This window comes from Syngnathus typhle, linkage group LG20 (assembly GCF_033458585.1).
Source record: "Syngnathus typhle isolate RoL2023-S1 ecotype Sweden linkage group LG20, RoL_Styp_1.0, whole genome shotgun sequence".
Taxonomy (NCBI): domain Eukaryota; kingdom Metazoa; phylum Chordata; class Actinopteri; order Syngnathiformes; family Syngnathidae; genus Syngnathus; species Syngnathus typhle.
Genome location: NC_083757.1, coordinates 8,972,773 through 9,042,500, shown reverse-complemented (window position 1 = coordinate 9,042,500; position 69,728 = coordinate 8,972,773). Strand labels below are relative to the sequence as shown.

At 44.3% G+C, this 69,728-nt stretch overlaps 4 protein-coding genes and 1 long non-coding RNA gene across 10 annotated transcripts; 3 read left to right on the top strand and 2 right to left on the bottom strand.

The window, feature by feature from the left end:
- Nucleotides 1–9,152: 9,152 nt before the first annotated feature.
- On the bottom strand, nt 9,153–11,004 carry LOC133144656 (uncharacterized). The gene is made up of 3 exons (XR_009710748.1): nt 10,892–11,004; nt 10,702–10,821; nt 9,153–10,639 (listed from the first exon to the last, which is right to left on the bottom strand). It is a non-coding gene; the product is annotated as an uncharacterized LOC133144656 (long non-coding RNA).
- A 3,371-nt stretch (nt 11,005–14,375) lies between these two features.
- LOC133144571 (lamin-A-like) lies at nt 14,376–24,825 on the top strand (the record flags this gene model as incomplete). Its single annotated transcript, XM_061267381.1, has 5 exons — nt 14,376–14,629; nt 23,922–24,031; nt 24,343–24,398; nt 24,459–24,584; nt 24,661–24,825. Coding segments are annotated over 5 exons (711 nt in total), but the record flags the coding sequence as incomplete, so codon positions are not given.
- A 6,061-nt stretch (nt 24,826–30,886) lies between these two features.
- Nucleotides 30,887–33,763, bottom strand: LOC133144978 (upstream stimulatory factor 2-like; the record flags this gene model as incomplete). Its single annotated transcript, XM_061268030.1, has 6 exons — nt 30,887–31,103; nt 31,321–31,408; nt 31,818–31,980; nt 32,124–32,210; nt 33,150–33,256; nt 33,667–33,763. Coding segments are annotated over 6 exons (744 nt in total), but the record flags the coding sequence as incomplete, so codon positions are not given.
- Nucleotides 33,764–33,832: 69 nt separating this feature from the next.
- LOC133144570 (H-2 class I histocompatibility antigen, D-D alpha chain-like) lies at nt 33,833–37,925 on the top strand. 6 transcript variants are annotated; one of them, XM_061267378.1, is made up of 10 exons: nt 33,833–34,178; nt 34,322–34,468; nt 34,932–34,994; nt 35,498–35,761; nt 35,887–36,165; nt 36,292–36,591; nt 36,715–36,825; nt 36,942–36,981; nt 37,300–37,345; nt 37,439–37,925. In XM_061267378.1, exons 4-9 carry the CDS (start codon nt 35,524–35,526, stop codon nt 37,316–37,318), a joined length of 987 nt encoding a protein of 328 aa, XP_061123362.1. In that variant the 5' UTR covers nt 33,833–34,178; nt 34,322–34,468; nt 34,932–34,994; nt 35,498–35,523; the 3' UTR covers nt 37,319–37,345; nt 37,439–37,925. The 6 variants fall into 6 exon arrangements, with proteins under 6 accessions (XP_061123362.1, XP_061123360.1, XP_061123359.1 ...); XM_061267376.1 differs by having other exon boundaries at nt 34,322–34,833; XM_061267375.1 differs by having other exon boundaries at nt 34,322–34,833; nt 34,932–35,030.
- Nucleotides 37,926–58,120: 20,195 nt separating this feature from the next.
- On the top strand, nt 58,121–61,226 carry LOC133144977 (prelamin-A/C-like; the record flags this gene model as incomplete). The annotated part of the gene is given in 4 exon segments (XM_061268029.1): nt 58,121–58,369; nt 60,476–60,875; nt 60,944–60,970; nt 61,042–61,226. Coding segments are annotated over 4 exon segments (861 nt in total), but the record flags the coding sequence as incomplete, so codon positions are not given.
- Between the last annotated feature and the right edge of the window lie 8,502 nt (nt 61,227–69,728).

Here is a 69,728-nt window from a genome sequence, read left to right as displayed (position 1 = left end):
GAAGTGACTAGAATGGTGGCTTGATAGGACGAGGATAAAAGACAGCAAATGTTGTGTAGAAGACTGAAAGATGTTGAAGGTGAACATGATGGGGGAGGGCAACAGCAAAGTTGGCCTGCCCTTTGAGAAGGTGAAACTGATAAGCGTGCCTGCGCTCGCGCGTTGTCGTGGGGCGGGGCTGTCCGCGTGGGCCTTTGCTATGCTCGTGTGGGCGGTGGGCCGGCATCATGATTGTTGCAGGAAATGGCCAGCCTGTGACCAATCAACATTGATGCTGCGCCCCCCCCCTCGCATGAGGGGTGCTATGGCCGCGGACGAAGCAGAGAAAGTGTGCGTTTCTCAGAGAATGTTTGAATATTTGGAGCAGGGTGATGCTTAAGGAAGACATGACAATGTTTGCATTAAGGATGAAAGGCACTGATAAAAAAAAGGTATAACCAAAACGTCAGAGGAGGATGACGTTTGCGCAGCGTTGTTTGTTGGTATTGTTTGTGAGTTGTGTCTCTACTGTTTTTGTGTTGTCTGTGTACTGTAGGTGTTATGTGTTAAAAGGGGGAAATTGGCTAATATAGGTGCAAAAAAGAATTTCCTACACTGTAATCTATCTGACTTGCACCGCAAAACAAAAACGATTTTGTAAAAATAGGAAGTAAAAAAAAAAAAAAAGCAAGCAATTAGGTTATGGGCAGAAACTATATTAATGAAACTTAATTAGAAACTAGCATTAAGGCTAGGAATTAATGCCTAGCCTTGATGAAACAAAATTTGAGAGATGGAAAGAACTTGCTTTCTGGAATTGGATGAAGAAAAATTATAAAATAATGACATTTTGAAGCTAAATTTAAAAGGGTATAGTCAATTGGTTGTGTCAAGACTTAAGTTTTTACATTTGAGAATAAGAGAGCGATCGAGTTGAAGTTAAGAAACAACAACAATTAACTATTATACTAATTTACTGACAGTTATTTTGTTGATTTTTATCTTTTCCAATTAGTGGATTGGTTTGACACCTTGAGGAAGGAAAGATTAGGATGTGGAACACGGGTTTAGACAACCAGTTACACACGCAAAACATGTGTGCACTGGGACACTGAGAAGCATTTTGGAAGGTGTGTCAAATTGAATGGAGATGAAATCATATGTAGTAATACAACACTTTACTACATATGGATTCCCTAAATCGTACTATTGAGTTACATAAAACATACATTTTGATTTTTATTCAAATTGCTAAGATTCTTGTGATAAACGATGAGAAAATGATTGAAAAGAAACTACAACTAAGCTAGTAGCAGTCCAATTGCCACGAAAATAGCTATATGCACGTGTGCAGGGCACACACGAGACTGATAAGGTGCCAAGACGTAACAAGCTTGCAGACGGAACTGCATAGCTGTAGTGCAAAAGACGCTTCAAATTTATACACAGAAGAAGCAGATTAAATTACTAAAATATTTTTAAAGATGTGCAGCAACAAAATCCATCGACTGAAATTCAATTATGGACGAAAAGAGGAGCAAGAGTGGAGAATGGTATCTATAAATGACCAGAAGACTGACCTATCCTCCAAAAAACCTATACAAGTGGGCAGCAATTGTTAGAAAAATGTATATATATGTTATCATGCGTTCTCTAATCAATGCCTTACCGCAATATTACTGCATTATATGCTTGCTGTTTGGCCTTGCTGTTTTTATGATGTACCACGGAAGGACAGTTCCTTTCTAACAAAAGACCACTTTGTTAGACAACATGCCTCATTGCTGTCTTGCACCCCAGATGAACCTCCAAGTGACCATTAAAGTCAGGGTTTCCTAACTATCTTGATCGTAGGATTAGGTTGGAATGTATATAACCAGTAATAAATAACTTAGTTTGTTGCATCCTACACAATGTCGTAAAACTTCCCTTGCTATGTTTTTACTTGAGGTCAAAGGTTTTCTCTTCTGTATCCAGTCCACTCAAACTCCTCTTCCCAGATGTCTTTATTAGTATGTAAACACCTAGTGATTTTTCCTTACGAGGCAAAGCCCACATGCTTTCCCCCTCCTTTCTTTAGGGGCTTGTCTCACACTGTGGGTAGGGCAAATCCAAATAAAAAGAGCGGGAGTGCCTACAGATATTTAGTGTGTGTAGAGATTGTATTAAGCTATCTGTACTGCACTCCTCGCGAGAAAAGACTTAATATTCTGTCTCACTTGTGGTTTGTTTGCTGTTGCTCTTCTCTTAATAGCTATTCAGTCATTGAAATAAACCTGACAGAAATTGGGGGCTCGTCCGGGATCTCGACACGCCTTGAACGGTTCCAGCGGGCTCTTCGACGCAGGTGACAATCCTCGGCCGAGGTAAAACAAAAGCCCTTTGACGGGACTGTCTCGATCAGTCCGGCTGGACACCGGGAGGGTTGACGAGATCTTCCGAGGAAGAGAATCAGCAGACCGTGAGTAGGAATATTAATTCTACTAAATAGAAACAGTTAAATTCCGCAGGGGCGGATGTGGAGCCCCCTAGCTTTCAAGCTAGTTAAATTCCGCAGCAGGAGGGGCAGACTCCTCTGTTCTTAAAAAAAAACGCGCGTGGTATGCTTGTGAACGGTTTGACTGAGAGTGATCTCATTTGAGCGCTCCTCTTAAATAGTAAGCGAAAGTCCCTACCCCGACATGAACTAAAATGCAAAGATTGGAAAATAATTGAAAGGCAGGATCCCAACCGATTAAAAAAAAGATTTCGATAAATGGGTTAAAAAATATAAATTTGAGGGACAACCAAATTATTAGGACTTAGAGGTGCCATAAACGAAACAACATAAATAAATCTTAAAGAAATTAAAGAAGGCATCTGATGATGTAGTGTTTTGGGAGAGAGAGAAAGAGAGAGAGAGAAAGAGAGGGAAAGAGAGAGAGCTCAGAAAGCACTGTATTGCAGGTAGGAAGATGATGAGACTGGGCCTAACAGTAGGCAGGCAAGAGAAAACCAAAATTTACAGAGTTAGAGAAGAAGGGAGAAGTCTAGAGAAAGTAGAGAAGCACGTAGAGAAAACACATGCTACAAATTCAAAACTAAAGATCATAGCGGGAGGAATACATAAATCATGCTCTCCATGCGGAAAAAGTAGTAATAGACAAACAAAAACGAAAACAAATGAAAGCTTCAAAACACACTTTTCTGGTAGATCAGGATAGTGACACTTTTTACCAAAATGCAGGCAGAGGACAGAAAGGCCAGAGAGGGCGAGCAATACCCAACAGAGAAGGCTTTAGAGGCCGAGGAAGAGGAGTTGTGCAAACTCCAATAGAATGCTGGAGTTGCGGGGAAAACGGTCACATGGCACGCGACTGCATAAATTAACAGAAACACTATGACTAGGCCAAAATCAAATCAGATCAGGTTTCCATGTAATGAAGTGGGAACCTGGCTGCCAAAATTAAGGAGAAAATTAGCTTAAAGATAAGGAGATATTTATGTTAAAAGGATAAAGTAAGATAAAGAAACATTGAAGTTAAAATTTGCTAAATAAATAGAAAAGAATTACACGTAGTTTCTAAAAGTGAAATAGAGAATAAATCAGACAAGTAATACGAGCAAAAAGATGTTCTTAGTGCTTCTATGTGTTCTTATATGTTGTGCGTCATCCTTTTGTGCTGGTGTGTGTGTGCGTGTGCGCGCGGAGGATCCTCATGAATGGGTGTGTGTATGAGTGCGAGTGAGATGTGTGTTCTGTGGAAGAAATCAGTAATGGAGAATGTTCTGGAGGCTGTTGAGCAATAATAGGGAAATTGAGAAGTGGACGATGATGTGTTTAAGTTTGTTGGAGAAACTAAGATGAGCAGTGTGTGGCAGTAGAGAAAATAAGACGTGTGTGGCAGAAAGTGACTAGAATGGTGGCTTGATAGGACGAGAATGAGACAGCAAATGTTGTGTAGAAGACTGAAAGATGTTGAAGGTGAACATGATAGGGGAGGGCAACAGCAGAGTTGGCCTGCCCTTTGAGAAGGTGAAACTGATAAGCGTGCCTGCGCTCACGCGTTGTCGCGGGGCTGTCCGCGTGGGCCTTTGCTATGCTCGTGTGGGCGGTGGGCCGGCATCATGGTTGTTGCAGGAAATGGCCAGCCTGTGACCAATCAACATTGATGCTGCCCCCCCCCCCCTTCGCACGAGGGGTGCTGTGGCTGCAGGCGAAACAAGGACAGTGTGATTTTCTCAGAGAGTGATGCTTATGGAAGATGTGACAATATTTGCATGAAGGATAAAAGGCACTGATGGGAAAACAAAAGTATAACCAAAACGTCAAAACAGGGGATGACGTTTGCGCAGCGTTGTTTGTTTGTATCGTTTGTGAGCTGTGTCTCTGCTGTAAGTTTTTGTGTTGTCTGTGTACTGTCAGTGTTATGTGTTGAAATTGGCTAATGTAGGTGCACAAAAGAATTGATTTGCACCGCAAAACAAAAGCAATTTTGAAAAGAAAATAAGAAGAAAAGAAAGGCAAGCAATTTTTTGTGGGCAGGAACTGGTCCACACTGCATTAATGCCTATCCCTGATGAAACCAAATTTGAGAGATGGAAGGAACTTGCTTTCTGGGATTGGATGAAGCAAAATGATTAAATAACAACATTTCAAAGCTAAATTTAGAAGAAATAGTCGATTGGTTGTGTAAGGACTACACAAGTTTTTACATTTGAGGTTAAGAGAGTGATTGAGTTAGTTACAGTTAAGAAACAACAACAATTAACTATTATATTAATTTACTGATGGTTAATTTGTTGATTTTTATCTTTTCCAATTAGTGGATTGGTTTGACACCTTGAGGAAGGAAAGATTAGGATGTGGAACACGGGTTGAGACAACCAGTTACACACACAAAGCATGTGTGCACTGGGACACTGAGAAGCATTTTGAAAGGTGTGTCAAAATTAAATAAAGATGAAATCATATGTAGTAATACAACGCTTTACTACATATGGATTCTCTAAATCGTACAATTGAGTAAAATAAAACATACTTTTTGACTTTTGTTCAAATTACTAAGATTCTTGTGATAAACGATGAGAAACTGATTGAAAAGAAACTACAAGAAACTACAACTAAGCTAGTTGTGGAAGCAGTCCAATTGCCACGACAAATAGCTATGTGCACGTGTGCAGGGCACGCACGAGACTGATAAGGTGTCAAGAGGTAACAAGCTTGCGGACGGAACCGCATAGCTGCAGTGCAAAAGACGCTTCAAATTTTATACACACAAGAAGCGGATTGAATTACTGAAACATTTTTAAAGATGTGCAGCGACAAAGTCCATAGATTGAAATTCAATCATGGACAAAGAGAGGGGCAAGAGTAGAGAATGGCATCTATAAATGACCAGAAGACTGACCTATCCTCCAAAAAACCTATACAAGCGGGCAGCAATATTGAGCCATGGTTGTGTGTCGCATGGCTCAAGAGGAGGGATAATGGGGCAGTTCAGTCAGCTTTATACATCATGTGAATTTGATTCATATTCAAAACAGTTAAACAGTTATAAAAAAAATTTTTTTGAAGAGCTTGTTTAACATGCAATCCACAGGGTTATACTGCCTGGTCATTAAAGATGCATTCTCAAAATGGTTTGAATTGGCTTCAACAAAAACACTGAATGCCTTAACAGTGGCAAAAACGTTATGTAAAGAAATAATACCGAGATATGGGATTTCGGAAATTAATTCTCGTGACAGAACTGGTATAAAGTGTGAAAATGTGCATGGGAAAAATGGAAGATCATGGACAAAATGTTTAGACCTGGTCAAACTGTACTAAATATTACAAGTACTGTGGGTTAACCCCGTATGGAAAATTGTTTGGGCGACAATATAGATTACCATGTTTTAAAACCAAGTGGGAAACTAAGGATGATTCAAATTTGGCATTTACATTTTATATTTATAATTAATATTTTAAAGGCAAAAAGAACAAAGCACGTTCTCATTAAGAGCATTGAAAACAAAACGCTGGTGTTCTTCCACGGGGGAAGGGCCACATTGAATATTGATAATTACATCAACTGCCATTAAAATAGCAGAAAGGTCAGTTGAGGTGGTCCTTGCAAATTACAAAAGGGTAGTTTCTTTTGAGGTAACGTTCAATCGGGAAAAAGTGACCCAAAGGGAGCCTTACCTCTTGGAGAAATGCCGGGAACAAGAAAATGGAACAATGACGTTATTGCATGTAAGGTGGCTATCTTTGTTGCCACTTTGTTAACTTCAGCAATATGGTATTTGTGGGAACTAAGTCATAATGAGTAGGGGAGAGATGAGTGAACAACTTATATTGATCACTCCAAAAAAAATTATGCTGCATTGTAGCGATTTAAAAGATCGATTTGACCTTTGCAGGATGATCTGCTGTGTCAGATCTGGACTGCCATGAAAGTATGATGTTTATATGTGTACTTTGTCAACAACCGCTGTAGATGTTAAAGAATGGGATGAATATATCTAAAGTGAATGTGGATAATTTGTTTCAGGTAACTAGTATTAGAGTAAACTGCTAAACGAAGCAATTGATTGCTAATGGCAAAACAAGCTGTAAAGACAAACAAAATTTAATATGTCATATGTATGGGTTTGTGACCATTGCCTTATGTTGTACCGTCACCATTGATCAAAGATTGTGTGAAATCTATCACGTATATTGGATTATGAAATGTGTGACAGAGCATTCTTTATAGTAATATCCATTGAAGAAAGAAAAAAGAAGCCATTGCTTTCAGAGAATGTAGTCAAGCTAAATTGTATATGTATCAACATCCCAAGATCTGAAAAAAAGAAAAAGCTGGTAAAAACCAAAATATCTTTGAATTTGACAGCCGACGATGATCTGACCGAAATTGATGCAATTGGTGTTCCCAGAGGAGTACCGGATAAGTGTAAGCTGGTGAATCAGATAGCAGCTGGTTTTGAATCCACCCTGTGTTGGTGGTGTACTCTTAACAAAAATGTCGACAGGATCAACTACATCCATTACAACGTGCAGAGGCTTGGAAATTGGACCGAGGCGGGTTTCAGGGCGGTCTACTCCCAACTGGCCGCGACTTCCCTCATGGCTTTCCAGAACCGAATGGCCCTTGATATGCTACTCTCAAAAGAGGGTGGTGTCTGCGCCATGTTTGGTGAGCAATGCTGCACATTCATTCCAAATAATACTGCCGCTGATGGAAGCCTGTCCCAGGCCCTTGAGGGCCTGAGGACCTTGAATGGGAAAATGAAGGAACGCAGTGGAGTGAACACGGAGGTTTGGAACGACTGGCTAAACGTGTTCAGACAGTACCGTACCCTGGTTTCCTCGGTCCTAGTCTCCCTTGCCGTTTTTTCTGCTGTTTTGACCTTGTGTGGATGATGTTGTATTCCGTGTCTCCGGTCTCTAATTAACAGGTTAATTACAACTGCTATCTCTCCAGCAGCTGAGACTTTTTCGTTGCTCCAAGGGGACGACTTTGCGACTGACGAGGGTTGTCGCTCTAGCGATGGCTCCATCTTTGAGGCTCCTCTGGTAAACCTGTCCGGTTTGTTTCCCGACTCTGACATTGATTATTAAGGCTCAATCTCCTCCCGGGTGTAAATTTGTTCTTATGAATTGTGTTCTTACGGCTGAAAATCTTTTTTGAAATGGCCGCTTTTAGGTGATAAGATGGTCTCTGAGAACTTATGATAAACAGGAGGGAATTGTTAGAAAAATGTATATATATGTTATCATGCGTTCTCTAATCAATGCCTTACCGCAATATTACTGCATTATATGCTTGCTGTTTGGCCTTGCTGTTTTTATGATGTACCACGGAAGGACAGTTCCTTTCTAACAAAAGACCACTTTGTTAGACAACATGCCTCATTGCTGTCTTGCACCCCAGATGAACCTCCAAGTGACCATTAAAGTCAGGGTTTCCTAACTATCTTGATCGTAGGATTAGGTTGGAATGTATATAACCAGTAATAAATAACTTAGTTTGTTGCATCCTACACAATGTCGTAAAACTTCCCTTGCTATGTTTTTACTTGAGGTCAAAGGTTTTCTCTTCTGTATCCAGTCCACTCAAACTCCTCTTCCCAGATGTCTTTATTAGTATGTAAACACCTAGTGATTTTTCCTTACGAGGCAAAGCCCACATGCTTTCCCCCTCCTTTCTTTAGGGGCTTGTCTCACACTGTGGGTAGGGCAAATCCAAATAAAAAGAGCGGGAGTGCCTACAGATATTTAGTGTGTGTAGAGATTGTATTAAGCTATCTGTACTGCACTCCTCGCGAGAAAAGACTTAATATTCTGTCTCACTTGTGGTTTGTTTGCTGTTGCTCTTCTCTTAATAGCTATTCAGTCATTGAAATAAACCTGACAGCAATATTGAGCCATGGTTGTGTGTCGCATGGCTCAAGAGGAGGGATAATGGGGCAGTTCAGTCAGCTTTATACATCATGTGAATTTGATTCATATTTGATTCATATTCAAAACAGTTAAACAGTTATAAAAAATTTTTTTGAAGAGCTGGTTTAACATGTGCTTAGCGCAATCCACAGGGTTATAGTGCCTGGTCATAATAGATGCATTCTAAAAATGGATTGAATTGGCTTCAAAATATACACTGAATGCCTTAACAGTGGCAAAAACGTTATGTAAAGAAAAAATAGTTTGTCAACAACTGCTGTAGATGAATGAATGAAGAATGGAATCAATATCTTGAAAATGAATGTGGATAGTTTGTTTACTGATTGTGAAATGTGCGACAGAGTGTTCTATATAATATCCGTTGAATGGAAGAAAAAGAAAAGAAACCATTGTTTTTAGAGAAAGTAGTCAACCAAAATTGTATATGTATTGACATGCCAAGATCTGGGAAAAAGCTGGAAAAAAACAAAAATATAATGTCTTTAAATTTGAGAGGCGACGATGATCTGACTGAAATTGATGCAATTAAAATCCCCAGAGGAGTTCCTGATTAATAAGAATTAATTGACCAAATTGAAGCAGGATGGGAGTCCTCCATTTGCTGCTGGTGGACGATGAACAAGAACGTTGACAGGATAAATTACATCCATTGCAACATGCAGAAATTGGGCAAACGGACACAAGCGGGACTTGAGGCAGTGCACGAACAGCTAGCCATGCCTTCCCTAATGTCAATCCAGAACCGCAATGCTCTTGTTATGTTGTTGTCTGGGAAAGGAAGGGTCTGCGCAATGTTCAGGGAACAATGCTGCACCTTCATCCAGAATGACACCGCCCCTGATGGGAGCCTGACGAAGATGATTGCAAACTTGCAATCCCTCAACACGAGGATGAAAGAGCACAACAAGTGGATGACTGCTTTTGGGAAGTATAAAGCCCTTGTGTCCTCAATTACTGCTATACTCACCTTGTGTGGATGTTGTTGTATTCCATGTCTCCGTGCTCTGTTTAATCGTCTTATCAATACAGCAATCTCGCCCATGGACGACGAGATGGCCCGGGTATGCCTAATGTCTGAACGCCAGCATGTTGATGATAACGATGATGATGATGCATTTTTTGCACTTGAGTTCACAGACTTTTCCCCAGATCTGTGTGTTTCCGAATGATAATATCGCAGCATTTATCTTTTTTTGGTGTAAACTTATTTGTGCCATACTTGTGATCCGACAACCGAAAATCGAGAGAAGTGGTTGTTTTTGGTGATGTAAATATTGAGCAAATATGTGATAAACAGGAGGGAAATGTTGGAATAATTTAAGTAAAGCCTTGTCATTTATTAGTTTATGGCTTTACTTTCATCTAGGTTTTTCTCTTTAGTGACAGGGATTCCTTTTGATCCCTGTGGATTTTATCCTTCCTGTCCTTATGTTACCTGTGTGTTTTTGTTTCTGTAAGAGGCCTTCACTAACAATGAGCAGAGCTTATTTGCATAGGCGAAATGTTCTTATTTGGTTGAAAGAAACTTCATTCCTTTTAGTTAACTGTAGGTTTGGTTCATAGATGGTTACAAGTTATCCCATATTTACTCAATGTTTGTTAAAGTGTTTAGGACAAGTCACTCATTCTTATTGCGTGTTAATTTACTAAGTAGATAAAGTCTAGCCAAGGTTTAGTTGCATTGTTCCACAGGAGTTATCTGATCTCGCTCGGGGACGACTCGGCCAACAACTGGAGGAGAACAGATGGGCAAACTCTGCGGGGGTCACGGGCCGACAATGAAGTGCTAATTCACACCACACTACATTCTTTTGCTAATCAGCGTTGCTACAGACACAATCTCCCCTCCCTTTAGTGTAGCAACGCCTCTGTAACCAGGGAAACCAAAACATTAAATAGAGGAGCACGTGGAGGGAGAACTCAGAATTGATGGAGATTGTAACCGAGTTTCCTCTCTCTATCGTTCTCCTCGCGAGTAAACCTGTTCTGGTTCTTTTCTCCTCTTCCTTCCAGCGTGTGGTTAAATGTCTGATGGTATTTAGACCTAACATTATACAATATTTTTATAATGTGACCATGTCAAAAGTCAAAGTCTGCTTTATTGTCAATCCCTTCATATGTCAAGACACACAAGAAACCGAAATTCCATTTCCTCTATCCCACGGTGGAAGTGGAATTTCCATCATCATCTTCCAAACGTGCGCCAGTGGCTTTGCTCATCCTTATTTCCTGGAAGAAAAACGGACGTCAAAAGAGAAATATTGCTTCTTGTCAATTGAAAGATGTGTCACCTCTCCGTTGGCGTTGATCAAGGTAAAGTGGACCTGGCCTACGGGTCCCCAGTTGGACTGTGTCTCCCAGACTAGATCAGAGGGAGGATTGTGGTTTCGGCCAGCGTCAGCCGCCCAGATCTGATGCATGTAAAGGTCATTGAAATATTGAGCACCTTGTATCCGAGATCTTCCAGATAAGATTGATTACCGTGACACTCTCGTGGGCCTTCAGGATGAATTCTGCGGCAAACTTGAATACGATGGGAGCAGAAGATCCAATCTGGAGCTTCACCTGCCAGTTCCCCAAATTCTGATCCTAATAGTTGAAATTGATCTCAACAGGTTAGTCGTTACTGGAAAATGTGCAAATTTCGTAAGATGTTCCCCTGTGACACATCCACTGACCTCATCAACTGTATTGCGGAGTCTGACATATTTGCCGTACGAGTCCACCTCATCCAGAGTGACCTGCTGCTCATCCACAGTGACCTGATGCTCATCCACAGTGACCTGCTGGGCGATTTTAGGACGAGGCACATTGCATCCGCCCGAGCTCAAACCCTCGCTGTCCTTCGGACGTTTCCTCTTTTTGCTGGCCGACATGGTTTGGCGTACCCTGGGGACAAACGTGGAGACATTAATTGCTATGAGAGGAGAGGAAACGTTGTGGTATGTTCTAAAGCTGTAAAAAGACCTCTCCTCCTTGTTCTGGGTCCGCTCCCTCTCTGTAGACAGAGCCTCCTCCAGATCTTTCACTTTTTGGCCGGCTTCCAACTCCACCATGCGAGACTCGTGCTGGCTTTGGACCATGCGCAAGTCCTACGTGAGACGTGAGAATGACTCAGCTTTATTTTCATTAATTAAATAAGCGATAGTGATGGTAATTACCGACCGCGGAATGCAGCTTCTTTTCAAACTCCAGCTCATCTTTAAGGATTTGAATGTGATGCGACTTCCTGAGCAAAAACAGTATTAAACCCTCGACGCAGTCAAATGCGCTATTTATATTGATGTGCGACTATGGGATGGTTAACTGAAAGTCCAATTGAGCTGCAATTAGTCACGAGGAGGATTTTCCTTGGGGTGTGGCCCCAGCAGCAAAGCAATTATGTCAGCACTAATATCCACTATCCATTTTGTTGTTGGCATATTTTTGATAAAATGGCCGGGCGGGCCTCACCTTGCTTCCAGCTCGTCAAAATCAATCTTCAGCTTGGACAACTTCACCTGCAGACGTTCACGCTCTGTGGCCTCTGAGTCCAGAGCCGCACGGGCTTTCGCCAGATTGGATTCTTTCTTCGTGTCCCTGTGATGACAGATATACACATAAACTGAGAATATGGAAAATTTCGGGCAGTCGGAGAAATCAGCGTGAACAAACAAATACATACAGCCGAGTTAAAAAAACACCAGAACAATCAAGTCAAGTCAAGTTTATTTGTATAGCCCTAAATCACAAGCAGTCTCAAAGGGCTTCACATAGACAGAAATTGACAATTATTCTCAAAGCATCCCCTGATCTTAAGCTCCCAAAAGGGCAAGGAAAAACTTAAAAACCCCTACCAGGGGAAAATGAGAAACCTTGAGAAGGGACCACAGATGGAAGGATCCCCCTTTCAGGATCACCAGGTTGAAATGGATGCAGAGAGGGCACAAATGATACAACATGAAAATCAATTAAATAAAAAGTGGATGTCCATGTCATAGCAGAGGGCTGCCGAAGGAGCCCTCAATTGTCCTGGCAGTGTCTTCGAGGAGGTTGAGCTGCAGTTCCCCCATCCTGAATTGGCCCACGAGAATCCAGATAGCCGCTGTCAGCATGGGTGCCACCTAACCACCTCCCCGGCCGGGGAGGGGGGAGGGAGGGGGTGGAGAGGGAGAGAAAACAAACTCCAGCCGAATCGGCCACTACAGGTTAGTTAAAGGCCATGTCATAGAAATGTGTCTTTAAACGTGTCTTAAATGTTTCTACTGAGGTAGCAGTCCTAATATCCATTGGTAGGGCATTCCAAAGCTCTGGAGCCCGAATAGAAAATGCTCTAGAGCCTGCAGACATTTTCTTGGCCCTCGGTGTCGCTAAAAGGGTAGCGTTTTGCGAACGAAGGTTACGAGACGGAACATAAGAAACAACTAGGTCGACGAGATATGAAGGCGCTAAGCCATGCAGCGATTTATAGGTTAGTAGAAGAACCTTGAAGTCACATCTTAAATGGACCGGGAGCCAATGTAAGTTGGCTAGTATTATCACCATGACAATTGCGAACACACAGAAAGAAAATAAATAACTGGAACATCACTCAAACACCGGTGATCCCCTCGTGAGTCCCACATATGGGATGGTTAACTGAAAGTCCAATTGAGCTGCAATTAGTCACGAGGAGGATTTTCCTTGGGGTGTGGCCCCAGCAGCAAAGCAATTGTGTCAGCACTAATATCCACTATCCATTTTGTTGTTGGCATATTTTTGATAAAATGGCCGGGCGGGCCTCACCTTGCTTCCAGCTCGTCAAAATCAATCTTCAGCTTGGACAACTTCACCTGCAGACGTTCACGCTCTGTGGCCTCTGAGTCCAGAGCCGCACGGGCTTTCGCCAGATCGGATTCTTTCTTCGTGCAGGGCTCGAAACTAACGATTGCCCGATTGCCCGGGGCAAGTAGCGATGGCAGACGGGCAAGTAGAATTTTTTCCTCACTTGCCCGAGCTTGCCCTGCCATAATACCATGTTTTCAAGCTGTAAAAAGACGATTTTGTGCATAATTTCTCGCAACTTCTGCCGCTTCTGGTCCGACATTTTGTTTTCTAGGGAGCGGTTAGTTTCTCGTGTAAGTCTGCAATACATTGATAACGGCAAAGCGCTTCGTAATTAAATGCATGCTCTCTCACCCGTCCCTGGCTCTTCTGCGCCTGCGCACCAGCAGAGCTTGTTTCCGGTTGGCGGATACGAAGGCATATGAAGGCAAAACTTATAGTGTTGTCTTTTTTATTGCAAAAATGTGTCGGGCAAGTAAAAATCCACTCCAAAAAAATTCGGGCAAGTAAAATTTTGTTTCGGGCAAGTAAAATTTTCTCCAACTTGCCCGAGGGCAACTTGGGCAAAAAATAAGCTTCGAGCCCTGTGCTCCCTGCTCCCGGAAAGAGGAAGCAAGCAACAATGAACTGGATTTCAAAATAAAGTCGCGTCTAATGTCCGGGGTCAAACACGGCGATATAAATCGATGTTTACCTTTAGCATCGATGCCAATAAATCGTAGAGCATTATATGGATTAATCGATGTGTATCGATGTATCGTTACACCCCTACTCAACGACCGTCTGCAGCTGGAGGTGAGCAAGCTGAGGGAGGAAACTCCACACAGGTAGGGCCAGAGGTGGAATCGAACCAGCACCCACCTAACTGTGAGGCGGACGTGCTACCCAGTGCCCCACCGAGCCGCCCTTAGGATCCATCCGTTGCATAGTTTCTTTGAACCATTGCAAAGAGTGAGTTGTTTTTTTTCATGTGTATTTACAAAGGAACCTTTGTTTGACTTTGAAGAAACCTCTATGCAGTTTCTTTGATAAGTGCAATCAGGCATTGGTGTAATGCATGACACTGAGTCTTTCCTGGATCAGCAGAAGCAAGCTCGAGATGGCGACCCCAGAAAACATTCCTCAAGGTGCAAACAACGCCCTCTCCCAGGAGGTGGAAGATCTCCGCAAGCTCAACGACCTTCTGGGCATTTACGTCGACAACGCCCGTTCCCGGGAAGTGGGGAACGCCGGCTTGCGTTTGCGCATCACTGAATCCGAAACAGAGGTGTCCCGGCAGCTGACGGGCCTGAAGGCCGTTTTCGAGACGGAGCTGGCGGATGCCCGTGCGACTCTGGACTCTGAGGCCAAAGAGCGTGCACGTCTGGAGCTGGAGGTGAGCAAGCTGAGGGAGGAAATCAAGGAGCTGAAAGCAAGGTGAGGCCCGGCCATTTTATCAAAAATATGCCAACAACAAAATGGATGCTGGATATTAGTGCTGACATAATTGCTTTGCTGCTGGGGCCACATCCCAAGGAAAATCCTCCTCGTGACTAATTGCAGCTCAACATTGGACTTCCAGTTAACCATCCCATAGTCCAGGGGCGGGCAAACTTTTTGACTTGCGGGCCGAATTGGGTTCTAAATTTTGACCGGGGGGCCGAACCAGGAGCAGATGGATGTAGTGTTTGTGTGTAAAGGTCATATAAATGACATGTAAAGGTCATTGCATAAAAGCTTTTTACTTTTAGCATGGATTTTTTGAAAACAAATGCATTTATTAACAGCATTAAAAAAATATTTCACCAAAAAACTACAATCAGTGATTCTTATTAAATACGACATTGTTATGATGTATAACATTTTCCATCACTTCAGCGCCTGCAGGTCAGATTTATGAAATATGTTTATCTAATGAGGCAACATCACATCCAACGGCAAACATTCTGACCAAATACATCATCTTGAAGAATCAGCGAAAGAATACATCTAAATAAAGAAATCAATAGTATTGTTGGTTTCCCTTTTTTGCCAGTGCATCATAGTCTGGGGTAAAATTTGTTGTGGTAATTCTTAGGATAGAGCCGAGGTGTCGGTCCGTTAACCTAGATCTGTGACCGGCTTTGTTGACGTTCATGTGGCTGAACGTCACGTCGCGTACGTCGAGCCAAATTGGCCACTCTCTTTTAAACACTTGGCACTGTGTCCACCTTGCTTTTTCTTGGGCGACTCATTTTAATAGAAGGATTCCAGGGGAAGGTTTGTGGGTGGCTTTAGCGTAAAACTGTATCTGAAAACTCAGCACGCGAATTACGAGAATATTGACGTCACAGCCTACACTCAAAATTCGGCACTGATAGATGAAATGACTACGTACTACTGATTACGCACATGTAGTTGTGAGTGTGCACCGAGCTTTCTGACGGCTCCCGGGAGTAAATGCGCGGGCGGGCGGGCGCTTTCCCATCTACTGGGGAAACATAGTAATTGTAGGGAAAATGACCCCCCCAAACATTTATAATACACTTTATTCAGGTTTGGCGGGCCGGATTAAACGGCCCCGTGGGCCGGATGTGGCCCGCGGGCCGTAGTTTGCCCATGTCTGCCATAGTCGCATATCAACATAAATAGCACATTTGACTGCGTCCATCCATTTTCCATATTCCCAGTTTATTACACGATTATCATCACTATCGCTTATTTTTAATTCATGAGAATAAAGCTGAGTCATTCTCACGTCTCACGTAGGAGTTGCGCAAGGTCAAACGCCGGCACGAGTCTCGCATGGTGGATTTTGAAAACGCCCCCCAGGAAGATTATGAAAGTAAACTGCCCGAAGCCTTGATGAAGATGCGAAGCCAGCATGAACTTCAAATTAAACTCTACCTTCAAAAAGAGGTAACCATTTATCATTTGGACCTTAGAATCTGTCTCAGCTGCAAAAGTTTAAAAAGTCTGTGTTGACACTAGCTTGCAGCCCGTGATGCAAAAGTGAAAGATCTGGAGGAGGCTCTGTCTCCAAAGAGAGACCTCCTCGGGGAGAAAGACCGAGAAATGGTCGACATGAGGGAGCGGTTGGAGCAGAAGCTGGATAAGTATCAGGAGCTAATGGATTTCAAGCTAGCGTTGGATCTGGAGATAAGTGCCTACAGGAGCTGGATGAGTATCAGGAGCTAATGGATGTCAAGCTAGCGCTGGATATGGAGATAATTGCCTACAGGTAGGTGCTTGACAGCGAGGAGGAGAGGTGTGTGTGGCTTACAAACATACCACAACTTTTCCTCTCATAGCAATTAATGTCTCCACGTTTGTCCGCACGGTACGCTCGACCACGTCGGCCAGCGGGAAGAGGAAGCGTCCCAACGACACGGACAGCGAGGCTTCGAGCTTCGCCGGAAGCGCTGTGACTCGTACTCCCATCACCCAGCAGGCCTCTGCTAGCGGGCAGGTCACCGTGGATGAGGTGGAGCAGGACGGCAAATATGTCCGACTCAGCAATAAAGGAGATGAGTCAGTGGATGTGTCACAGTGGAACATCGCACATCTTACAAAATTTACACATTTTCCAGTAACGACTAACCTGTTGAGATCAATTTCAGCTGCACGGCACACGAGGAGCTCCAGCAGACCCGGATCCGACTGGAGTCCCTTTCGCACCCTAACCCTAACTCTAACAGGACGCCACTCAGAAGGGGAAGGAGTTCAGGACCCCAACAGCCTGGAGATCACAAACTCCGCCAGTGGCGAGCAGTGCTTGCATCCCACTACAGAGTCCCGGCACCATTCGTCACGGATGTAGACGCGCATTCCACCTTCTCGCGATGTTCCCCCTCGTACAATGGCCCGGTCCGCCCGCTAGCCGCTCCAGATGTACAGCAGAGTCCGGAATGTTGACGGTCAACCAAGTCCCAGTGAACACGAGCACACAGCAGTTACGCACTGTCCGGTTCGTAGATCTCAGCAGGCGAATGTCAACCATGTTGTTGTCCAGCGATCGAATATTCGCCAGAAGAATGGAAGGCACGGCCGGGCGAGCCGAGTTGGCTTCAGCCTCCTCGCACACCGCTTCCGACGCTCCCCAACCGGGGGAGGAATAGCAGAAGATGCTTAGATTCACATTATGATCATTCTGGAAGGACAGTGTGGTTCACTCTTGTGATGGTGGTACCACAACTGAGCCCTGCGAGCTCCATCAGCTGGTCCACACTGAAGCCGTACTCACTGAAGAGCTCCTCATCAATGCGCTGGGCTTCCTCTTGTCTGCAGAAGAAATACAAGTACCGTTTTTTTTCCATGTATAATGCGCAAAATTTAACTAATTTATTGTCCTAAAATCTGGGGTGCGCATTATACATGGGTACAAATAAATATATATATATTTTTTAATCCGGATATGATCCGGAGGCCGCCATTACAGATACGCTTTCTTCTCTGGTGTTCACTTCAAACACGCTCCATACGAACACAATGCTGTTGTATCAGACACTTGCTCGATCACCTGCTCGTTTGCTGTCACAATGTACCCTACACAAATCCGAAACATTTCTTTGCGATCGAGTTTGCTAGCGCATGTGCAGTGATACTGACCGGCAGAATAACATCCGGTTGTTCCCAAAGATTATCTAGCTGTTGGTGAGTCTGGTGGTGCGGGAGCGCAGGCTCCTGTACCTCTTCCCAGAGGGCAGATGATCAAACAAAGAGTCATATCAATATAATTTCTAGTAGTAGTGTGGTCGATTAATAAGTGGAAAGGGATGTGCAGACTACATGAATTTGTTTTCTTCAAAGTATTGTGGAACAGGATGTCCAGACAGGGAGGACATCTCAAGGCCGACGGGGAACGCGAATAACAACTTGTCGTGGTCCAGACACCTGTGCTGAGCAGGGGAAAACCCAAACGAGGAGGAGCTGGCCATCAACCATCGACCAATCACCACACAATATTTTGCATGCTTGAATATTCATATTATGTTTCTTTAAAACTGGGCAACCCAGAAGAATGTGTTGTCTTTTGATGGTCACAGAAGGCACACAAGTTTTTTGTGTTAAGGACCCGAGACCCAGGCGCCTGTATTAGCTTGCTTTGTCAGGATTACACAATTGGTCAATTCGGCCTAATTGATCTACTGGTCTTCTCTTTGACCGAACGAACTCGCAAAATTGTTAGGTGCGACATTGTGTGGATTTGGACATAACAACTCTTGTGTTAAGTGTTGATCGCAATTTGGAGTCAGATCAATAACTAAAATCCGTAGCCTAACACATTGAAAGGATTCAATGGGGAAAAAAAAGGTTCAAATAGTTGCAAGTTGCATCCTTTTTCTTTGGGAGGCGGTTCCAAGCCTTCCAGTTCAGCCCTTTCGTGATTCCACGCCCCGCGCACCACTAGTACCACGGCCCCACGTCAGATTCGGATCCAAAGTATGCAACTCGCAAAGAAGATTTCAACCTTGCCTCCTGAATTACCGTTTTTTTCCGTGGATAGTGCGCCCCCATGTATAATACGGACCCTAAAAATGGCATGCTGATGCTGAAAAAAAGCCTGTACCCATGTATAATACGCACCCAATTTTTATGAATTTTTTTTTATGATTTTTTTTTTTTTTTTAAGTCCCAATGATCGTCACACACGCAGGGAGGCAATGGGTCCCATTTTTATAGTCTTTGGTATGGTCTTAACTAGGCTGGATGTAATCTTTTTTGTTGGCGTTGATTTCTCCGACTGCCCATAAACGCACCACCGCGCTCCGTGCGCGTACGGGAAAGAGGCGTGCGGACGTGAAAAAGGCGGCTCTGTATGGGAGAGACGTTGAAAAGGAATAAAAACAGCCTTGGAAACCAAAACTTGGTGATTTCAAGTTTCATTTCGAGGGACATTTGTCACGTCTCGTCCCCAGTTTTGCTATGTGTCTAGGTTGCCATAGTTTCTGTTCGCGTCGCCCCTCTCTTCCTGTGTCACCTCAATCGATGTAACGTGTTTTGTATTTAAGTCCTGTCTGCCCCTCGCTCACCGTCGGATCATTGCATGTGTTACTGTCATGATGTCTGTTTGCTTTCTGTTCCTGTCTTTGGTAATGTCACCCCCTGTCTTTTTGTTCCACGACTTTGTCGGTCAGTCCTGTTGTCGGTTTTGTTTTCTAAAAAAAAAAAAAAAAAAAAAAATCAAAAAAAAAAAATCAAAAATTTTTTGTACCCATGTATAATGCGCACCCCAGATTTTAGGACAATAAATTCGTTAAATTTTGCGCACTATACACGGAAAAAAACGGTAATATTCAGGAGACAAGGTTCAAATCAGGCAATATATGATCAATAACATTTTTGGAATTGTCCTTTTTTTTTTTTTTTTGCAGATTAAAAAGAATGGCAACATTTTTTATTTTTTCACAAGTGGATTTAAATGGCCGATGAGGGGCATTGAACTCCAACATGTCAAGTGCTGCAATGTTCCAACTGCAGACAGAATAATAGAAAATATGAACTGTTTTTGTCTTTCAGACATTAACCCGCTCAATTATTCTCCAAAGAATAACGTAAAGCTCGAAACTAGCATCAAATAAAGTTGATCAGAGCTTGTCGCGGGTGAGAGGCGCCGCCGTGTGGTCACATAAGCAAACTACATGTTAAGATAAAAATAAAGTACAGTGCCGCACTGCACTATAGTGCAATAAAATTAAGTAAAATAAAACAAATGTAACTTAAAATGTAAAACCTGAACACATGATAAAAGCTAACTAAACCCAAACGTTGAGTTTGAGTCTTAAGTTCGAACTGGTACGTCTTCTTGAAATGACCTTAATACCTTCGTTTTGACGTCTTGCAGTAGCCGCAATGTTACACAGTTGCTAAATTCGAAAAATAGGACAAAAATGAATTCAATGATCGCTTGGGTGTAGAAATGAAACATTGCCGAAGCAGGAGTAAAACAACTCTGATAGAAAGCAAGTAAAAGTGTCAAACAGCTTAAAGATATAAAGAAAAGCATTTGCAAAGAGTCTAAACCATATGTGTGTCAAACTCAAGGCCCGCGAGATCATTTTATATTATTGTTACTAATGGCCCGACGATACGAAGCGATGATAACACAATAAACTACAGATCCCATAATGCAGTGCTTTCGCTGCCTTGCTGAGCGTTTTTCCGCGGCAATCAGGACAAGTGCTTGTTGCTGCAAGTTATTGCGAAGCTAGCCCCTCATGATGCCGAAGAGAAAAGTTGATTCTGAAAACAAAGCCTTTAAAAAGGTTGAGTATATGTTTACTGACATTGCCGGTAAGCCCGTTTGTCTCATGTGTGGCGCTAATGTGGCTGTATTGAAAGATTTTAATCTAAGACGGCACTATGAAACAAAACATCTGGATAACCTGAAAGACCTGAATGCAGAGCAGAATGACAGAAGGTAGAAGAGTTAAAGAAAAGGTAAAGAAGAAGCTGATATTCCAGCAGACGTTTTTCACCCGTTCAAAATCACAAAGTGAAGCTCCTGTGAAAGCGAATTTTATCGTGGCAGAGGAGATCGCCAAAGCAGGTTGTTATTGCTGAAAAGCACAAATTGGTGGAGAAGAAAGATCTCAGCAACCTCGACGATAGGGGTGTAAATCGCGGGTTTTGTCACGATACGATATAATATCGATATAAAGAACTACGATACGATATTTGCCGATATCTTAAAGCCTGCTGCGATTCATTCACGATATATCGCGATTTAGTGCTCTACGATCGATGTATACATTTTTTTTAATAAAAACTATAGAACAATATCCTGATTTATAACAATTCATACGCAAAATCAACAAGGTACTGCAAACTCTTTATTTAGGAAATTACAAGAGTATTGTAGTATACAAATTGCTTACTTTAACACTGAACTTTGATGTCGTGTTTTTTCTTTAAATGTGCGGCGAGATTTGTGCTCCCTGAATATTTGATCACCGCATGGCAGGATTTACAAACTGCACGTGTCTTGTTCGTTGAGCCATCTTTTCTTTGGAATCCAAAGTGCTTCCAAACGAATGACTTGAAGCCTAAAGGGGAGCCAATTTCCTCGTCTTTTTGGACACTAGCCATAGCACCAGCCCAGGAGCCGCGTACTAGTTGTCGACTCCCCTTTCACGTGCAGCAACGCCGCGCACTGCTCAGCCAGGGCTCGAAACTAACGATTGCCCGATTGCCCGGGGCAAGTAGCGATGGCAGACGGGCAAGTAGAATTTTTTCCTCACTTGCCCGAACTTGCCCTGCCATAATACCATGTTTTCAAGCTGTAAAAAGACGATTTTGTGCATAATTTCTCGCAACTTCTGCCGCTTCTGGTCCGACATTTTGTTTTCTAGGGAGCGGTTAGTTTCTCGTGTAAGTCTGCAATACATTGATAACGGCAAAGCGCTTCGTAATTAAATGCATGCTCTCTCACCCGTCCCTGGCTCTTCTGCGCCTGCGCACCAGCAGAGCTTGTTTCCGGTTGGCGGATACGAAGGCATATGAAGGCAAAACTTATAGTGTTGTCTTTTTTATTGCAAAAATGTGTCGGGCAAGTAAAAATCCACTCCAAAAAAATTCGGGCAAGTAAAATTTTGTTTCGGGCAAGTAGAATTTTCTCCAACTTGCCCGAGGGCAACTTGGGCAAAAAATAAGCTTCGAGCCCTGTGCTCCCTGCTCCCGGAAAGAGGAAGCAAGCAACAATGAACTGGATTTCAAAATAAAGTCGCGTCTAATGTCCGAGGTCAAACACGGCGATATAAATCGATGTTTACCTTTAGCATCGATGCCAATAAATCGTAGAGCATTATATGGCTTAATCGATGTGTATCGATGTATCGTTACACCCCTACTCAACGACCGTCTGCAGCTGGAGGTGAGCAAGCTGAGGGAGGAAACTCCACACAGGTAGGGCCAGAGGTGGAATCGAACCAGCACCCACCTAACTGTGAGGCGGACGTGCTACCCAGTGCCCCACCGAGCCGCCCTTAGGATCCATCCGTTGCATAGTTTCTTTGAACCATTGCAAAGAGTGAGTTTTTTTTTTTTATGTGTATTTACAAAGGAACCTTTGTTTGACTTTGAAGAAACCTCTATGCAGTTTCTTTGATAAGTGCAATCAGGCATTGGTGTAATGCATGACACTGAGTCTTTCCTGGATCAGCAGAAGCAAGCTCGAGATGGCGACCCCAGAAAACATTCCTCAAGGTGCAAACAACGCCCTCTCCCAGGAGGTGGAAGATCTCCGCAAGCTCAACGACCTTCTGGGCATTTACGTCGACAACGCCCGTTCCCGGGAAGTGGGGAACGCCGGCTTGCTTTTGCGCATCACTGAATCCGAAACAGAGGTGTCCCGGCAGCTGACGGGCCTGAAGGCCGTTTTCGAGACGGAGCTGGCGGATGCCCGTGCGACTCTGGACTCTGAGGCCAAAGAGCGTGCACGTCTGGAGCTGGAGGTGAGCAAGCTGAGGGAGGAAATCAAGGAGCTGAAAGCAAGGTGAGGCCCGGCCATTTTATCAAAAATATGCCAACAACAAAATGGATGCTGGATATTAGTGCTGACATAATTGCTTTGCTGCTGGGGCCACACCCCAAGGAAAATCCTCCTCGTGACTAATTGCAGCTCAACATTGGACTTCCAGTTAACCATCCCATAGTCCAGGGGCGGGCAAACTTTTTGACTTGCGGGCCGAATTGGGTTCTAAATTTTGACCGGGGGGCCGAACCAGGAGCAGATGGATGTAGTGTTTGTGTGTAAAGGTCATATAAATGACATGTAAAGGTCATTGCATAAAAGCTTTTTACTTTTAGCATGGATTTTTTGAAAACAAATGCATTTATTAACAGCATTAAAAAAATATCTCACCAAAAAACTACTATCAGTGATTCTTATTAAATACGACATTGTTATGATGTATAACATTTTCCATCACTTCAGCGCCTGCAGGTCAGATTTATGAAATATGTTTATCTAATGAGGCAACATCACATCCAACGGCAAACATTCTGACCAAATACATCATCTTGAAGAATCAGTGAAAGAATACATCTAAATAAAGAAATCAATAGTATTGTTGGTTTCCCTTTTTTGCCAGTGCATCATAGTCTGGAGTAAAATTTGTTGTGGTAATTCTTAGGATAGAGCCGAGGTGTCGGTCCGTTAACCTAGATCTGTGACCGGCTTTGTTGACGTTCATGTGGCTGAACGTCACGTCGCGTACGTCGAGCCAAATTGGCCACTCTCTTTTAAACACTCGCCACTGTGTCCACCTTGCTTTTTCTTGGGCGACTCATTTTAATAGAAGGATTCCAGGGGAAGGTTTGTGGGTGGCTTTAGCGTAAAACTGTATCTGAAAACTCAGCACGCGAATTACGAGAATATTGACGTCACAGCCTACACTCAAAATTCGGCACTGATAGATGAAATGACTACGTACTACTGAGTACGCACATGTACTTGTGAGTGTGCACCGAGCTTTCTGACGGCTCCCGGGAGTAAATGCGCGGGCGGGCGGGCGCTTTCCCATCTACTGGGGAAACATAGTAATTGTAGGGAAAATGACCCCCCCAAACATTTATAATACACTTTATTCAGGTTTGGCGGGCCGGATTAAACGGCCCCGTGGGCCGGATGTGGCCCGCGGGCCGTAGTTTGCCCATGTCTGCCATAGTCGCATATCAACATAAATAGCACATTTGACTGCGTCCATCCATTTTCCATATTCCCAGTTTATGTGTATATCTGTCATCTCAGGAACACGAAGAAAGAATCCGATCTGGCAGCAGCGCTGCAGAGGCTCAAAGACTTGGAAGCCTTGCTGAACTCCAAGGACGCGTCTTTGACGACAGCGTTAGGAGAAAAGCGTCGCCTTGAGACAAATAACGGAAGCCTTGAAGCCTTGCTGAACTCCAAGGACGCGTCTTTGACGACAGCGTTAGGGGAAAAGCCTCGCCTTGAGACAGAAAACCGAAGCCTTGCTGAACTCCAAGGACGCGTCTTTGACGACAGCGTTAGGGGAAAAGCGTCACCTTGAGACAGAAAACCGAAGCCTTGCTGAACAATAAGGATGCGTCTTTGACGACAGCGTTAGGGGAAAAGCCTCGCCTTGAGACAGAAAACCGAAGCCTTGAAGCCTTGCTGAACTCCAAGGACGCGTCTTTGACGACAGCGTTAGGAGAAAAGTGTAGCCTTGAGACAGAAAACCGAGATCTGAAGACACAGGTTGCCAAGGTGAATCTAATCACGATTAAATTACCGTGATGATTGTGTTAAAGTTGTTGCCACGTTTAGCTCGACACCAGCTTGGAGGATGCCCAAAATCAGCTGCAGGATGAGATGCTCAGGAGCGTGGATGGAGAGAATCGCATTCAAACCCTTAAAAAGGAGCTGGAGTTTCAAAAGAACCTGCATTCCGAGGTCGGACACGATTATCATCACGATCGCTTATTTAATTCATGAGAATAGAGCTGAGTCATTCTCACGTCTCACATAGGAGTTGCGCAAGGTCAAACGCCGGCACGAGTCTCACATGGTGGAGTTTGAAAACGCCCCCCAGGAAGATTATGAAAGCAAACTGCCCGACGCCTTGATGAAGATGGGAAGCCGGCATGAACTTCAAATTAAACTCTACATTCAAAAAGAGGTAACCATTTATCATTTGGACCTTAGAATCTGTCTCATCTGCAAAAGTCTAAAAAGTCTGTGTTGACACTAGCTTGCAGCCCGTGATGCAAAAGTGAAAGATCTGGAGGAGGCTCTGTCTCCAAAGAGGGGACACCATGCGTAGCCTCCTCGGGGAGAAAGACCGAGAAATGGCCTACATGCAGGAGCGGATGAACCAGCAGCTGGATGAGTATCAGGAGCTAATGGAGTTGGAAAACGCCCTCCAGGGAGATTATGAAAGCAAACTGCCCGACGCCTTGATGACGATGCGAAGCCAGCATGAACTTCAAATTAAACTCTACCTTCAAAAAGAGATAACCATTTATCATTTGGACCTTAGAATCTGTCTCAGCTGCAAAAGTTTAAAAAGTCTGTTGACACTAGCTTGCAGCCCGTGATGCAAAAGTGAAAGATCTGGAGGAGGCTCTGTCCCCAAAGAGGGGACACCATGCGTAGCCTCCTCGGGGAGAAAGACCGAGAAATGGCCGACATGCGGGAGCGGATGCACCAGCAGCTGGATGAGTATCAGGACCTAATGGAGTTGGAAAACGCCCCCCCAGGAAGATTATGAAAGCAAACTGCCCGACGCCTTGATGAAGATGCGAAGCCAGCATGAACTTCAAATTAAACTCTACCTTCAAAAAGAGATAACCATTTATCATTTGGACCATAGAATCTGTCTCAGCTGCAAAAGTCTAAAAAGTCTGTGTTGACACTAGCTTGCAGCCCGTGATGCAAAAGTGAAAGATCTGGAGGAGGCTCTGTCTCCAAAGAGGGGACACCATGTGTAGCCTCCTCGGGGAGAAAGACCGAGAAATGGCCGACATGCGGGAGCGGATGCACCAGCAGCTGGATGAGTATCAGGAGCTCATGGAGTTAGAAAACGCCCCCCCAGGACGATTATGAAAGCAAACTGCCCGGCGCCTTGATGAAGATGCAAAGCCAGCATGAACTTCAAATTAAACTCTACATTCAAAAAGAGGTAACCATTTATCATTTGGACCTTAGAATCTGTCTCATCTGCAAAAGTCTAAAAAGTCTGTGTTGACACTAGCTTGCAGCCCGTGATGCAAAAGTGAAAGATCTGGAGGAGGCTCTGTCTCCAAAGAGGGGACACCATGTGTAGCCTCCTCGGGGAGAAAGACCGAGAAATGGCCGACATGCGGGAGCGGATGCACCAGCAGCTAGATGAGTATCAGGAGCTCATGGAGTTGGAAAACGCCCTCTAGTACAATTATGAAAGCAAACTGCCCGACGCCTTGACGAAGATGCGAAGCCAGCATGAACTTCAAATTAAACTCTACATTCAAAAAGAGGTAACCATTTATCATTTGGACCTTAGAATCTGTCTCAGCTGCAAAAGTCTAAAAATCTGTGTTGACACTAGCTTGCAGCCCGTGATGCAAAAGTGAAAGATCCGGAGGAGGCTCTGTCTCCAAAGAGGGTACACCATGCGTAGCCTCCTCGGGGAGAAAGACCGAGAAATGGCCGACATGCGGGAGCGGATGAACCAGCAGCTGGATGAGTATCAGGAGCTAATGGAGTTGGAAAACGCCCTCCAGGCAGATTATGTAAGCAAACTGCCCGACGCCTTGATGAAGATGCGAAGCCAGCATGAACTTCAAATTAAACTCTACCTTCAAAAAGAGGTAACCATTTATCATTTGGACCTTAGAATCGGTCTCAGCCGCAAAAGTTTAAAAAGTCTGTGTTGACACTAGCTTGCAGCCCGTGATGCAAAAGTGAAAGATCTGGAGGAGGCTCTGTCTCCAAAGAGGGGACACCATGTGTAGCATCCTCGGGGAGAAAGACGGAGAAATGGCCGACATGCGGGAGCGGATGCACCAGCAGCTGGAGGAGTATCAGGAGCTAATGGAGTTGGAAAACGCCCCCCAGGAAGATTATGAACGCAAACTGCCCGACGCCTTGATGAAGATGCGAAGCCAGCATGAACTTCAAATTAAACTCTACATTCAAAAAGAGATAACCATTTATCATTTGGACCTTAGAATCTGTCTCAGCTGCAAAAGTCTAAAAAGTCTGTGTTGACACTAGCTTGCAGCCCGTGATGCAAAAGTGAAAGATCTGGAGGAGGCTCTGTCTCCAAAGAGGGGACACCATGTGTAGCCTCCTCGGGGAGAAAGACCGAGAAATGGCCGACATGCGGGAGCGGATGCACCAGCAGCTGGAGGAGTATCAGGAGCTAATGGAGTTGGAAAACGCCCCCCAGGAAGATTATGAACGCAAACTGCCCGACGCCTTGATGAAGTTGCGAAGCCAGCATGAACTTCAAATTAAACTCTACATTCAAAAAGAGATAACCATTTATCATTTGGACCTTAGGATCTGTCTCAGCTGCAAAAGTCTAAAAAGTCTGTGTTGACACTAGCTTGCAGCCCGTGATGCAAAAGTGAAAGATCTGGAGGAGGCTCTGTCTCCAAAGAGGGAACACCATGCGTAGCCTCCTCGGGGAGAAAGACCGAGAAATGGCCGACATGCGGGAGCGGATGCACCAGCAGCTGGATGAGTATCAGGAGCTAATTGAGTTGGAAAACGCCCCCCAGGAAGATTATGAAAGCAAACTGCCCGACGCCTTGATGAAGATGCGAAGCCAGCATGAACTTCAAATTAAACTCTACATTCAAAAAGAGGTAACCATTTATCATTTGGACCTCAGAATCTGTCTCAGCTGCAAAAGCTTAAAAAGTCTGTGTTGACACTAGCTTGCAGCCCGTGATGCAAAATTGAAGGATCTGGAGGAGGCTCTGTCTCCAAAGAGGGGACACCATGTGTAGCCCCCTCGGGGAGAAAGACCGAGAAATGGCCGACATGCGGGAGCGGATGCACCAGCAGCTGGATGAGTATCAGGAGCTAATGGAGTTGGAAAACGCCCCCCAGGAAGATTATGAAAGCAAACTGCCCGACGCCTTGATGAAGATGGGAAGCCGGCATGAACTTCAAATTAAACTCTACATTCAAAAAGAGGTAACCATTTTTCATTTTGACCTTAGAATCTGTCTCAGCTGCAAAAGTTTAAAAAGTCTGTGTTGACACCAGCTTGCAGCCCGTGATGCAAAAGTGAAAGATCTGGAGGAGGCTCTGTCTCCAAAGAGAGACCTCTTCGGGGAGAAAGACCGAGAAATGGTCGACATGAGGGAGCGGTTAGAGCAGAAGCTGGATAAGTATCAGGCGCTAATGGATTTCAAGCTAGCGTTGGATCTGGAGATAAGTGCCTACAGGAGCTGGATGAGTATCAGGAGCTAATGGATGTCAAGCTAGCGCTGGATATGGAGATAATTGCCTACAGGTAGGTGCTTGACAGCGAGGAGGAGAGGTGTGTGTGGCTTACAAACATACCACAACTTTTCCTCTCATAGCAATTAATGTCTCCACGTTTGTCCGCACGGTACGCTCGACCACGTCGGCCAGCGGGAAGAGGAAGCGTCCCAACGACACGGACAGCGAGGCTTCGAGCTTCGCCGGAAGCGCTGTGACTCGTACTCCCATCACCCAGCAGGCCTCTGCTAGCGGGCAGGTCACCGTGGATGAGGCGGAGCAGGACGGCAAATATGTCCGACTCAGCAATAAAGGAGATGAGGTCAGTGGATGTGTCACAGTGGAACATCGCACATCTTACAAGTTTTACACATTTTCCAGTAAAGACTAACCTGTTGAGATCAATTTCAGCTGCACGGCACACGAGGAGCTCCAGCAGACCCGGATCCGACTGGAGTCCCTTTCACACCCTAACCCTAACTCTAACAGGACGCCACTCAGAAGGGGAAGGAGTTCAGGACCCCAACAGCCTGGAGATCACAAACTCCGCCAGTGGCGAGCAGTGCTTGCATCCCACTACAGAGTCCCGGCACCATTCGTCACGGATGTAGACGCGCATTCCACCTTCTCGCGATGTTCCCCCTCGTACAATGGCCCGGTCCGCCCGCTAGCCGCTCCAGATGTACAGCAGAGTCCGGAATGTCGACGGTCAACCAAGTCCCAGTGAACACGAGCACACAGCAGTTACGCACTGTCCGGTTCGTAGATCTCAGCAGGCGAATGTCAACCATGTTGTTGTCCAGCGATCGAATATTCGCCAGAAGAATGGAAGGCACGGCCGGGCGAGCTGAGTTGGGTTCAGCCTCCTCGCACACCGCTTCCGACGCTCCCCAACCGGGGGAGGAATAGCAGAAGATGCTTAGATTCACATTATGATCATTCTGGAAGGACAGTGTGGTTCACTCTTGTGATGGTGGTACCACAACTGAGCCCTGCGAGCTCCATCAGCTGGTCCACACTGAAGCCGTACTCACTGAAGAGCTCCTCATCAATGCGCTGGGCTTCCTCTTGTCTGCAGAAGAAATACAAGTACCGTTTTTTTCCATGTATAATGCGCAAAATTTAACTAATGTATTGTCCTAAAATCTGGGGTGCGCATTATACATGGGTACAAATAAATATATATTTTCTAATCCGGATATGATCCGGAGGCCGCCATTACAGATACGCTTTCTTCTCTGGTGTTCACTTCAAACACGCTCCATACGAACACAATGCTGTTGTATCAGACACTTGCTCGATCACCTGCTCGTTTGCTGTCACAATGTACCCTACACAAATCCGAAACATTTCTTTGCGATCGAGTTTGCTAGCGCATGCGCAGTGATACTGACCGGCAGAATAACATCCGGTTGTTCCCAAAGATTATCTTTTTTCTGAAATAATTTTACATTTACGGACTTAAGTAGGAGTCAAAATTTGGGTGCGTATTATACATGGGTACGGGCTTTTTTCCAGCATCAACATGCCATTTTTAGGGTGCGTATTATACATGGGGGCGCACTATACACGGAAAAAAACGGTATGACGAAAACTAGACGTCACTTTAAATTGTATTTATAAAACATACCCAAGGTACTTGATGCTCTGGGCCATGATGGAAGATTGTCTGCTACTGTGACAGTTCTTCTGGTGGTTGTTAGCTGAAGGTGAAAGTGGGCATTTCCCTGTTTGAGCAAAAACTGCTGCGGCCCGTGAGGTCACCAGAAAGCCGATGCCAAAAAGAGTCCGCACACTCAGCATTCAGATGGTCCTGCAATGGTAAACAGCAAATCTTCTTCATGCAATTTGTAGTGATGGCTGATTGTTAGCATGTCTTGAATTCTTGCCGACTGTTAGGGTTTGCAGGATATGTTAGGGTTTGCAGAATATCTTCATCGTATGATTATTTTGGAATGTAACCTGTAATAATTTACCTAGCTTGTCCTGTCTGAACAAAAGTAGTAGAACAAAGTGCTAAGATCTTTTCAACCGATTGACTAGCTGCAGAGGAAGCAATCAAAGTTGCTTTGTTTACAAAAAGTCGTAAAAGGCCCCCTGCTATGCTTTGATCAGCAGGGAAGGGGCTTCACCCCATCCTGTCTTCCCACACCCCCACTTTCAACCCCACTCTTGTTTCTCTCAATAAATATGCACCTGATGAGGCCAGAGTCAGACTTCCATTCGACCATCGCTGTAAGCACAGCTATGAATGGACTCTCCACTTGCAGGTGTCTAAAAGGACTTGCTTGTCTCCTGTGTGGTTCTTGCAAAATAAGTTAGAGTGAGCACCACCCTAACAACGACAACCAGAGATTACTAAAGATTAGTAATCTCTCTGACCTCCTCCAGCCACACGTCCCATCCCGTTCCCTCAGGTAGAGTGATGCCGGCCTCCTGGAGGTCCCCAAGACCAGGCGCCGAACCTGGGGCGACAGGGCCTTCTCCGTGGCTGCCCCCTCTCTCTGGAACGCTCTCCCCAGGCACACCAGAGATGCCCCCTCCCTCCCTACTTTCAAAACCACCCTAAAAACCCACCTCTTCACATTAGCCTTTCCTAACTGACCCTGCCCTTGGTGTTTCTTTGTTCTTCTTTTTCCTCCCTCCTCCCCCAGCCCCCCCTCCCCCCACACATGTAAAGCGACTTTGGGTACCTAGAAAAGCGCTATATAAATCCCAGTTATTATTATTATTATTATTATTAGTGACACTCACCAAATGCACGCCAATATCCCGTTAAGAATGCAACATTTTGGTTAAATGCCATGCAATAACACAACTGTATACACCTCAGGGACAAACACATCACACCTCAGTACGATTACAGTATTGTGTTGTTTTGTAAACAACGGGGCTGACACTGAGGGGAGGGAATCGCAGCAGCATTGGTTCGAATGTGAAAGTTCTCCTCGCCAGTTTGTGCTGCCATGCTGCAACATCTCGCTTCCACCAACGTCTCTGGGGATGGCCGGTAAGTAGGACACAGTGTGGTTTTCAGATTTTTGATCATTTAATAAGGAACGCTATTGTTCCGCTCTTGCACTTTTTTTCTTTTTTTTTGGAACAAAATAAAACTTCATGGGGAGTTTGATTGAAATCCTTTTAAAATGTAGGATTCAGAACGGCTTTGTGTAGAAGAGGGAGGTTTTTTTTTTTTCTGACATCGTGTACTCACCCTGGGTAAGTGTGTGTGCGCGGTGCGATGCTCCGTTGAGTTGCGGACCGCAGCACATCAAGAGGGGTCATCATTACGTAGAACTGACCTGGACACAAGCAATAAAAGCTTAATTATTATTATTATTACTCGACATTTTTTATTCGGTTCGAAGACCATATAAAGCAGTGCTTCTCAATTATTTTCTGTTACGCCCCCCCCTTAGCAAGAAGAAAACTATTCGCGCCCCCCCCCCCCTCCCCACCGTGACTATCCTAACTTGTCTTGTAAGTCGTAAAATGTTGCACTGTCGCAAACGTCACAGAAGTAACAATGAGAGCGCCACTGCCCCCTGCTGGGAAGATGCGCAATTACACTTTATTCTAGTACTGCAAAAAAAAAAAGCCTGTTCCCCAGGGTCACACGCGCCCCCCCCAGGTATAGCACGGCGCCCCCCAAGGGGGGCGCGCCCCACTATTTGAGAAGCACTGATATAAAGTGAAAGTATGTAAACAAACCTGCCCCCTGTGTGATTGTGGGTTCAGAGGTCGTTTGCACCGACACTGCTGTGGCTCTCCCGTCGGTGACAGCGGCGGCGGGAAAGTAGGCAAAACGTGTCTCTCCTGCTACCGTCTCCCCGACAGGACTGCCCACGTTACTGAAAGGGTTCTGGATCACAGCCTGGATGGTAAAGAATGAATCCATCAAAAAAAAAAAAAAAAAAAATCAATCACTGTTGAAACCACCATCATCGTATGTTTTGCTTTGTTCTTAAAATCAAATTAAAATGTCGCCGATTCAGTAATATTTACATGTTCACGCACCTGAGGTGCTCCTGCAAATGCTGCGGCGGAGACGACGCTAACAGCAGCAGTGGCGTCGGAGGATGGATCAATGTTGTCGTCTGTCACCTGGACGACACGATAGGTTACCTTGAGAGAGAGCAGGAACAGTGTTGGAATCATACTAGAACGGAAACAACACCTACCGTATTTTCCGCACTATCAGGCGCACTTAAGAACTTACATTTTACTCAAAAAAACACAGTGCGCCTTATAATGCAGAGCGCCTTATATATGGATCAATTGATGAATTTGTTGATCCATACTGGTTGTACACAGTACTCTGCCAAAATGTTTCAGTACGTTTTAGTACGATTAGTAGATTACAAGGTCGCATTGCTTCCCACCATTACGGCAACCGTGGTCAGGGGGCGTCACTAAATAGCTGTTATACCCGTGAGGCTGTTTCATTTCAAAATAGTATGCTCCGTTAATGTTTCCAGTAAATACACGGATTGATATGGAAGGGAAACAGAGGTAAGCAGTACCAATGTGTTAGATCGAACTTTAGTCAGTTCCGATCGTTTTATAGGAGATCGTTTAAGAAACGCGATTGTTTACACTTTGCTGAGGCTCATGGGAGATTGCGAGCTGAGGCTCATGGGAGTTTGCGGGTGGCTAATGCTATCATGATAGTTGCTATACACACCAGACTATTTCATGTCAAAATAGGCTGCTCTGTTAATATTTCGAGTAAATCTACGGATCGATATGGAGGGGAAACATAGGTAAGCAGTACCGACGTTAGCTCAAACTTTAGTCAGTTCTGATCATTTTATAGGAGATTGTTTGAGAAACGTGATTATTCACAGAGGGCTCATTGGTTATTGGCTAGTGGATGCATACGGCAACCCTAGTCAACCTCAGTTTGTTGCAGTATAGCTTCTATTTTATGCGCCTTTTAATCCGGTGCGCCCTATATATGAAATAATTTCCAAAATAAAAAATTCAATGCCTTATAATCCAGTGCGCCTTTTGGTGCGAAAAATAGGGTAATTAAGTCTTTACCTGACCGCCATTATTGTCTGTGCAAAACTGGTACTGGACATTGTGGTCAGAGAACGCAGCCTGTTGGACAGCAGAAATGGTCCCAGCTGACTGATCCTCTACTTCCCCTGTAAATAAAGCAAACCAAAATTGGGCACATATGAGCCAGTTAAGTATTGCACAAGTATGTCACATAATGTTAAATATTAGAACATAACAAATATCCTAGAATATTCTAGAAGCAGCTCCGTTTTGCTCCTCTTATTTATTGTGTTATTTGTTTATTTATTATTTATTTATTTATATATTTATTTATATATTTATTTATTTATTTATTTATTTATTCATCACTCTTATTATTTATTGTTTGTGCCTTCTTGTTTTATTTTGTGTCGTTTACTTGTATGTCTATCGCGTACTATGTCTCGTCACCGTGGGATAGAGGAAACGTAATTTCGATTTCTTTGTGTGTCTTGATATGTGAAGAGATTGACAATAAAGCAGACTTTGACTTTAGACTATGAAATAAATATCATACCTTCTTCCTGTAACTGCTCAATGTCGTCGGGTTCCTGTTTGTCGTGACTGCAAAAAAGTGAAGACGTTATTTTGTCCAAAGAATAACCAAATAAAGTTGATCAGCGCTTGTCGCGGGTGAGCGGCGCCGCCGTGTGGTCACATGAGCAAACTACATGTTAAGACAAAAAATAATAAAGTACAGTGCCGCACTGCACTAGAGTGCAATAAAATTAAGTAAAATAAAACAAACGTAACTTAAAATGTAAAACCTGAATACATGCTAAAGGCTAAGTAGACCTGTAGTATCGCTGATGTTATTTTATCGCGAGAACAGAAAATGACTAGAGAGAGAGCAAGGAACTAGCAGCTAACAAGAAACGGACATGTGGAAATAAAAGAGTTGAAGTTAAACAAAGACTGTTTTATTGAGGAACACAACATTTTGGCGACGAGGAAACGGTTTACCACGAACCCAGAAGCAAGAAAGGACGACTAGGATTCTACGTCCATACTGGAAGAAAAAAAAAAAAGGTGAGACGACAACTGTATCGTGTTGACCATGTCGAACGGCGATGGTGCCGGAGCCGCGCTGGGACACGCTGCACCTGAACCCAGGTACGCCCAACTGAACGCGCCTGCTGCGTTGAACCTTGGGGCATCTGATTTATTCACAGAATATAGCCTGTGGAAGGACTCCTACGGTTTTTTCGAAGTTGCCAGTGGAACTATTAATGCACCAGACTTAGTGAGGAGGGCCACATTACTGCATTGCATTGGAGCACCTACGCAAAGAATTTTTGCCAATCTACCTGGAAGCAAAAGTACGTATGCACAGACTGTTGCTGCTCTAGACTCGTATTTCACACCACGAAGAAATGTAGTCCTGGAGAGACACAAGTTTAGACAGAGAGCTCAGTGTACTGATGAGTCAGTAGATGCTTTTGTGAATGCGTTAAGAGAATTGGCGAAATCATGTGACTTTGGTGCACTGGAGGACGATATGACAGATAAGAGATCAAATAGTGGAAAATGTGCAATGAGAAAGCTGCGTGACAAACTGCTTCAGGAAGATGGACTGAGTTTAGATAGAGCATTGTCAACTGCAAGAGCTTTTGAAGCAGCACAGGCAGAATCTAAACTTTTCAGACACATTTGAGGAACGGGAGGGACTTCCTGACGAGAACCGGTACATTGTCCTTTCTCTCTCCCTCCACACATGCTCTTTCTTACACACTCTCTCCATTTTCCTGCCCTCCTCACGGGTTTTCCTCCATCTGCGTGCAGAACTTCCCAAGGTGTTTCTCCTGCAGAAGACGCCTTCCTCACCGGTCACCTGCCACGCCACAGGTTTCTACCCCAAGACATCGTCCCTCTTTTGGCGATGTAAACCTGCATGAATATGCATTTGATTAATTATGGAAAAGCTAATGTACAGTAATGAAATGTTCGACAGTCGAGTCTTTGCAATTACTGATGAACATTTCACGGTAACGGCAATCAAGTTGTATCTTTCAGAAAAAAAACATTGTATAGCCTCCTGAATAGACAATATATGATCAATTACGCTATTGGAATTGTTTTTGGCAAATTGAAGATGGCAAAAGTTATGCAATTATATTTCTTTCATAAGTGGATTTAAATCGCTGATGAGGGACATCCCGCTGGAACAATTGTCAATTCACTGACAGGTTTGAGCGAAAGAATGCGCTTGGATAAACATCAACTCCGACATGTCAAGTGCTGCAATGTCCCAGCTGCAGACAAAGTCATTGAAAATATGAATTGCACAAGATTGCCCAATGTAAAAGCAGAGCAAGATCATGTGTGTCATTTTTGTTTTTGTCTTTCAGTCATTCACACGTTCAATTATTTTAAGATGGGCTCTCAAGTTGCAACGCTACCAGAGTACTTGGTGATGGCCTATGTTGATGGCGTTCAGATTCTGCAGTTTGACAGCTACCACAGGGAAACGAAAGCAATACATGACTGGGTGAACAAAATCACAGAAGATGATCCGCACTTCTGGAAGAGAGAGACGGAGTTCAATATTGGGAATGAGCAGGTCATGAAAGTCAACATTGAAACCGCTAAAAAGCGCTTCAACCAAACTGGAGGTTTGTTTACGCCAGCTCGTAAAATTCATTTCATGTGCTGGTACGCTTCATGACTAATAAACAGACGTGTCACTGGTGGCTCCTCTCCGATTACCGTCACTGAATCTTGTGTGCGATCCTTTCAGGTGTTCACATGATTCAGGTGATGAGAGGCTGTGAATGGGATGATGAGACGGGTGAGGTTGATGGTTGGCAGCACATCCGTTACAACGGAGAAGACTTCCTATCATTTGAGGCGAAGACGATGACATGGATTGCAGCAAATCCACAAGCTTTCATCACCAAATTGAAATTGGACCAAATAGACGTGTTGAATGAAGCCAGGAAGAATATACTCATTGAGGAGTGTCCTTTTGAGTTGAAGAAACATGTGAGCAACGGGAGGGACTACCTGACGAGAACCGGTACGTTGCCTTCTTACGTCTTCTCTCAACCTCACACACACACTTTCTGTTTTTCCTTTCTTCCCGAGCTCTTCATCTGTCGTGCTCTTCTTACGTGTTTCCGTCCATCTATGAACCTGCGTGCAGAGCTTCCCAAGGTGTTTCTCCTGCAGAAGACGCCTTCCTCTCCGGTCACCTGCCACGCCACGGGTTTCTACCCCAAAACATCATTCCTCTTTTGGAGGAAGAACAGCGAGGAGATCCACAAGGACGTTGAGATGGGGGAGACCCTCCCCAATCACGATGGAACCTTCCAGACCTCGGTCCACCTGAAAGTGGAGGTGACGCCCGCCGCGGAGCAGGAGTACGAATGCGTGTTCCGGCTAGCCGGCGTCTCAGATGACATCGTCATCAAGCTGGACGCCGGAAGCATTCTGAGCAACCAGGGTGAGCGTTTGTCACGGCTCAGACACGTCCCATTGGCTGTCGGGCTCCCGTGACGGCTCGGTGTCACGACAACAGTCGTTCACGTGTCTCTCTTCATTGCACACGCTTTGCCTTGTGCAAAAGAGCAAGACTGGAAGAATGCGGTGGCCATCGCCATCCCGTTGGTGGTCCTCGCTCTGGTGGCGGTGGTGGCGGCGGCGATGGTCCTTGCCAAGCGTCTCAAATCCAAACAAGGTGAGCGACAAATGTTTTCTCCGTCAGGAACATCCAAAGAGAACATTGTTTGCTTCGCGTCGTTTGTGACCATTCCTAATCGCTTCTTGCTTCTCTTTTATTCATATACTCTCAAGCCGAAAAGAAAAGAAGAAGAAGAAGAAGAAGGACAATTAAGTAAGTCAAATGTTTTCTGCTTCCTTTGAGCCACAATAACAAGGCAGCCATGTCAAGGTTTGATTCAAAGCTTAAGAGTCAATGAGGAGTCGCGTCGAAAAATGTCAGCTGGGTTCTGTGACAATGTTCACACGTTTGTTGATGTCAAGGCCATTGTTGTGCAAAAAAAGTACACTATTGCCCTGAGATACGAGCCAAATATGTTCAGCAACCACACTTGCAAATGCTTTTTTTTTCCGTTGAAAGGAATGGACATGACATTCTTCATCAAAATTGTTGTGTGTAATTTAACGTTCCGTCATGTTTGCGCTCTTTTAGCTGTTTCCACCTACTGTGAGTCATGAGAGGCAGTTGCTGTCACCTGGTGAGTTAGCTCATGCTTATTACACGTGGTCTTTGGCTTCTGGAGGTGGGTTAGGAAACATTTGGAAACACTATTTTGCTCCTCTTTCTTCAGGTGTTGGAATTCTTTCAGAGGACTTTCTCATCGCGCCGCACTGCATCGATAGACATTCTCATGAAGGTTCGTGAGTAGGTCCTGCAGGATCTGGTGAGGCGTTTTGACCGAACCGTGCTGCTGATCACCAACAACCTGAAGACTATCGAGGCCGATCAGATTGCGGTGATAGGCGCGGGCGGCGTTCGGGAGCGAGGAACCCACCGCTAGCTGATGGAAAAGAATGGCATGTAGTCTCAACTGAAAGAGAAGTTCGCCATCGCTGGAAGCTAACGCCTTCAGAAGCACTGACATGCATTTACAACCTGGATTTATCCATGAAGTTTTTTTCTTAAAAAAATGAATTCACGTGTACTCAATGTATCACAGACTCAAAAGAAAATGTCATTAATTTCCAGTTTGTAGTAAAGGGAAATGTACTTTCGGCAGTTTGCAAACACATTTGATTAAGGCTGCGTTAGACACATATAAAGTCAAAGTCAAAGTCTGCTTTATTGTCAATCCCTTCATATGTCAAGACACACAAAGAAACCGAGATTCCGTTTCCTCGATCCCACGGTGATGAGACATAGTACACGATAGACATACAAGTAGACGACACAAAATAAAAACAAGAAGGCACAAATAATAAATAATATGAGTGATGAATAAATAATAAACAAATAACCCAATAAATAAGAGGAGCAAAACTGAGCCAGTGTGCATACAGCAGACAGTAAGCATAGCGCCAAGTACAGGACGCTACGCAGAAAGGGGGAGCGAGTTCAGGATCCTAACAGCCTGGAGTATGAAGCTGTTGGTGAGTCTGGTGGTGCGGGAGCGCAGGCTCCTGTACCTCTTCCCAGAGGGCAGATGATCAAACAAAGAGTCATATCAATATAATTTCTAGTAGTAGTGTGGTCGATTAATAAGTGGAAAGGGATGTGCAGACTACATGAATTTGTTTTCTTCAAAGTATTGTGGAACAGGATGTCCAGACAGGGAGGACATCTCAAGGCCGATGGGGAACGCGAATAACTCGTCGTGGTCCAGACACCTGTGCTGAGCAGGGGAAAACCCAAACGAGGAGGAGCTGGCCATCAACCATCGACCAATCACCACACAATATTTTGCATGCTTGAATATTCATATTATGTTTCTTTAAAACTGGGCAACCCAGAAGAATGTGTTGTCTTTTGATGGTCACAGAAGGCACACAAGTTTTTTGTGTTAAGGACCCGAGACCCAGGCGCCTGTATTAGCTTGCTTTGTCAGGATTACACAATTGGTCAATTCGGCCTAATTGATCTACTGGTCTTCTCTTTGACCGAACGAACTCGCAAAATTGTTAGGTGCGACATTGTGTGGATTTGGACATAACAACTCTTGTGTTAAGTGTTGATCGCAATTTGGAGTCAGATCAATAACTAAAATCCGTAGCCTAACGCATTGAAAGGATTCAATGGGGGAAAAAAAAGGTTCAAATAGTTGCAAGTTGCATCCTTTTTCTTTGGGAGGCGGTTCCAAGCCTTCCAGTTCAGCCCTTTCGTGATTCCACGCCCCGCGCACCACTAGTACCACGGCCCCACGTCAGATTCGGATCCAAAGTATGCAACTCGCAAAGAAGATTTCAACCTTGCCTCCTGAATTAATATTCAGGAGACAAGGTTCAAATCAGGCAATATATGATCAATAACATTATTGGAATTGTTCTTTTTTTTTTTTTTTTTTTTGCAGATTAAAAAGAATGGCAACATTCTTTCTTTTTTCATAAGTGGATTTAAATGGCCGATGAGGGGCATTGAACTCCAACATGTCAAGTGCTGCAATGTTCCAACTGCAGACAGAATAATAGAAAATATGAACTGTTTTTGTCTTTCAGACATTAACCCGCTCAATTATTCTCCAAAGAATAACGTAAAGCTCGAAACTAGCATCAAATAAAGTTGATCAGAGCTTGTCGCGGGTGAGAGGCGCCGCCGTGTGGTCACATAAGCAAACTACATGTTAAGATAAAAATAAAGTACAGTGCCGCACTGCACTATAGTGCAATAAAATTAAGTAAAATAAAACAAATGTAACTTAAAATGTAAAACCTGAACACATGATAAAAGCTAACTAAACCCAAACGTTGAGTTTGAGTCTTAAGTTCGAACTGGTACGTCTTCTTGAAATGACCTTAATACCTTCGTTTTGACGTCTTGCAGTAGCCGCAATGTTACACAGTTGCTAAATTCGAAAAATAGGACAAAAATGAATTCAATGATCGCTTGGGTGTAGAAATGAAACATTGCCGAAGCAGGAGTAAAACAACTCTGATAGAAAGCAAGTAAAAGTGTCAAACAGCTTAAAGATATAAAGAAAAGCGTTTGCAAAGAGTCTAAACCATATGTGTGTCAAACTCAAGGCCCGCGAGATCATTTTATATTATTGTTACTAATGGCCCGACGATATGAAGCGATGATAACACAATAAACTACAGATCCCATAATGCAGTGCTTTCGCTGCCTTGCTGAGCGTTTTTCCGCGGCAACCAGGACAAGTGCTTGTTGCTGCAAGTTATTGCGAAGCTAGCCCCTCATGATGCCGAAGAGAAAAGTTGATTCTGAAAACAAAGCCTTTAAAAAGGTTGAGTATATGTTTACTGACATTGCCGGTAAGCCCGTTTGTCTCATGTGTGGCGCTAATGTGGCTGTATTGAAAGATTTTAATCTAAGACGGCACTATGAAACAAAACATCTGGATAACCTGAAAGACCTGAATGCAGAGCAGAATGACAGAAGGTAGAAGAGTTAAAGAAAAGGTAAAGAAGAAGCTGATATTCCAGCAGACGTTTTTCACCCGTTCAAAATCACAAAGTGAAGCTGCTGTGAAAGCGAATTTTATCGTGGCAGAGGAGATCGCCAAAGCAGGTTGTTATTGCTGAAAAGCACAAATTGGTGGAGAAGAAAGATCTCAGCAACCTCAACGATAGGGGTGTAAATCGCGGGTTTTGTCACGATACGATATAATATCGATATAAAGAACTACGATACGATATTTGCCGATATCTTAAAGCCTGCTGCGATTCATTCACGATATATCGCGATCATAGTGCTCTACGATCGATGTATACATTTTTTTTTAATAAAAACTATAGAACAATATCCTGATTTAGAACAATTCATACGCAAAATCAACAAGGTACTGCAAACTCTTTATTTAGGAAATTACAAGAGTATTGTAGTATACAAATTGCTTACTTTAACACTGAACTTTGATGTCGTGTTTAAATGTGCGGCGAGATTTGTGCTCCCTGAATATTTGATCACCGCATGGCAGGATTTACAAACTGCACTTGTCTTGTTCGTTGAGCCATCTTTTCTTTGGAATCCAAAGTGCTTCCAAACGAATGACTTGAAGCCTAAAGGGGAGCCAATTTCCTCGTCTTTTTGGACACTAGCCATAGCACCAGCCCAGGAGCCGCGTACTAGTTGTCGACTCCCCTTTCACGTGCAGCAACGCCACGCACTGCTCCCTGCTCCCGGAAAGAGGAAGCAAGCAACAATGAACTGGATTTCAAAATAAAGTCGCGTCTAATGTCCGAGGTCAAACACGGCGATATAAATCGATGTTTACCTTTAGCATCGATGCTAATAAATCGTAGAGCATTATATGGATTAATCGATGTGTATCGATGTATCGTTACACCCCTACTCAACGACCGTCTGCAGCTGGAGGTGAGCAAGCTGAGGGAGGAAACTCCACACAGGTAGGGCCAGAGGTGGAATCGAACCAGCACCCACCTAACTGTGAGGCGGACGTGCTACCCAGCGCCCCACCGAGCCGCCCTTAGGATCCATCCGTTGCATAGTTTCTTTGAACCATTGCAAAGAGTGAGTTTTTTTTTTTTTTTTTTTTATGTGTATTTACAAAGGAACCTTTGTTTGACTTTGAAGAAACCTCTATGCAGTTTCTTTGATAAGTGCAATCAGGCATTGGTGTAATGCATGACACTGAGTCTTTCCTGGATCAGCAGAAGCAAGCTCGAGATGGCGACCCCAGAAAACATTCCTCAAGGTGCAAACAACGCCCTCTCCCAGGAGGTGGGGAACGCCGGCTTGCGTTTGCGCATCACTGAATCCGAAACAGAGGTGTCCCGGCAGCTGACGGGCCTGAAGGCCGTTTTCGAGACGGAGCTGGCGGATGCCCGTGCGACTCTGGACTCTGAGGCCAAAGAGCGTGCACATCTGGAGCTGGAGGTGAGCAAGCTGAGGGAGGAAATCAAGGAGCTGAAAGCAAGGTGAGGCCCGGCCATTTTATCAAAAATATGCCAACAACAAAATGGATGCTGGATATTAGTGCTGACATAATTGCTTTGCTGCTGGGGCCACACCCCAAGGAAAATCCTCCTCGTGACTAATTGCAGCTCAACATTGGACTTCCAGTTAACCATCCCATAGTCCAGGGGCGGGCAAACTTTTTGACTTGCGGGCCGAATTGGGTTCTAAACTTTGACCGGGGGGCCGAACCAGGAGCAGATGGATGTAGTGTTTGTGTGTAAAGGTCATATAAATGACATGTAAAGGTCATTGCATAAAAGCTTTTTACTTTTAGCATGGATTTTTTGAAAACAAATGCATTTATTAACAGCATTAAAAAAATATCTCACCAAAAAACTACTATCAGTGATTCTTATTAAATACGACATTGTTATGATGTATAACATTTTCCATCACTTCAGCGCCTGCAGGTCAGATTTATGAAATATGTTTATCTAATGAGGCAACATCACATCCAACGGCAAACATTCTGACCAAATACATCATCTTGAAGAATCAGTGAAAGAATACATCTAAATAAAGAAATCAATAGTATTGTTGGTTTCCCTTTTTTGCCAGTGCATCATAGTCTGGAGTAAAATTGGTTGTGGCAATTCTTCGGATAGAGCCGAGGTGTCGGTCCGTTAACCTAGATCTGTGACTGGCTTTGTTGACGTTCATGTGGCTGAACGTCACGTCGCGTACGTCGAGCCAAATTGGCCACTCTCTTTTAAACACTCGGCACTGTGTCCACCTTGCTTTTTCTTGGGCGACTCATTTTAATAGAAGGATTCCAGGGGAAGGTTTGTGGGTGGCTTTAGCGTAAAACTGTATCTGAAAACTCAGCACGCGAATTACGAGAATATTGACGTCACAGCCTACACTCAAAATTCGGCACTGATAGATGAAATGACTACGTACTACTGAGTACGCACATGTACTTGTGAGTGTGCACCGAGCTTTCTGACGGCTCCCGGGAGTAAATGCGCGGGCGGGCGGGCGCTTCCCCATCTACTGGGGAAACATAGTGATTGTAGGGAAAATGACCCCCCCAAACATTTATAATACAATTTATTCAGGTTTGGCGGGCCGGATTAAACGGCCCCGTGGGCCGGATGTGGCCCGCGGGCCGTAGTTTGCCCATGTCTGCCATAGTCGCATATCAACATAAATAGCACATTTGACTGCGTCCATCCATTTTCCATATTCCCAGTTTATTACACGATTATCATCACTATCGCTTATTTTTAATTCATGAGAATAAAGCTGAGTCATTCTCACGTCTCACGTAGGAGTTGCGCAAGGTCAAACGCCGGCACGAGTCTCGCATGGTGGAGTTTGAAAACGCCCCCCAGGAAGATTATGAAAGTAAACTGCCCGACGCCTTGATGAAGATGCGAAGCCAGCATGAACTTCAAATTAAACTCTACATTCAAAAAGAGGTAACCATTTATCATTTGGACCTTAGAATCTGTCTCATCTGCAAAAGTCTAAAAAGTCTGTGTTGACACTAGCTTGCAGCCCGTGATGCAAAAGTGAAAGATCTGGAGGAGGCTCTGTCTCCAAAGAGGGGACACCATGTGTAGCCTCCTCGGGGAGAAAGACCGAGAAATGGCCGACATGCGGGAGCGGATGCACCAGCAGCTAGATGACTATCAGGAGCTAATGGAGTTGGAAAACGCCCTCTAGTACAATTATGAAAGCAAACTGCCCGACGCCTTGACGAAGATGCGAAGCCAGCATGAACTTCAAATTAAACTCTACATTCAAAAAGAGGTAACCATTTATCATTTGGACCTTAGAATCTGTCTCAGCTGCAAAAGTCTAAAAATCTGTGTTGACACTAGCTTGCAGCCCGTGATGCAAAAGTGAAAGATCCGGAGGAGGCTCTGTCTCCAAAGAGGGTACACCATGCGTAGCCTCCTCGGGGAGAAAGACCGAGAAATGGCCGACATGCGGGAGCGGATGAACCAGCAGCTGGACAAGTATCAGGAGCTAATGGAGTTGGAAAACGCCCTCCAGGCAGATTATGTAAGCAAACTGCCCGACGCCTTGATGAAGATGCGAAGCCAGCATGAACTTCAAATTAAACTCTACCTTCAAAAAGAGGTAACCATTTATCATTTGGACCTTAGAATCTGTCTCAGCCGCAAAAGTTTAAAAAGTCTGTGTTGACACTAGCTTGCAGCCCGTGATGCAAAAGTGAAAGATCTGGAGGAGGCTCTGTCTCCAAAGAGGGGACACCATGTGTAGCATCCTCGGGGAGAAAGACCGAGAAATGGCCGACATGCGGGAGCGGATGCACCAGCAGCTGGAGGAGTATCAGGAGCTAATGGAGTTGGAAAACGCCCCCCAGGAAGATTATGAACGCAAACTGCCCGACGCCTTGATGAAGATGCGAAGCCAGCATGAACTTCAAATTAAACTCTACATTCAAAAAGAGATAACCATTTATCATTTGGACCTTAGAATCTGTCTCAGCTGCAAAAGTCTAAAAAGTCTGTGTTGACACTAGCTTGCAGCCCGTGATGCAAAAGTGAAAGATCTGGAGGAGGCTCTGTCTCCAAAGAGGGGACACCATGTGTAGCATCCTCGGGGAGAAAGACCGAGAAATGGCCGACATGCGGGAGCGGATGCACCAGCAGCTGGAGGAGTATCAGGAGCTAATGGAGTTGGAAAACGCCCCCCAGGAAGATTATGAACGCAAACTGCCCGACGCCTTGATGAAGTTGCGAAGCCAGCATGAACTTCAAATTAAACTCTACATTCAAAAAGAGGTAACCATTTATCATTTTGACCTTAGAATCTGTCTCAGCTGCAAAAGTTTAAAAAGTCTGTGTTGACACCAGCTTGCAGCCCGTGATGCAAAAGTGAAAGATCTGGAGGAGGCTCTGTCTCCAAAGAGAGACCTCTTCGGGGAGAAAGACCGAGAAATGGTCGACATGAGGGAGCGGTTAGAGCAGAAGCTGGATAAGTATCAGGAGCTAATGGATTTCAAGCTAGCGTTGGATCTGGAGATAAGTGCCTACAGGAGCTGGATGAGTATCAGGAGCTAATGGATGTCAAGCTAGCGCTGGATATGGAGATAATTGCCTACAGGTAGGTGCTTGACAGCGAGGAGGAGAGGTGTGTGTGGCTTACAAACATACCACAAATTTTCCTCTCATAGCAATTAATGTCTCCACGTTTGTCCGCACGGTACGCTCGACCACGTCGGCCAGCGGGAAGAGGAAGCGTCCCAACGACACGGACAGCGAGGCTTCGAGCTTCGCCGGAAGCGCTGTGACTCGTACTCCCATCACCCAGCAGGCCTCTGCTAGCGGGCAGGTCACCGTGGATGAGGTGGAGCAGGACGGCAAATATGTCCGACTCAGCAATAAAGGAGATGAGGTCAGTGGATGTGTCACAGTGGAACATCGCACATCTTACAAAATTTACACATTTTCCAGTAACGACTAACCTGTTGAGAACAATTTCAGCTGCACGGCACACGAGGAGCTCCAGCAGACCCGGATCCGACTGGAGTCCCTTTCGCACCCTAACCCTAACTCTAACAGGACGCCACTCAGAAGGGGAAGGAGTTCAGGACCCCAACAGCCTGGAGATCACAAACTCCGCCAGTGGCGAGCAGTGCTTGCATCCCACTACAGAGTCCCGGCACCATTCATCACGGATGTAGGCGCGCATTCCACCTTCTCGCGATGTTCCCCCTCGTACAATGGCCCGGTCCGCCCGCTAGCCGCTCCAGATGTACAGCAGAGTCCGGAATGTTGACGGTCAACCAAGTCCCAGTGAACACGAGCACACAGCAGTTACGCACTGTCCGGTTCGTAGATCTCAGCAGGCGAATGTCAACCATGTTGTTGTCCAGCGATCGACTATTCGCCAGAAGAATGGAAGGCACGGCCGGGCGAGCTGAGTTGGCTTCAGCCTCCTCGCACACCGCTTCCGACGCACCCCAACCGGGGGAGGAATAGCAGAAGATGCTTAGATTCACATTATGATCATTCTGGAAGGACAGTGTGGTTCACTCTTGTGATGGTGGTACCACAACTGAGCCCTGCGAGCTCCATCAGCTGGTCCACACTGAAGCCGTACTCACTGAAGAGCTCCTCATCAATGCGCTGGGCTTCCTCTTGTCTGCAGAAGAAATACAAGTACCGTTTTTTTTCCATGTATAATGCGCAAAATGTAACTAATTTATTGTCCTAAAATCTGGGGTGCGCATTATACATGGGTACAAATTAAAGGGAAATGTACTTTTGGCAGTTTGCAAACACATTTGATTAACGCTCCGTTAGACACATATAACCATATCAATATAATTTCTAGTAGTAGTGTGGTCGCTTAATAAGTGGAAAGGAATGTGCAGGCTACATGAATTTGTTTTCTTCAAAGTATTGTGGAACAGGAGGTCCAGAAAGGGAGCATATCTCAAGGCCGATGGGAACGCGAAAAACAACTCGTCTTTGTGGTCCAGACACCTGTGCTGAGCAGGGGAAAACCCAAACGAGGAGGAGATGACCACAGACCATCGACCAATCACCACACAATCTTTTGCATGTTTGAATATTCATATTGTGTTTCTTTAAAACTGGGCAACCCGGAAGAATGTGTCGTCTTTCTGGTCACGAAGGCACACGAGATTTTGTGTTAAGGACCCAAGGCCCAGGCGCCTGTATTAGCTTGCTTTCTCAAGATTAAACAATTGGTAAATTCGGTCTGATTGATCTACTGGTCTTCTCTTTGACAGAACGAACTCGCAAAATTGTTAGGTGCGCCAGTGTGTGGATTAGAACATGGCAATTTTTGTGTTAAGTGTTGATCACAATTTGGAGTCAGATCAATAGCTAAAATCCGTATCCTAACAGTTTCTTGGTGACCCCGTACGTGATGTCAAGAGAAGGGTAATTGACAAACTCGTGGTCTGTGTCCAAGTCATCGGACAGTTAGTCTGGGACAGCTGTCTCCCGGTCGGCGTACCGTTTGGGAATAAGGAATAAGCGCACAACGTTGAGCTGGTACGACGTCTCCTAAACCCTGAGCTCATCAATGATAAGGTAAGCAGGATACCTGTTACTATATGTCGAAATTCTGCAAATTGAAAGAGGAAATTTAAGAGGAGACTGTCGTTCAGATCAAATAAGGTGTGCAAGAAGTTAAGTTACACATACGGTAAATAAGTTTGGAACTTACGTGTGTATTAAGTTACATATACGGTGAATAAGTTTAGAACTTACGTGTGTAACGTGTACGGTAAAGTCAGGGACTTGCGCGTACTAAGGATAGGTCAGGGACCTAGTGCTTCGTCGTGGCGGACAAGGGTGCGGTGACGATCGCATTCAAATAGCTGGGGTGCTTGTGAGATCCCCGAGGAGAAGTGAGGCCTCCTCAAAAAGTATCCGGTGGTAACAGTTCCTCCTGTGAGAGACCAGACCGCTAAAATATCCAAAATGTGCAACCAAATTGGGGGGAGTGTGTGTGTGATGAGAAGAATGAATGGAGTGAGATTGAGAGGAATGTATGCTGATGTGGAAGCGCAAATCGTGAGCTACATGAGAGATGGATTCGAATCCCTTTGTCTGTGTGTTCTGTGTATGTGCGTAATCTCTGTAAAAGTTTGTGTCAGTCTATCGTCGTTCGTCTGAGCTCTGCGCGAGCACTTTGTGTATTGGCGTGCGTGCCGTGCGGATGCGTGTGTGTATGTACGGTTGTGTGCGCGCTCGCTGTGTGTGCGTTTATGTGCACATGTGTGGTTGCGGGCGTGTGAGGAGGAAGATGGGATGGATCAGAGAATGTTCAAGAAAGGAGGGGGCCCGTTCGGCTCATACCGGCAAGGGTGGGGGCCAGCAGGACGTGCGGGCCTGGCCAGATTGTGACGTCAACATTGATACAATGTTGAGGAGAAGTGAGAGAAGAGAGGGGGGCTAACTTGTAAATAGTGATGAGATAATTGTTCAATTGATGGGGGTTAATAATTATCCAAATTTTAGTCACATGTTTTGAGGGACCACCGCAACAACATTGTACTTGCAGGCCATTAATTTAGTAGGTGATGACAGTGTTTAGCTAAGTAGACTGTTTTATCAAAAATGTGAGAGTGAAGGAGTATTTGTAGTCTGGCATTTGGGTGCCACTTTTAAGAGTCTGTGCAGGAACATAGATTGTTTTTAGTCGTCTTAAAGATATATTTAACAGTTTATTTCGGTGCAGTAAGGCAAAATTAAAAGCAAAATTACATTTTAATTCTGACATATGCCAGCTAGTATGAGGATGGCAAATAAATAAATGAATAAATACTAGCTCAAATGTGGCATGTGTTTTAAATTGGGCGATAAGACATTCACTTTCGAGCACTATCATTTAGCGCTGCTGACAACAATAACTTATGAGATGGTAAATCAAGGAGGAGTGTCACAGGCGCTGTATGACCTATAGATTGAACAATAACATTCATCGCATATGTTGGTAGATTGTTAAATTATATTACAGTTTATTACAAAAGATTTCAGAACTTTATTTGATGATAGACACTGGAACGAGGATTTTAGCCGTGTTAATGGGTAGGGTGGATGGATTGCTCAGAAGAAAAAAGCATTTGATAAGGGCAGCTTGATAGTAAGATGATGAGTGTGCGCAACTGATAGGATACAAAATGTTAATAGGAAGATTTGGGGTGTAAGAAACAAATAATACACAGGAAGACTGATAACACAAAGATAGTTTTGTTAAATTTGTGTCCCAGTGTGTTCTTCCCTAGCGCGTGGCACGATTCCTGAACTGAGTCCTCTTACTCCACTGGCTGTCTCAAAATCAACAGAGGACTGTCCCTGGTCATGAGACACCTTTGACCTTTGGGAGAACAACAGAAACTGCTATCATGCTTGAAGGGGGCAAGCACAGCTTTTCACAGGACAAGAACCATACAGTTGGTGGAATACACACAGTTGCAGATCAAAAAGAAAATGGACTGAAAGAACAAAGACAAAATGGACGCATTTGAGAGTGGCGGATGATCCAGCTCTGAATCATCATCATGAGAATCTAAGAGGAGAGGCTGCTAAAGACTTGCATGAGTCACATGAAGTCAAACTGGACACATTGCTAAAGACTGCTGAAGCATTACAAAGTTGGTGGAGTGTGGGACAAAAGGAAGGGAAGTGTGTTTGGGTGCTGGGGCAGACATATCTGAGGAGTTTTGATAAAAGAGGGAATAATAAGGCTGCTTATTGACACTGAAACGGGGGATAACAACAAAATACATAGATATGGACAGCGAAGATGCACTAATAATAACAATTCATACGACAGCGTGATCAGAAACTTTGCAAAGTGGATATTGATCGATAGAAATTAAATTTATCAAAACGACAGAATTTAATTATACATCAATTGCGACTGATTTATAGGATGCATATTTTTGCTTGAAGGGGTGAGGGGCCATAAGAAAGTTGGAATTTTGGATAGTCAGCAAAATAGTAATACAGGGCACTGCTTAACTAAAAAGGATACAGTTGGGTTTTAAATAGATACAGTAACATGACCCTTGCGACAATTGATTTAAATGACACTTTATGATAGGCATTTATGGTTAGGGTTAACAATCCATCCATCCATCCATCCATCCATCCATTACTGGTGCGGCTTGTCCTTACGAGGGTCACGGAGGATTCACAATAATAATTAGAATTTGTAATTTCTCGAGAAATTGTGTGTGAAGGCGAAGAGGCTGAATACAAATTCGGGGAATGCTACAAGATTATGTTTAAAATTAGAATGTGTTGAATTGGTCAGAAAATCGATGAAAATACCGAAAGAATTTTGTAAAATTGGGCGTGAATTTTAAAGTTGAAAATTTGAAATTTTTCACAAGTGGGAAGTTTTGGAATAGGTAGGCATAAGATGAATAGTTAAAAAAAATTGAAAAGGGTTGAGTCAGTGAACAAATAATTAGAAATTAGAAGGGAAAAAGGAAATGTTGCAAAATGTTACCGCAATGTTGAAAGTGAAAATGTGAAATTTTAAGCTAGAAAGTGAGAGAAGGTGAATTGGAAAGTGAAAGAAGGTTAATTGGAGGAATTATGTGGAAGAAAATGAGAAATATTGAATGTGCCATGAAGAATGAATGGTGAAATATTGGGTTAAAATTTGTACATTTCTCAAAAATCGTAAATATTTAGAATATTTGGTATGAATATTTGGAATGTGTTAAAAGTGGAATGAGGTGAATCAGATGAATTCGTAGAAGTAGTTAAGTTAAAAAATGAATAAATGAAAAAGAGGCAGAAGAAGGCAGAAGAAGTTGAATAATGATAAAGTCAAGGCAAGGCAAGTTTATTTATATAGCCCACAAGCAAGTCTCAAAGGGCTTCAAATGTACAAAAATTGTCAATTTAAAGTACAGGAACAATAAGTGTGAGGGCCACAATGATGATCATGACAGCAAAAATATTCCTAGTTGGTTTTGATAGGTAGAAAGGGGGAGCGTGGAAGGTTTTCAAACTTTGTGATATAGCGTGACTCCATTATCAAAAGTAAGCATTTAATTTTAAGAATTGGCATCAACAAAAATGAGAACAATAATCTTCAAGGTGATAGCGTAAGTGGCAGGAGGAAGCTGTGTATATTGTTTTTAAACATTATTTTTGGTATCATTATTTTTTAGGAGGGTCAGTTATGCTTGTGAGAAGATGACTGAGGGAACAAGGTAACAGTAAAAGGGAGTGCTCTATAAATTGTTGGTTCTTTGCCAGAGGGAGTTATTTGGAGGGATGAATTTAAACTGAAAGCCAAATGGAACTGTTTAGTGGAAGAAATATGGGAATGTGGAAATATTGAAGTTACAGCTCAACACAAAGTGTCAAATAGTCTAAGTGAGAGATGTGAGCAAACTAAATGGGGAGTTAAATCATGTTCCGGCATTATGCATATTGGCAAACGAGGAGAGGACAGGAAACCAGACAATTAGATATTAACTTTGGATTTAAAATAAAAAAGGGAAATTTTAATTGAGGAGAAAATTTTGCGTAGGGAGGATTCCTTTTACAATTTAATATTGTATGGGGTTTTATGTGTGTTGTGGAATGACAGTTTGTTTGTAATGGTGTATGAATGTCAAGTCTGTGCTTGTGGTGTGGTGTTTGTGTATTGTGAATGGTTGACATGATTCAAAGTTGGGGTGATGTGATCACAGCAGAGGATAACATTCCTCTCACCTGAAAAATATAAAGATACTACAGATTTGAAAAAGCACGATTGATCAGGACTAATTTTGGACTAAATATGGGTTTAGGATTACTCAGGGGCACCATCGACAACAAAACAGTGCAATGGAGAAGGCCCATTTCAGTAATAGACAAGACAGAACTGGTATCGAACATTAAGACTTTGGACGATTTGACGTGTGACGACTTTGAGCTCACCCGACGGGGTGACGGACTAGGTGGACAGTGACCAAATGTTTGACGCTTGAGCTTGCTTGCGACAAGTGCACGCTCTGCTTTGTTTTTCTGTGTGACTTAATTTTTTTGCAGCAGCAGCAACAGCCACCAGCCAAGGAGCGGATTGCGCGCTGCTTGCGTAACTTGTTTTCGTTCTTGCAGGTTGTCAATTGCGTTCGTGGAAAATTTGTATTGAATTTACAAGAATATGTTAACCTTTGCCCTTTTGGTTTTTATGATGAACTTGTTGATGACATGGTTTTCAGGACATGATCCGCGGGCGCCAGGATTCATTTTATGACTGTTTTTATTTTGATAATTGATGTCTGTTTTTGTGTGTACAAATGTCCGCTATCAGCAGGGCTATAAGCTCACTGACAGGAGTGCGATGATTTTTGTTTGTGTTGCCGAGCGTGTGGTGGACGAGCTAGAGGTTCCGCAGGCCTGGCTACAATGAGTGTGGTGATGAGAGGGGATGCTTAGCAGGTTCCTTTTGATACATAATGACACATTGGGTGAATGTGTCAAAAGGGGGAGTGGTAAAATAGAAATGGGTGAGTATGTGGTAAAATAGAAATGGGTGAGTAGGTTGTAAAATAGAAATGGGTGAGTAGGTTTCAATTTGCAATTTTGATATCCAAAGTTTTTTTTTTCCAAATCCACTTGTTTTTAAGCTTTAACAGGACATGCCAGAATTCAACTAGCAGTGATGGAAGGAGCAGAGGAAGACCAGTGACATCTGGTTGTGGTGTGGTGACAACAAATTATAGCATCGCATGCCAAAGAATGCATAGGGTATCTGTGCCCTCGTGTCTTTGATAATGCCTGTAGTGGTTGTCCCCATTGAAACACAGAATCTCAATTGGAACATGGAGTCCCCACTGGCGGGGCTCCTGAAGCGAGCCAAAAGAGACGTTTTTCCCCCATGGTTGAGCGACTCGTTAATCAAGTGTCCTCGGGATTCAAAAGCATTTTCCTATGGATCACCCCCAATAAAAATGTATCATTTGCAGCGGTCCATGAACAATTGGCATTGATGTCGTTCCAAAATAGAATTGCGTTGGACATGCTATTGGCTAAGGAACATGGTGTGTGCGGAATGTTTGGTGATGCATGTTGTACTTTCATCCCCAACAACACAGCGCCAGGGGGCCGACTGACCCAGGCGTTGGAAGGACTAAGGACACTGAATAAAAAGATGAAAGATCATTCAGGTGTACGCACCGATATTTGGTCTGATTGGATGAAAATGTTCGGAAGCTGGAAAGGCCTCATCATGTCTGTGCTCGTTGCTGTGGCTTTACTGCAGTGATGATTTTGTTGTTGTATTCCATGTATTAGGTCACTCACTGTCCGGTTGATCGAGAAAATATACCCTGGTGACTCAACATGAGCCACGGGGGGAAGAAAGGACCGACAGCATGCTGGTCGCTGCTTGCTAGAGTAACGGGTGATGACCTCATAAATGAGGTCATGAGAGGGAATAAAGGGAAATGTACTTTTGGCAGTTTGCAAACACATTTGATTAACGCTCCGTTAGACACATATAACCATATCAATATAATTTCTAGTAGTAGTGTGGTCGCTTAATAAGTGGAAAGGAATGTGCAGGCTACATGAATTTGTTTTCTTCAAAGTATTGTGGAACAGGAGGTCCAGAAAGGGAGCATATCTCAAGGCCGATGGGAACGCGAAAAACAACTCGTCTTTGTGGTCCAGACACCTGTGCTGAGCAGGGGAAAACCCAAACGAGGAGGAGATGACCACAGACCATCGACCAATCACCACACAATCTTTTGCATGTTTGAATATTCATATTGTGTTTCTTTAAAACTGGGCAACCCGGAAGAATGTGTCGTCTTTCTGGTCACGAAGGCACACGAGATTTTGTGTTAAGGACCCAAGGCCCAGGCGCCTGTATTAGCTTGCTTTGTCAAGATTAAACAATTGGTAAATTCGGTCTGATTGATCTACTGGTCTTCTCTTTGACAGAACGAACTCGCAAAATTGTTAGGTGCGCCAGTGTGTGGATTAGAACATGGCAATTTTTGTGTTAAGTGTTGATCACAATTTGGAGTCAGATCAATAGCTAAAATCCGTATCCTAACAAAATAAATATATATATTTTTTTTAATCCGGATATGATCCGGAGGCCGCCATTACAGATACGCTTTCTTCTCTGGTGTTCACTTCAAACACGCTCCATACGAACACAATGCTGTTGTATCAGACACTTGCTCGATCACCTGCTCGTTTGCTGTCACAATGTACCCTACACAAATCCGAAACATTTCTTTGCGATCGAGTTTGCTAGCGCATGCGCAGTGATACTGACCGGCAGAATAACATCCGGTTGTTCCCAAAGATTATCTAGCTGTTGGTGAGTCTGGTGGTGCGGGAGCGCAGGCTCCTGTACCTCTTCCCAGAGGGCAGATGATCAAACAAAGAGTCATGTCAATATAATTTCTAGTAGTAGTGTGGTCGATTAATAAGTGGAAAGGGATGTGCAGACTACATGAATTTGTTTTCTTCAAAGTATTGTGGAACAGGATGTCCAGACAGGGAGGACATCTCAAGGCCGACGGGGAACGCGAATAACAACTCGTCGTGGTCCAGACACCTGTGCTGAGCAGGGGAAAACCCAAACGAGGAGGAGCTGGCCATCAACCATCGACCAATCACCACACAATATTTTGCATGCTTGAATATTCATATTATGTTTCTTTAAAACTGGGCAACCCAGAAGAATGTGTTGTCTTTTGATGGTCACAGAAGGCACACAAGTTTTTTGTGTTAAGGACCCGAGACCCAGGCGCCTGTATTAGCTTGCTTTGTCAGGATTACACAATTGGTCAATTCGGCCTAATTGATCTACTGGTCTTCTCTTTGACCGAACGAACTCGCAAAATTGTTAGGTGCGACATTGTGTGGATTTGGACATAACAACTCTTGTGTTAAGTGTTGATCGCAATTTGGAGTCAGATCAATAACTAAAATCCGTAGCCTAACACATTGAAAGGATTCAATGGGGAAAAAAAAGGTTCAAATAGTTGCAAGTTGCATCCTTTTTCTTTGGGAGGCGGTTCCAAGCCTTCCAGTTCAGCCCTTTCGTGATTCCACGCCCCGCGCACCACTAGTACCACGGCCCCACGTCAGATTCGGATCCAAAGTATGCAACTCGCAAAGAAGATTTCAACCTTGCCTCCTGAACTACCGTTTTTTTCCGTGTATAGTGCGCCCCCATGTATAATACGCACCCTAAAAATGGCATGCTGATGCTGAAAAAAAGCCTGTACCCATGTATAATACGCACCCAATTTTTATGAATTTTTTTTTATGATTTTTTTTTTTTTTAAGTCCCAATGATCGTCACACACGCAGGGAGGCAATGGGTCCCATTTTTATAGTCTTTGGTATGGTCTTAACTAGGCTGGATGTAATCTTTTTTGTTGGCGTTGATTTCTCCAACTGCCCATAAACGCACCACCGCGCTCCGTGCGCGCACCGGAAAGAGGCGTGCGGACGTGAAAAAGGCGGCTCTGTATGGGAGAGACGTTGAAGAGGAATAAAAACACCCTTGGAAACCAAAACTTGGTGATTTCAAGTTTCATTTCGAGGGACATTTGTCACGTCTCGTCCCCAGTTTTGCTATGTGTCTAGGTTGCCATAGTTTCTGTTCGCGTCGCCCCTCTCTTCCTGTGTCACCTCAATCGATGTAACGTGTTTTGTATTTAAGTCCTGTCTGCCCCTCGCTCACCGTCGGATCATTGCATGTGTTACTGTCATGATGTCTGTTTGCTTTCTGTTCCTGTCTTTGGTAATGTCACCCTGTCTTTTTGTTCCACGACTTTGTCGGTCAGTCCTGTTGTTGGTTTTGTTTTCTAAAAAAAAATAAAAAAAAAATAAAAATAAAAATAAAAAAATCAAACATTTTTTGTACCCATGTATAATGCGCACCCCAGATTTTAGGACAATAAATTCGTTAAATTTTGCGCACTATACACGGAAAGAAACAGTAATATTCAGGAGACAAGGTTCAAATCAGGCAATATATGTTCAATAACTTTATTGGAATTGTTCTTTTTCTTTTTTTTTTTGCAGATTAAAAAGAATGGCAACATTTTTTAGTTTTTCACAAGTGGATTTAAATGGCCGATGAGGGGCATTGAACTCCAACATGTCAAGTGCTGCAATGTTCCAACTGCAGACAGAATAATAGAAAATATGAACTGTTTTTGTCTTTCAGACATTAACCCGCTCAATTATTCTCCAAAGAATAACGTAAAGCTCGAAACTAGCATCAAATAAAGTTGATCAGAGCTTGTCGCGGGTGAGAGGCGCCGCCGTGTGGTCACATAAGCAAACTACATGTTAAGATAAAAATAAAGTACAGTGCCGCACTGCACTATAGTGCAATAAAATTAAGTAAAATAAAACAAATGTAACTTAAAATGTAAAACCTGAACACATGATAAAAGCTAACTAAACCCAAACGTTGAGTTTGAGTCTTAAGTTCGAACTGGTACGTCTTCTTGAAATGACCTTAATACCTTCGTTTTGACGTCTTGCAGTAGCCGCAATGTTACACAGTTGCTAAATTCGAAAAATAGGACAAAAATGAATTCAATGATCGCTTGGGTGTAGAAATGAAACATTGCCGAAGCAGGAGTAAAACAACTCTGATAGAAAGCAAGTAAAAGTGTCAAACAGCTTAAAGATATAAAGAAAAGCGTTTGCAAAGAGTCTAAACCATATGTGTGTCAAACTCAAGGCCCGCGAGATCATTTTATATTATTGTTACTAATGGCCCGACGATATGAAGCGATGATAACACAATAAACTACAGATCCCATAATGCAGTGCTTTCGCTGCCTTGCTGAGCGTTTTTCCGCGGCAATCAGGACAAGTGCTTGTTGCTGCAAGTTATTGCGAAGCTAGCCCCTCATGATGCCGAAGAGAAAAGTTGATTCTGAAAACAAAGCCTTTAAAAAGGTTGAGTATATGTTTACTGACATTGCCGGTAAGCCCGTTTGTCTCATGTGTGGCGCTAATGTGGCTGTATTGAAAGATTTTAATCTAAGACGGCACTATGAAACAAAACATCTGGATAACCTGAAAGACCTGAATGCAGAGCAGAATGACAGAAGGTAGAAGAGTTAAAGAAAAGGTAAAGAAGAAGCTGATATTCCAGCAGACGTTTTTCACCCGTTCAAAATCACAAAGTGAAGCTGGTGTGAAAGCGAATTTTATCGTGGCAGAGGAGATCGCCAAAGCAGGTTGTTATTGCTGAAAAGCACAAATTGGTGGAGAAGAAAGATCTCAGCAACCTCGACGATAGGGGTGTAAATCGCGGGGTTTGTCACGATACGATATAATATCGATATAAAGAACTACGATACGATATTTGCCGATATCTTAAAGCCTGCTGCGATTCATTCACGATATATCGCGATATAGTCCTCTACGATCGATGTATACATTTTTTTTAATAAAAACTATAGAACAATATCCTGATTTATAACAATTCATACGCAAAATCAACAAGGTACTGCAAACTCTTTATTTAGGAAATTACAAGAGTATTGTAGTATACAAATTGCTTACTTTAACACTGAACTTTGATGTCGTGTTTTTTCTTTAAATGTGCGGCGAGATTTGTGCTCCCTGAATATTTGATCACCGCATGGCAGGATTTACAAACTGCACGTGTCTTGTTCGTTGAGCCATCTTTTCTTTGGAATCCAAAGTGCTTCCAAACGAATGACTTGAAGCCTAAAGGGGACCCAATTCCCTCGTCTTTTTGGACACTAGCCATAGCACCAGCCCAGGAGCCGCGTACTAGTTGTCGACTCCCCTTTCACGTGCAGCAACGCCGCGCACTGCTCCAGGGCTCGAAACTAACGATTGCCCGATTGCCCGGGGCAAGTAGCGATGGCAGACGGGCAAGTAGAATTTTTTCCTCACTTGCCCGAACTTGCCCTGCCATAATACCATGTTTTCAAGCTGTAAAAAGACGATTTTGTGCATAATTTCTCGCAACTTCTGCCGCTTCTGGTCCGACATTTTGTTTTCTAGGGAGCGGTTAGTTTCTCGTGTCAGTCTGCAATACATTGATAACGGCAAAGCGCTTCGTAATTAAATGCATGCTCTCTCACCCGTCCCTGGCTCTTCTGCGCCTGCGCACCAGCAGAGCTTGTTTCCGGGTGGCGGATACGAAGGCATATGAAGGCAAAACTTATAGTGTTGTCTTTTTTATTGCAAAAATGTGTCGGGCAAGTAAAAATGCACTCCAAAAAAATTCGGGCAAGTAAAATTTTGTTTCGGGCAAGTAAAATTTTCTCCAACTTGCCCGAGGGCAACTTGGGCAAAAAATAAGCTTCGAGTCCTGTGCTCCCTGCTCCCGGAAAGAGGAAGCAAGCAACAATGAACTGGATTTCAAAATAAAGTCGCGTCTAATGTCCGAGGTCAAACACGGCGATATAAATCGATGTTTACCTTTAGCATCGATGCCAATAAATCGTAGAGCATTATATGGATTAATCGATGTGTATCGATGTATCGTTACACCCCTACTCAACGACCGTCTGCAGCTGGAGGTGAGCAAGCTGAGGGAGGAAACTCCACACAGGTAGGGCCAGAGGTGGAATCGAACCAGCACCCACCTAACTGTGAGGCGGACGTGCTACCCAGTGCCCCACCGAGCCGCCCTTAGGATCCATCCGTTGCATAGTTTCTTTGAACCATTGCAAAGAGTGAGTTGGTTTTTTTATGTGTATTTACAAAGGAACCTTTGTTTGACTTTGAAGAAACCTCTATGCAGTTTCTTTGATAAGTGCAATCAGGCATTGGTGTAATGCATGACACTGAGTCTTTCCTGGATCAGCAGAAGCAAGCTCGAGATGGCGACCCCAGAAAACATTCCTCAAGGTGCAAACAACGCCCTCTCCCAGGAGGTGGAAGATCTCCGCAAGCTCAACGACCTTCTGGGCATTTACGTCGACAACGCCCGTTCCCGGGAAGTGGGGAACGCCGGCTTGCTTTTGCGCATCACTGAATCCGAAACAGAGGTGTCCCGGCAGCTGACGGGCCTGAAGGCCGTTTTCGAGACGGAGCTGGCGGATGCCCGTGCGACTCTGGACTCTGAGGCCAAAGAGCGTGCACGTCTGGAGCTGGAGGTGAGCAAGCTGAGGGAGGAAATCAAGGAGCTGAAAGCAAGGTGAGGCCCGGCCATTTTATCAAAAATATGCCAACAACAAAATGGATGCTGGATATTAGTGCTGACATAATTGCTTTGCTGCTGGGGCCACACCCCAAGGAAAATCCTCCTCGTGACTAATTGCAGCTCAACATTGGACTCCCAGTTAACCATCCCATAGTCCAGGGGCGGGCAAACTTTTTGACTTGCGGGCCGAATTGGGTTCTAAATTTTGACCGGGGGGCCGAACCAGGAGCAGATGGATGTAGTGTTTGTGTGTAAAGGTCATATAAATGACATGTAAAGGTCATTGCATAAAAGCTTTTTACTTTTAGCATGGATTTTTTGAAAACAAATGCATTTATTAACAGCATTAAAAAAATATTTCACCAAAAAACTACTATCAGTGATTCTTATTAAATACGACATTGTTATGATGTATAACATTTTCCATCACTTCAGCGCCTGCAGGTCAGATTTATGAAATATGTTTATCTAATGAGGCAACATCACATCCAACGGCAAACATTCTGACCAAATACATCATCTTGAAGAATCAGTGAAAGAATACATCTAAATAAAGAAATCAATAGTATTGTTGGTTTCCCTTTTTTGCCAGTGCATCATAGTCTGGGGTAAAATGTTGATTGATTGATTGATTGATTGATTGAATATTTATTGATCCCCAGGGGTGGGGAAATTCAGGCCCCAGCAGTATTCATACCACAGAGTGGGTATACAAAAGACGCACAAATGGCATGAGCGCAACTCAACAGGCTCTCATAAGGCTGCCACACAACGGCGCCACAAAGAAAGCCAGAAAGTGCTCAAGATAAAAGCCATCAAAGCAAAACAAAGATAAAAGACAAAGGAAAAAAAGTAACTGTGGCCAACCAGCACCCCTCAATACAAGAGAACACCCCAAAACACACTAAATAGCCTCCACGGGGTCCATAGACAGGTGTAGGGGCAGTCCAGTTCAACGGCGCCCAATGGACCGTGGTCGTGAATCGGTGAAAAACATCACAAAGCAGGCAAACGTGTGAGCAGCGTCCTGGGCACCCAGTCGGGTGCACGTGCAGATGGTCACCACGGGGCTAGCATGGCGAAAGTCGTTGGTTCCGACGAGCACGAGGGAGCGGACTCCCCACAGGGGTTGCGGCTGCAAGGCCAAGGCGAGGGACCCGGTCATCACTGCCCGGATAAGCAGGAAGCCGCCGTAGAGTTACGCCGGTCTCGACCGATGATCCCGGTCCCAGGAAGAAAAAAAAATAATACAAAATATCCGATCCGAAGAGATACCGAGGTGCGGTAGAAGGCACCAGCATCGCCGAATGGACAAAAAGACAGAAAGAAAAAGGAGAAAAGAAAGAAATAAAGAGGAAAAGAGAGAACACTGCTGGGAGGCAGCCACTTACGGCGCCATACCGAAAGAAAATTCTTAGGATAGAGCCGAGGTGTCGGTCCGTTAACCTAGATCTGTGACTGGCTTTGTTGACGTTCATGTGGCTGAACGTCACGTCGCGTACGTCGAGCCAAATTGCCCACTCTCTTTTAAACACTCGGCACTGTGTCCACCTTGCTTTTTCTTGGGCGACTCATTTTAATAGAAGGATTCCAGGGTAAGGTTTGTGGGTGGCTTTAGCGTAAAACTGTATCTGAAAACTCAGCACGCGAATTACGAGAATATTGACGTCACAGCCTACACTCAAAATTCGGCACTGATAGATGAAATGACTACGTACTACTGAGTACGCACATGTACTTGTGAGTGTGCACCGAGCTTTCTGACGGCTCCCGGGAGTAAATGCGCGGGCGGGCGGGCGCTTTCCCATCTACTGGGGAAACATAGTAATTGTAGGGAAAATGACCCCCCCAAACATTTATAATACACTTTATTCAGGTTTGGCGGGCCGGATTAAACGGCCCCGTGGGCCGGATGTGGCCCGCGGGCCGTAGTTTGCCCATGTCTGCCATAGTCGCATATCAACATAAATAGCACATTTGACTGCGTCCATCCATTTTCCATATTCCCAGTTTATTACACGATTATCATCACTATCGCTTATTTTTAATTCATGAGAATAAAGCTGAGTCATTCTCACGTCTCACGTAGGAGTTGCGCAAGGTCAAACGCCGGCACGAGTCTCGCATGGTGGATTTTGAAAACGCCCCCCAGGAAGATTATGAAAGTAAACTGCCCGAAGCCTTGATGAAGATGCAAAGCCAGCATGAACTTCAAATTAAACTCTACCTTCAAAAAGAGGTAACCATTTATCATTTGGACCTTAGAATCTGTCTCAGCTGCAAAAGTTTAAAAAGTCTGTGTTGACACTAGCTTGCAGCCCGTGATGCAAAAGTGAAAGATCTGGAGGAGGCTCTGTCTCCAAAGAGAGACCTCCTCGGGGAGAAAGACCGAGAAATGGTCGACATGAGGGAGCGGTTGGAGCAGAAGCTGGATAAGTATCAGGAGCTAATGGATTTCAAGCTAGCGTTGGATCTGGAGATAAGTGCCTACAGGAGCTGGATGAGTATCAGGAGCTAATGGATGTCAAGCTAGTGCTGGATATGGAGATAATTGCCTACAGGTAGGTGCTTGACAGCGAGGAGGAGAGGTGTGTGTGGCTTACAAACATACCACAACTTTTCCTCTCATAGCAATTAATGTCTCCACGTTTGTCCGCACGGTACGCTCGACCACGTCGGCCAGCGGGAAGAGGAAGCGTCCCAACGACACGGACAGCGAGGCTTCGAGCTTCGCCGGAAGCACTGTGACTCGTACTCCCATCACCCAGCAGGCCTCTGCTAGCGGGCAGGTCACCGTGGATGAGGTGGAGCAGGACGGCAAATATGTCCGACTCAGCAATAAAGGAGATGAGGTCAGTGGATGTGTCACAGTGGAACATCGCACATCTTACAAAATTTACACATTTTCCAGTAACGACTAACCTGTTGAGATCAATTTCAGCTGCACGGCACACGAGGAGCTCCAGCAGACCCGGATCCGACTGGAGTCCCTTTCGCACCCTAACCCTAACTCTAACAGGACGCCACTCAGAAGGGGAAGGAGTTCAGGACCCCAACAGCCTGGAGATCACAAACTCCGCCAGTGGCGAGCAGTGCTTGCATCCCACTACAGAGTCCCGGCACCATTCGTCACGGATGTAGACGCGCATTCCACCTTCTCGCGATGTTCCCCCTCGTACAATGGCCCGGTCCGCCCGCTAGCCGCTCCAGATGTACAGCAGAGTCCGGAATGTTGACGGTCAACCAAGTCCCAGTGAACACGAGCACACAGCAGTTACGCACTGTCCGGTTCGTAGATCTCAGCAGGCGAATGTCAACCATGTTGTTGTCCAGCGATCGAATATTCGCCAGAAGAATGGAAGGCACGGCCGGGCGAGCCGAGTTGGCTTCAGCCTCCTCGCACACCGCTTCCGACGCTCCCCAACCGGGGGAGGAATAGCAGAAGATGCTTAGATTCACATTATGATCATTCTGGAAGGACAGTGTGGTTCACTCTTGTGATGGTGGTACCACAACTGAGCCCTGCGAGCTCCATCAGATGGTCCACACTGAAGCCGTACTCACTGAAGAGCTCCTCATCAATGCGCTGGGCTTCCTCTTGTCTGCAGAAGAAATACAAGTACCGTTTTTTTTCCATGTATAATGCGCAAAATTTAACTAATTTATTGTCCTAAAATCTGGGGTGCGCATTATACATGGGTACAAATAAATATATATATATTTTTTAATCCGGATATGATCCGGAGGCCGCCATTACAGATACGCTTTCTTCTCTGGTGTTCACTTCAAACACGCTCCATACGAACACAATGCTGTTGTATCAGACACTTGCTCGATCACCTGCTCGTTTGCTGTCACAATGTACCCTACACAAATCCGAAACATTTCTTTGCGATCGAGTTTGCTAGCGCATGCGCAGTGATACTGACCGGCAGAATAACATCCGGTTGTTCCCAAAGATTATCTAGCTGTTGGTGAGTCTGGTGGTGCGGGAGCGCAGGCTCCTGTACCTCTTCCCAGAGGGCAGATGATCAAACAAAGAGTCATATCAATATAATTTCTAGTAGTAGTGTGGTCGATTAATAAGTGGAAAGGGATGTGCAGACTACATGAATTTGTTTTCTTCAAAGTATTGTGGAACAGGATGTCCAGACAGGGAGGACATCTCAAGGCCGACGGGGAACGCGAATAACAACTCGTCGTGGTCCAGACACCTGTGCTGAGCAGGGGAAAACCCAAACGGGGAGGAGCTGGCCATCAACCATCGACCAATCACCACACAATATTTTGCATGCTTGAATATTCATATTATGTTTCTTTAAAACTGGGCAACCCAGAAGAATGTGTTGTCTTTTGATGGTCACAGAAGGCACACAAGTTTTTTGTGTTAAGGACCCGAGACCCAGGCGCCTGTATTAGCTTGCTTTGTCAGGATTACACAATTGGTCAATTCGGCCTAATTAATCTACTGGTCTTCTCTTTGACCGAACGAACTCGCAAAATTGTTAGGTGCGACATTGTGTGGATTTGGACATAACAACTCTTGTGTTAAGTGTTGATCGCAATTTGGAGTCAGATCAATAACTAAAATCCGTAGCCTAACACATTGAAAGGATTCAATGGGGAAAAAAAAGGTTCAAATAGTTGCAAGTTGCATCCTTTTTCTTTGGGAGGCGGTTCCAAGCCTTCCAGTTCAGCCCTTTCGCCCCGCGCACCACTAGTACCACGGCCCCACGTCAGATTCGGATCCAAAGTATGCAACTCGCAAAGAAGATTTCAACCTTGCCTCCTGAATTACCGTTTTTTTCCGTGTATAGTGCGCCCCCATGTATAATACGCACCCTAAAAATGGCATGCTGATGCTGAAAAAAAGCCTGTACCCATGTATAATACGCACCCAATTTTTATGAATTTTTTTTTATGATTTTTTATTTTTTTTTTTAAGTCCCAATGATCGTCACACACGCAGGGAGGCAATGGGTCCCATTTTTATAGTCTTTGGTATGGTCTTAACTAGGCTGGATGTAATCTTTTTTGTTGGCGTTGATATCTCCGACTGCCCATAAACGCACCACCGCGCTCCGTGCGCGCACGGGAAAGAGGCGTGCGGACGTGAAAAAGGCGGCTCTGTATGGGAGAGACGTTGAAGAGGAATAAAAACACCCTTGGAAACCAAAACTTGGTGATTTCAAGTTTCATTTCGAGGGACATTTGTCACGTCTCGTCCCCAGTTTTGCTATGTGTCTAGGTTGCCATAGTTTCTGTTCGCGTCGCCCCTCTCTTCCTGTGTCACCTCAATCGATGTAACGTGTTTTGTATTTAAGTCCTGTCTGCCCCTCGCTCACCGTCGGATCATTGCATGTGTTACTGTCATGATGTCTGTTTGCTTTCTGTTCCTGTCTTTGGTAATGTCCCCCTGTCTTTTTGTTCCATGACTTTGTCGGTCAGTCCTGTTGTTGGTTTTGTTTTAACTAAAAACAAACAAAAAAATAAAAATTAAAAAAAAAAAAAAATTTGTACCCATGTATAATGCGCACCCCAGATTTTAGGACAATAAATTCGTTAAATTTTGCGCACTATACACGGAAAAAAACGGTAATATTCAGGAGACAAGGTTCAAATCAGGCAATATATGATCAATAACATTTTTGGAATTGTTCTTTTTTTTTTTTTTTTGCAGATTAAAAAGAATGGCAACATTTTTTATTTTTTCACAAGTGGATTTAAATGGCCGATGAGGGGCATTGAACTCCAACATGTCAAGTGCTGCAATGTTCCAACTGCAGACAGAATAATAGAAAATATGAACTGTTTTTGTCTTTCAGACATTAACCCGCTCAATTATTCTCCAAAGAATAACGTAAAGCTCGAAACTAGCATCAAATAAAGTTGATCAGAGCTTGTCGCGGGTGAGAGGCGCCGCCGTGTGGTCACATAAGCAAACTACATGTTAAGATAAAAATAAAGTACAGTGCCGCACTGCACTATAGTGCAATAAAATTAAGTAAAATAAAACAAATGTAACTTAAAATGTAAAACCTGAACACATGATAAAAGCTAACTAAACCCAAACGTTGAGTTTGAGTCTTAAGTTCGAACTGGTACGTCTTCTTGAAATGACCTTAATACCTTCGTTTTGACGTCTTGCAGTAGCCGCAATGTTACACAGTTGCTAAATTCGAAAAATAGGACAAAAATGAATTCAATGATCGCTTGGGTGTAGAAATGAAACATTGCCGAAGCAGGAGTAAAACAACTCTGATAGAAAGCAAGTAAAAGTGTCAAACAGCTTAAAGATATAAAGAAAAGCGTTTGCAAAGAGTCTAAACCATATGTGTGTCAAACTCAAGGCCCGCGAGATCATTTTATATTATTGTTACTAATGGCCCGACGATATGAAGCGATGATAACACAATAAACTACAGATCCCATAATGCAGTGCTTTCGCTGCCTTGCTGAGCGTTTTTCCGCGGCAATCAGGACAAGTGCTTGTTGCTGCGTTATTGCGAAGCTAGCCCCTCATGATGCCGAAGAGAAAAGTTGATTCTGAAAACAAAGCCTTTAAAAAGGTTGAGTATATGTTTACTGACATTGCCGGTAAGCCCGTTTGTCTCATGTGTGGCGCTAATGTGGCTGTATTGAAAGATTTTAATCTAAGACGGCACTATGAAACAAAACATCTGGATAACCTGAAAGACCTGAATGCAGAGCAGAATGACAGAAGGTAGAAGAGTTAAAGAAAAGGTAAAGAAGAAGCTGATATTCCAGCAGACGTTTTTCACCCGTTCAAAATCACAAAGTGAAGCTGCTGTGAAAGCGAATTTTATCGTGGCAGAGGAGATCGCCAAAGCAGGTTGTTATTGCTGAAAAGCACAAATTGGTGGAGAAGAAAGATCTCAGCAACCTCGACGATAGGGGTGTAAATCGCGGGTTTTGTCACGATACGATATAATATCGATATAAAGAACTACGATACGATATTTGCCGATATCTTAAAGCCTGCTGCGATTCATTCACGATATATCGCGATATAGTCCTCTACGATCGATGTATACATTTTTTTTAATAAAAACTATAGAACAATATCCTGATTTATAACAATTCATACGCAAAATCAACAAGGTACTGCAAACTCTTTATTTAGGAAATTACAAGAGTATTGTAGTATACAAATTGCTTACTTTAACACTGAACTTTGATGTCGTGTTTTTTCTTTAAATGTGCGGCGAGATTTGTGCTCCCTGAATATTTGATCACCGCATGGCAGGATTTACAAACTGCACGTGTCTTGTTCGTTGAGCCATCTTTTCTTTGGAATCCAAAGTGCTTCCAAACGAATGACTTGAAGCCTAAAGGGGAGCCAATTTCCTCGTCTTTTTGGACACTAGCCATAGCACCAGCCCAGGAGCCGCGTACTAGTTGTCGACTCCCCTTTCACGTGCAGCAACGCCGCGCACTGCTCCAGGGCTCGAAACTAACGATTGCCCGATTGCCCGGGGCAAGTAGCGATGGCAGACGGGCAAGTAGAATTTTTTCCTCACTTGCCCGAACTTGCCCTGCCATAATACCATGTTTTCAAGCTGTAAAAAGACGATTTTGTGCATAATTTCTCGCAACTTCTGCCGCTTCTGGTCCGACATTTTGTTTTCTAGGGAGCGGTTAGTTTCTCGTGTAAGTCTGCAATACATTGATAACGGCAAAGCGCTTCGTAATTAAATGCATGCTCTCTCACCCGTCCCTGGCTCTTCTGCGCCTGCGCACCAGCAGAGCTTGTTTCCGGTTGGCGGATACGAAGGCATATGAAGGCAAAACTTATAGTGTTGTCTTTTTTATTGCAAAAATGTGTCGGGCAAGTAAAAATCCACTCCAAAAAAATTCGGGCAAGTAAAATTTTGTTTCGGGCAAGTAAAATTTTCTCCAACTTGCCCGAGGGCAACTTGGGCAAAAAATAAGCTTCGAGCCCTGTGCTCTCTGCTCCCGGAAAGAGGAAGCAAGCAACAATGAACTGGATTTCAAAATAAAGTCGCGTCTAATGTCCGAGGTCAAACACGGCGATATAAATCGATGTTTACCTTTAGCATCGATGCCAATAAATCGTAGAGCATTATATGGATTAATCGATGTGTATCGATGTATCGTTACACCCCTACTCAACGACCGTCTGCAGCTGGAGGTGAGCAAGCTGAGGGAGGAAACTCCACACAGGTAGGGCCAGAGGTGGAATCGAACCAGCACCCACCTAACTGTGAGGCGGACGTGCTACCCAGTGCCCCACCGAGCCGCCCTTAGGATCCATCCGTTGCATAGTTTCTTTGAACCATTGCAAAGAGTGAGTTGTTTTTTTTTATGTGTATTTACAAAGGAACCTTTGTTTGACTTTGAAGAAACCTCTATGCAGTTTCTTTGATAAGTGCAATCAGGCATTGGTGTAATGCATGACACTGAGTCTTTCCTGGATCAGCAGAAGCAAGCTCGAGACGGCGACCCCAGAAAACATTCCTCAAGGTGCAAACAACGCCCTCTCCCAGGAGGTGGAAGATCTCCGCAAGCTCAACGACCTTCCGGGCATTTACGTCGACAACGCCCGTTCCCGGGAAGTGGGGAACGCCGGCTTGCTTTTGCGCATCACTGAATCCGAAACAGAGGTGTCCCGGCAGCTGACGGGCCTGAAGGCCGTTTTCGAGACGGAGCTGGCGGATGCCCGTGCGACTCTGGACTCTGAGGCCAAAGAGCGCGCACGTCTGGAGCTGGAGGTGAGCAAGCTGAGGGAGGAAATCAAGGAGCTGAAAGCAAGGTGAGGCCCGGCCATTTTATCAAAAATATGCCAACAACAAAATGGATGCTGGATATTAGTGCTGACATAATTGCTTTGCTGCTGGGGCCACACCCCAAGGAAAATCCTCCTCGTGACTAATTGCAGCTCAACATTGGACTTCCAGTTAACCATCCCATAGTCCAGGGGCGGGCAAACTTTTTGACTTGCGGGCCGAATTGGGTTGCATCATAGTCTGGAGTAAAATTTGTTGTGGTAATTCTTAGGATAGAGCCGAGGTGTCGGTCCATTAACCTAGATCTGTGACTGGCTTTGTTGACGTTCATGTGGCTGAACGTCACGTCGCGTACGTCGAGCCAAATTGGCCACTCTCTTTTAAACACTCGGCACTGTGTCCACCTTGCTTTTTCTTGGGCGACTCATTTTAATAGAAGGATTCCAGGGGAAGGTTTGTGGGTGGCTTTAGCGTAAAACTGTATCTGAAAACTCAGCACGCGAATTACGAGAATATTGACGTCACAGCCTACACTCAAAATTCGGCACTGATAGATGAAATGACTACGTACTACTGAGTACGCACATGTACTTGTGAGTGTGCACCGAGCTTTCTGACGGCTCCCGGGAGTAAATGCGCGGGCGGGCGGGCGCTTTCCCATCTACTGGGGAAACATAGTAATTGTAGGGAAAATGACCCCCCCAAACATTTATAATACACTTTATTCAGGTTTGGCGGGCCGGATTAAACGGCCCCGTGGGCCGGATGTGGCCCGCGGGCCGTAGTTTGCCCATGTCTGCCATAGTCGCATATCAACATAAATAGCACATTTGACTGCGTCCATCCATTTTCCATATTCCCAGTTTATTACACGATTATCATCACTATCGCTTATTTTTAATTCATGAGAATAAAGCTGAGTCATTCTCACGTCTCAAGTAGGAGTTGCGCAAGGTCAAACGCCGGCACGAGTCTCGCATGGTGGAGTTTGAAAACGCCCCCCAAGGAAGATTATGAAAATAAACTGCCCGAAGCCTTGATGAAGATGCAAAGCCAGCATGAACTTCAAATTAAACTCTACCTTCAAAAAGAGGTAACCATTTATCATTTGGACCTTAGAATCTGTCTCAGCTGCAAAAGTTTAAAAAGTCTGTGTTGACACTAGCTTGCAGCCCGTGATGCAAAAGTGAAAGATCTGGACGAGGCTCTGTCTCCAAAGAGGGGACACCATGCGTAGCCTCCTCAGGGAGAAAGACCGAGAAATGGCCGACATGTGGGAGCGGATGCACCAGCAGCTGGATGAGTATCAGGAGCTAATGGAGTTGGAAAACGCCCCCCAGGAAGATTATGTAAGCAAACGGATGAATTCTGCAGCAAACTTGAATACGATGGGAGCAGAAGATCCAATCTGGAGCTTCACCTGCCAGTTCCCCAAATTCTGATCCTAATAGTTGAAATTGATCTCAACAGGTTAGTCGTTACTGGAAAATGTGCAAATTTCGTAAGATGTTCCCCTGTGACACATCCACTGACCTCATCAACTGTATTGCGGAGTCTGACATATTTGCCGTACGAGTCCACCTCATCCAGAGTGACCTGCTGCTCATCCACAGTGACCTGCTGCTCATCCACAGTGACCTGCTGGGCGATTTTAGGACGAGGCACATTGCATCCGCCCAAGCTCAAACCCTCGCTGTCCTTCGGACGTTTCCTCTATTTGCTGGCCGACATGGTTTGGCGTACCCTCGGGACAAACGTGGAGACATTATTTGCTATGAGAGGAAACGTTGTGGTATGTTCTAAAGCTGTAAAAAGACCTCTCCTCCTTGTTCTGGGTCCGCTCCCTCTCTGTAGACAGAGCCTCCTCCAGATCTTTCACTTTTTGGCCGGCTTCCAACTCCACCATGCGAGACTCGTGCTGGCTTTGGACCATGCGCAAGTCCTACGTGAGACGTGAGAATGACTCAGCTTTATTTTCATTAATTAAATAAGCGATAGTGATGGTAATTACCGACCGCGGAATGCAGCTTCTTTTCAAACTCCAGCTCATCTTTAAGGATTTGAATGTGATGCGACTTCCTGAGCAAAAACAATATTAAACCCTCGACGCAGTCAAATGCGCTATTTATATTGATGTGCGACTATGGGATGGTTAACTGAAAGTCCAATTGAGCTGCAATTAGTCACGAGGAGGATTTTCCTTGGGGTGTGGCCCCAGCAGCAAAGCAATTATGTCAGCACTAATATCCACTATCCATTTTGTTGTTGGCATATTTTTGATAAAATGGCCGGGCGGGCCTCACATTGCTTCCAGCTCGTCAAAATCAATCTTCAGCTTGGACAACTTCACCTGCAGACGTTCACGCTCTGTGGCCTCTGAGTCCAGAGCCGCACGGGCTTTCGCCAGATTGGATTCTTTCTTCGTGTCCCTGTGATGACAGATATACACATAAACTGAGAATATGGAAAATTTCGGGCAGTCGGAGAAATCAGCGTGAACAAACAAATACATACAGCCGAGTTAAAAAAACACCAGAACAATCAAGTCAAGTCAAGTTTATTTGTATAGCCCTAAATCAC

Coding starts and splice junctions, on each gene's coding strand:
- LOC133144570 (XM_061267374.1), top strand. CDS start 34,220: ATGGTGCCGGAGCCGCGCTGGGACACGCTGCACCTGAACCCAG. Junction 34,263..35,497: donor CACGCTGCACCTGAACCCAG/GTACGCCCAACT, acceptor TTTGTCTTTCAG/TCATTCACACGTTCAATTAT. Junction 36,592..36,714: donor AAGCATTCTGAGCAACCAGG/GTGAGCGTTTGT, acceptor CTTGTGCAAAAG/AGCAAGACTGGAAGAATGCG.